The sequence below is a fragment of the Heloderma suspectum genome, chromosome 11, assembly GCF_057233095.1.
Source record: "Heloderma suspectum isolate Gila_16-S chromosome 11, 16-S_ref, whole genome shotgun sequence".
NCBI classification, from domain to species: domain Eukaryota; kingdom Metazoa; phylum Chordata; class Lepidosauria; order Squamata; family Helodermatidae; genus Heloderma; species Heloderma suspectum.
In genome coordinates this window covers 13,960,477-14,032,294 of record NC_139468.1, presented here as the reverse complement: position 1 = coordinate 14,032,294, position 71,818 = coordinate 13,960,477, and the positions used below count along the sequence as shown (strand labels likewise).

Genomic DNA, 71,818 nt, shown 5'->3' with positions numbered 1-71,818 from the left:
CAGCGCTGGCAAAAAGAGGGATGAGGACCAGAACAGTTTGCCATGTCTCTCTTTTGGAAGTGGTTATCGAGCCCATAGGAAGGCACACAGTCACTCTCCTGGTTTTTCTTGAGTACCTCGAAGGGGCCAGTTGGCCAACAGGTGCTCCTGGCCCTGGACTTCTCAGTGAAGAACCCATCATGGACACTCAGCTGCGAAACAGAAGAAAAGTTACTTACTCAAGAGGAAACACAAAGTCTGAGAGCACTAATTCACTTATGGTGCAATCCTATGCATGTTTAGACAGAAGGAAGTCCTACAACTCCCAGCATGCTGGCTGGGGAATGCTGGGAGTTGTAGGACTTTCTTCTGCCTAAACATGCACAGGATTGCACCCTTGAAGAGCAATCCTATGGCCACTGGACACTGTTTGGGTTTCTGGAAGGTTTCCGACCTCGGTTTCCAGAAACTGCACTCCCCGCCCGTTCATAGCCAGCATGGTTCTTTCCGCACCACCGCCGTCTCCATGCTTCTAAACAGAGTGTGGAGAGGGTCAAAAGGGGGCTGCCCCAGGGACAGGAGGAGACCACAGAAACCACTTTAGACAGCTTCCTATCAGGACTCGGGGGCCCTTCCCTCTCCATCCCGGAAGCCGCAGTTAGATGTGCAAAAATGCACATCTAGCCACAAGTGGCGCATGAAGGAGTGGATCCCCTGCATGCTCCATCCGCCCTGCATTGGATAGACGTCAGCCTCTGAGTTCGGAGGCTGACATTTATCTCGACAGGACTGCGCCCTTAGATAACTTGCCACATATCCTATACACCAGGACAAGCACCTTGGTGGCCTCTAGATAATTTGGACTACAACTCCCATAAGCCCCACCCAGCATTTCAGGTGGTATGGGGGTATACAAATCATAGTCCAAAACATGTAGAAGGTGCCAGAGTGCCTAGCCCTGCTATACACTGTTAGCAAACCCGTGCATTAAAAGCATGGATCCTTGGGTACCCAAAACAGTACCATTGACACACAAGAGGAAGGTACTGGCCGGCTTGGGGGAACCCCATGGTTTGCAGAAGTTCAAAAGAAGTCTTTAGGGAAAACTTGGTGGGCAACAGACAGCCTATTGAGGGTTGAGCGACCATGGAATATTAGCTGGATGTTGGAATGTGGGGGGAATGGAAACCAGAAGGGTGGGGAAGGAATGTAATGGAGTGTTCTAGGAGAGGGCATAGCTGCTTGTAACCCTGAACAAAGGCACTTTGCATTGCAACTTGTGTTGCAGGTCCCACTTGCATGTTCCTTTATAGCCCCCTTTCCTATTCATTGAGCAGCCAGAATAGCTATTCAATTAAAAACAAACACCACTAACACTACTGAGCCCAGAGATCTAACAGTAACCTGGCCTGTTGGGTGGGGTGCTGTCTTTACTATTTTATGGTTGCATTTTTAATTGCATTCCTAATGTATTTGTTTTATGATTGTTTTAACCAGGTTTTTATTTTAAAAGTTGGTTCTTCTCATTGCTATCTGCCCTAAGCACCATTTTCTTGTTGGAAAGTTGGGGTATAAATCAAACAAACACATGGCCTGCTTGTGAGTCCCTGGTCGACAGCTGGTTGGCCACTGTGTGAACAGAACGCTGGGCAGGACCCTTGGTCTGATCCAGCAGGGCTCGTCTGATGTTCTTATGTACACAATCTTTAAAAGTATAGCCATTAAACTGCAACAACACTAAACATGATGGAATAAAGACATTTTCAGATTCAGCATGGCAAATCTCCATCGGGTGCTATAGGTATGAACATCACCACTACCAAAAAGGCCCCGTCTTTTGTGCCCACTTGCCTAACAGCCCCCCAAAATGGGTCAGAAAGTAGGCAGGTTGTTATGAGAGCACCCAGTTGTCAGGGCAACCAGAGCCAATTAGGACTTTTAAAAGGCTAAACACAGCACACTTTATATTGAACCCAGAAACAAACAGGTAACTGGTGAAGCCAGAACACAACTTTCATTATGTTCTGATCAGGCACCAGACAAGAACCTGGCAGCTGCATTGTAGACCAAGCGATTTTTGAGCTTCTTTTTTTAAGATAATGCAGCCCAACAGCATTTATTTAAAAGCTTCAGGACCCAATCCTAAACATGTTTAGACAGAAGTCCTACAACTCCCAGCATTCCCCAGCCAATTCAAATAAGGGAGGGGGAGGTGCTGTAGTCCTCCATATGAAAATGGGCATTGCATATTTGAATTCTTGCACACAGAGCCCTCCCCACATGTGAACACTAGCTCATCAGGGAGACAGCTTTGGGCTAGCGGTCTCCCCAATATACTCTTCCCATGTTCAGGAGTTCAAGGCAAGTGAACACACAACTCACTCATTCCCCCACCCCACCCCTCTCTCTCCCCCCTCTCTCTCCCCCCCTCTCTCTCTCTCACTCACACACACACACGAATTGTGGTGATGCAGTCCCACAAACTTATTTATACAGAAGCACAACATACTTTTCCTGACCATTTAAATCAAGGCACCTTGACCATTAAGGCACCAACCCTCTTCTGGAAATACAGCTGCAACTTGACTCTCAGCTTCATTTAGCCTCTTCCAGAGAGGGATGCCACAAATTTAAATCAACCTTAGTTTTCTGTATCAGGGAAAGTGTGTTTATTTTCATGTAGAGGAGCACCGAAATCACGCAAGCCCAGTCTAAAGTGGCACAGTCCAGCCCCAGTTTTACCAGTTCATGCCCCAGTTTTGCAAAACCTAGGCCCAAGAGCCCAGAAGGAATCCACTCCCATTTCATTCCCCTTTTGCCTCACATAAGGAAGCCCTGATGTACATACCTCAATTGCACATATGCGCGCGCACAAACACACACACACACACACACACACACACAGCATCCCTTATCCTTTACTGAGGTGCTAGGTAACTGGTACCCATCTATGCTGGCTTCTTTCTCTATTTCACACAAGGGCCCCTCTCCTTCTACCTAACCAAGCCTCCTTACACAGCCTTGATAACCTGAACCCTTGCCTAGGTTCAGCCTTTGTCTTTGGCTAGTGGATCATGGCCTAAAACTAGATCCCAGGCAGCCTAAAGGGATTTTTAAGAGAATAAAGAAGGTAAAGCAAGGAGGCCTGAGAAGGCAAGGATAGGAGATATTAGGAGAAAGAGAGGAGTAGAAAGACAAGACTTCTATAGAGTCAGTCTTCAAACTAGTCCCATGGAACAGGTCAGAGTTAGGTGTAGGTCTAAGTCTGAAGTGGATGAAAGTGTTTTGATGTTTCTCTCCCCCACCCCGCCCTGCCCCCACAAAAAGCTCTGGGTAACATACCCAGTTGGTTTTCTTCCCTGCCCCTTCCCTCACACAACAATCCGGAGAGGTAGGGTGAGCCAAGGGATAATTCCTAACTCAAGTTTAGGCAAGCGATTAAGGATTTCCTCTTAGGTCTCTTCAGCCTTAGCCTAACCGCTACACCGGTAGGTCGCTCGGCGATTTGCGGTTTCTGATTTCCAATGGTTTACCAACAAACAGCTAAAAAGTTTCCCCCTCCCCCTCCCCCACACACATTTTCTTTTAAGAGTAGGCAACCGAGATGGAAGAAGGCTTGGGCTGGAAACCAGGGATGGATCTGGGTGCGACAGACCTGTGAACTCACTTCTGATCCTGCAAACCAATTCCTGGCCCGAGCATGTGCTCAGAGGCGCTCTTGCCCCTTAGTTCTAAGAACCCGTGTCCCGCGCCCCTGGAGACGCAATTCGGCGGCTGGTGGACCTCGGGCTCTAGGAAAACAAAGGAAGCGTCGCAAGCCCGAGACACACCCAGCCCTATACTGCCCTGACTGCTCTAGGAGAACCAGCCGGACCCCGAAGGGAGGCTTCTCTCCGCGCGCCGTACCTCGAGGAGTGTGGTACAGCCCTCTCAGAACGCTCAACTGCAGCTCCTCCTCCCCGCCCTTGGTACCGCGGCACCGCGCCCTCGCCCCATTTCGCAGAAAGCGGCGGCCCCACCGCTCCGCTTCTTACCTGCGAGCAGCGGACCAAACGCAGCAAAGAGCGCGCCCCCTCCGCCGCCCCTTCCAGTTATTCCATTTGCCCTCGGCGGGGCGGGGACTGGGAAGCCCCGCGGACGCCCAGCAGGCCAATGGCTCGGGTTTAGCTGGCCGGGCTAATTAGCACCTTTCCGCAGGCGCCAATCGGCCCCTCCGGCAAAACCCAGGCCAGGCCAGCAAAGCGCTTGCACGCGAGAGGCTGAGCGAGGCTGGTGCTGCTGTCTGAACAGCCTCCTTCGCAAGCTATTCCCTGGAAGATTTAAGGCCACAATCCTAGCCCCGCTTGCCCTGGGAGGAAGCCCCATTGAACTCAGTGGGACTTACTTCTGAGTAGACGTGTAGCATTGCGCTAGAAAGGGCCAGGCCTCCTCATGGGGAGAATCGGCAGCGCCTTCTCGCATGGATTCTTCTTTCCCCGTCCTGGTGGCTCTCTTTGAGAGATCAGACCTCTCTCAAAGACACAAGAACAGCGTGCCCCCCCCCCCATTTGTTGGCACCCTTGATCAGTTGACTGGTTCAACAGGACTAGCTCCCAAGTAAATGTTCATAAGAAAGCAGCTTTGGAATATTAGCCCCTAAAATGCAGCTGCTAAGAAATTCCTTTTAGCAGAACCTCCCGATTAGTGTTAATGTTATTTTTTATTATGTTGAGCTGTTCTATGCCACCTTGGTGGTTTTTGCAGAAAGGCAGTGCAATAATACATGAAACAAAGAATTTTAAAAAACCAATCCAACAGATTCTTCTCAGTGGACTTCTCCAAGGCCAAATGCTACCTACATATATGCTCTCTGCAGTATCAGAGGCAGTATGCCAATGGACACCAGTTGCTGGGGAACATGGGCAGGAGGGTGCTGGTGCAGTCCTGTCCTGCTTGTGGGTTCCTAGTAAACAGCTGTTTGGCCACTGTGTGAACAGACTGCTGGACTAGATGGACCCTTGGTCTGATCCAGCAGGGCTCTGCTTATGCGCTTAAGGGCACAAGGCTGCCTCCACCTGGTTTAAGCCATGCTTCCATCCAGAGCCCAGTTGTATTCTTGGCAAATAAAGCAAAGATACCAATAACCCCTGGTGACCTCCTTCCAAAGGAAGCCAACCCTGGGTTAAGTACTGTACCCCAGAGCAGCCTCCCCCAAGCTGGTGCCCTCTGGACCTCAACTCCCATTACCGCAGCCAGCATGGCCAATGGTCAGGGATAGCAGTCCAAAACAACACAAATTCCTGGAGGAGGAGGCTATCGGTGGCTGCTAGTCCTGATGGCTAAATGCCACCTCCATGTGCTAGCCTCCAGTACCAGAGGCAGTATGCCACTGTACACCAGTTGCTGGGGAACATGGGCAGGAGGGTGCTGTTGCACTCATGTCCTGCTTGTGGGTTTCCCACAGGCAGCTGGTTGGCTGCTGTGTGAACAGAATGCTGGACGAGATGGACCCTTGGTCTGATCCCGCAGGGCGTCTGTTCTTATGCCCCTCACAAAGCACTTTGGCAAATTAGTTGGACATGGAGTTGTTGTTCTGCTGCTCAGGGCAATGCAAATGATTCTTCACCCCCATGTTATCCTCATAATAACCCTGTAAGGTAGGCTAGCCAGAGAACACCCAGTGAGCTTCATAGCCAAGTGGAGATTTGAACTCAAGTTTCCCTAGTCCCGACACGCAAATCATCCACTTCGCCCCACAGGTTTCCTCCTGTGGCTGGCCAGTATTGACGAAGCTGGGGAGGGGGGGAGACACAAAGCAGGAGACAAGGAGCAGGATCGCCATGTGACTGGGAGGGGTGGGGGGTGGGCACCTGTGCCTTTAAGTAAAATGTACCATGCAGTGGGGAGGCATAGAGCTAAACTGGGATCATCTGCTAATTGCTACTGCAAACCATACTGCTGTTAAAGGGGCTGCCTCGGGACTGGTGCAACAGTTGATAAGGAGAGAGTGTTGTTGCTACTGCTGCAGGACTTTGATGAGGGGTGGGGAAGCTACACCTAGTGAGAGAGAGAAAGAGGAGGAGAGAGGGCCGGCAACAGCACAATACCTTTCTTAGAACCCATACAGAGTCACCAGAAGTCTTCTGCACAATTCCAGTCTACCTTTGTTGCACAGGAGGTGCTCCAAAGGTCCAATCTTACGCATGTTTAGACAGAAAAAGGTCCTACAACTCCCAGCCTTTGAGTTTCCTGAAAATTTTCCTAAGACTGGATGTTAATCATAAAGAAGGGGGGGAGTACGGGGGGAGAAGATTTTGCTAGAAGCCCCATTTGTACTATGACTGCAGATTATTATTTTTTCCTAATGAGCCTATTGCTTTTTGTGATTCAGTTAGTGCAGGGATAAGAAACATGTATCCCTCCAGGTGTTAATTGGGTCTTAAGTACAAAAAAGGGCCACAGCTGTAAAAACCGATAAGAAATTAGTGAACATGCACACAACTGTAAATGGGTCAGGTAATACTAGTATAATGTTGTAACAATATGAAAACACACAATGAATGTAGTGGGTGTTATTGATCTATTTAAAATAGGATTGTTGTTGGAACAATAGAATTATACATCAGAAAACATTGGGAATACAATTGTACATATATTGGAAGATAACAGAAGAATCTGTATCACAGATATATACATATTAATATCATAGTTTGTTCAAAGGATCTTAAAGTCCATCCAAAAAGTCTTTACAAGAATCTGGTGTAATCTGGTTTCGCATACGAGTTGCTTCTTCAGATAAATACCGTTGTTAGGCTCAACAAAAAACACTGTGGCAGTAGTATAATCTGAATAGTTTTTCGATTAAGGCCACTTAATCCACTGGCATAGCTTGCATTTTATCTCATAGAGCTTCACAGAGCTCAAACCACAGGCAGATAATTCAGCCTGTTGTTTAGTCGTTCAGTCATGTCCGACTCTTCGTGACCCCACGGACCACAGCACGCCAGGCCTTCCTGTCCTGCGCTCTCTCCAGGAGCATACTCAAGTCCATATTCATTGCATCAGTGATGCTATCTAGCCATCTCATCCTCTGCCGTCCCCTTCTTCTTTTGCCTTCAGTCTTTCCCAGCATCAGGGTCTTTTCCAGAGAGTTTTCTCTTCGCATTAGGTGGCCAAAATATTTGAGCTTCAGCTTCAATATCTGTCCTTCCAATGAGCACTCAGGGTTGATTTCCTTTAGGACTGACTGATTTGACCTCCTTGCAGTCCAGGGGACTCGTCAGAGTCTTCTCCAGCACCACAGTTCGAAAGCATCAATTCTTCGGTGCTCAGCCTTCCTTATAGTCCAGCTCTCACAACCATACATTACTACTGGGAAAACCATAGCTTTGATTAGACGGACCTTTGTCGGCAAGGTGATGTCTCTGCTTCTTACTATGCTGTCTAGGTGTGCCATAGCTTTCCTCCCAAGGAGCAAGCGTCTTTTAATTTCATGGCTGCAGTCACCGTCTGCGGTGATCTTGGAGCTCAAGAAAATAAAGTCTGTCACTGGTTCCATTTCTTCCCCTTCTATATGCCAGGAAGTGATGGGGCCAGATGCCATGATCTTAGTTTTTTTAATGTTGAGTTTCAAACCAGCTTTTGCACTCTCCTCTTCCGCCTTCAACAAGAGGCTCTTTAGATCCTCTTCGCTTTCTGCCATTAGGGTGGTATCATCTGCATATCTGAGGTTGTTGATAATTCTCCCGGCAATCTTAATTCCGACCTGTGATTCATCCAACCCAGCGTTTCTCATGATGTACTCTGCATATAAGTTAAATAAGCAGGGCAACAATATGCAGCCTTGTCGTACTCCTTTCCCTATTTTGAACCAATCGGTTGTTCCATGTCCGGTTCTTCCTGTTGCTTCTTGACCCTCGTGCAGGTTTCTCAGGAGACAGGTAAGGTGGTCTGGTACTCCCATCTCTTTCAGAATTTGCCCCAGTTTGTTGTGATCCACACAATCAAAGGCTTTAGCATAGTCAATGAAGCAGAAATAGACGTTTTTCTGGAATTCTCTTGCTTTCTCCATGATCCAGCGAATGTTGGCGATTTGATCTCTAGTTCCTCTGCCTCTTCGAAACCCCGCTTGTACTACCAGTAGTTCTCAGTTTGCATACTGCTGAAGCCTAGCTTGTAGGATTTTGAGCATAACCTTGCTGGCATGTGAAATGAGCGCAATTGTACGGTAGTTTGAACACTCTTTGGCATTACCCTTCTTTGGAATTGGAATGTAAACTGACCTTTCCCAGTCTTGTGGCCACTGTTGAGTGCTCCAAATTTGTTGGCATATTGAGTGCAGCACTTTAACAGCATCATCTTTTAGGATTTTAAATAGCTCAGCTGGAATACTGTCATCTCCGCTAGCTTTGTTGTTACTAATGCTTCCTAAGGCCCACTTGACTTCACTCTCTAGGATGTCCGGCTCAAGTTCAATGACCGCACTATCATGGCTATCAGGCACATTAAGATCTTTCCTGTATAGTTCTTCTGTGTATTCTTTCCATCTCTTCTTAATCTCATCTGCTTCTATTAGGTCCCTGCCTTCTTTGTCCTTTATCATGCCCATCTTTGCACAAAACGTTTCCTTGATATCTCTTGATTTTCTTGAAGAGATCTCTAGTCTTTCCCATTCTGTTGTTTTCCTCCATTTCTTTGCACTGTTCATTTAAGAAGGCCTTCTTGTCTCTCCTTGCTGTTCTCTGGAGCTCTGCATTCAGTTGGATATATCTTCCCCTTTCTCCCTTGCTTTTTGCTTCCCTTCTTTCCTCAGCTACTTGTAAAGCCTCATCAGACAGCCACTTTGCTTTCTTGCATTTCTTTTTCTTTGGGATGGATTTCGTTGCTGCCTCCTGAACAATGTTACGGACCTCCGTCCATAGTTCCTCAGGCACTCAGGTCTAATCCCTGAAATCTATTCTTCACCTCCACTGTATATTCATAAGGGATATGATTTAGGTCATACCTGAATGGTTTAGTGGTTTTCCCTATGTTCTTCTTTTTAAGCCGAAATTTTGCAAGCAGCAGCTCATGATCTGAGCCACAGTCAGCTCCAGGTCTTGTTTTTACTGACTGTATAGAGCTTCTCCATCTTTGGCTGCAAAGGACATAATCAGTCTGATTTCGATATTGACCATCTGGTGATGTCCATGTGTAGAGTCACCTCTTGTGCTGTTGGAAAAGAGTGTTTGCTATGATCAGCGTGTTCTCTTGGCAAAACTCTATTAGCCTTTGTCCTGCTTCATTTTGTACACCAAGGCCATGCTTGCCTGTTATCCCAGTTATTTCTTGACTTCCTCCTTTAGCATTCCAATCCCCTATGATGAAGAGGACATCTTTTTTTGGTGTTAGTTCTAGAAGGTGTTGTAGAACCTTCTAGATTGGTTCATAGAACCAATCAACCTCAGCTTCTTCAGCATCAGTGGTTGGGGCATAGACTTGAATTACTGTGATGTTGAATGGTTTGCCTTGGATTCGTACTGAAATCATTCTATCGTTTTTGAGATTGTACCCCAGTACTGCTTTTCCCACCCTTTTGTTGACTATGAGTGCTACTCCATTTCTTCTAAGGGATTCTTGCCCACAGTAGTATGTATGATGGTCACCTGAATTAAATTCGCCCATGCCTGTCCATTTTAGTTCGCTGATTCCCAAGATGTCGATGTTCAATCTTGCCATCTCATGTTTGACCACCTCCAGCTTACCTTGATTCATTGATCTTACATTCCAGGTTCCTAAACAATATTGTTCTTTACAGCATCGGATTTTCTTTTCACCACCAGACACATCCACAGCTGAGTGTCCTTTCGTCTTTGGCCCAGCCGCTTCACTCTTTCTGGCGCTACTTGGAAATACCCTCTGCTCTTCCCCAGTAGTATATTGGACACCTTCTGACCTGAGGGGCTCAGCTTCCGGCGTCATCTCTTTTAGCCTTGTGATACGTTCCATGGGGTTTTCTTGGCAAGAATACTGGAGTGGGTTGCCATTTCCTTCTCCAATGGACCACATTTTGTCAGAACTCTCTGCCATGACCTGTCCGTCTTGGGTGGCCCTGCACGGCATAGCTTATGGCTTCCCTGAGTTACGCAAGCCCCTTTGCCACAACAAGGCAGTGATCCATGAAGGGGTTTCATTCAGCCTGAGTCAACTCAATTTATCAATTGAGTCAACTGCTTTAATAATTAGATGTCAGAGCAGGAGAAATTGTATTCCCATTGTTTTCAGATGTATAATTCTATTGTTCCAACAACAATCCTATTTTAAATAGATCAATAACGCCCACTACATTCATTGTGTGTTTTCATATTGTTACAACATTATGCTAGTATTACCTGACCCATTTACAGTTGCGTGCTTGTTCGCTAGTTTCTTATCGGTTAATTGGGTCTTTACATGGGATCAAAGAAGACACTGAAAAGTAAACTTTTTTAAAATTGCCTTTTTTTGGTTTGTTTTTTAAAGGTGGGTAGGACCTCAAAACCGCTCTTGCTAAATATATTCCATTATCCTTAACCAGCAGTAAACTGAGCCAGTACAACCTCTCTTCAAGCTGACACTAAGAGGGACTAGCATTTTATTGTGTTTTTGTCCTCTTAAGTAGCTCAAGAGCATGGCAGCGTACAGGGTTCCCTGCCCACCCCCACCAATCCTTATAACAAGCCTGCCAGGTAGATTAGGCTGAAAGATAGTGACTTCGTTCACACATAATGACAAACCAGAGTATGGGTTGAGTACGGGTTGAGTGTGGCTTGCCATTGAATCATGGGTTGTCATTATGTGCAAACCCTGCACTATGGTTAAACTTTGGGTTGTTAACCATGAACTACCAGTTCACAACCCAACAACAAACCACATGTTCTCTTCCTGGGTTGTGTAGTTAAACCACAGTGCAGGGTTCACATGTAACAACCCATGATTCAACGGCAACCCACAATTCAACAACCCATACTCAGGATTGTCATTACATGCAAACCAGGCCAGTGGTCCAAGATCACCCAGTGAGCTTCATGGCCAAGTGGGGATTTGAACCAGTTCTAGTCCAGCACGCATAGTCGTTAGATCACACTGGTTGTCCAATACAAGTTTATACCATTTTATGAGCAATCGCTACCAGCATCTTTTGAATGGAAGGGGAGATAGCCACTGGAACCTTGCATATGTACATGGCATATGTGACTTTTGCATACCGCCAATTCGAGTTTTAAACTGTATTCAAAGCACATTATAAAGTTGCTACTTTTCTAGTAACTCAAACCTTCGACATGCACTCACATTTGCTTTTTTTTTAATGAATTTGGTTATCTGATTAATTTGTAGTGGCAGGGTAGGCTTTAGAGCAGGGCTGGGAAGCTGGATCCCAACTCCCACCATCCACAGCCAGCATAATCAATCTTCAGGGATGATGGGGGTTGGTGTCCAAGAACATCTGGATAGCCAATGCTTCCCCATCTCAGCCTTAAAGGAGCAGGATGTGATATGCTGACAAGAGCGTTATAGTCAAGAGAAGCGCAACATGGAAGAAATGAATGGACAAACCTTAGGAGGGCGCAGTGAGCCATGCCAGGCACAGAAGCTCTGTCCACTAAACCATCTGCAAAACAATGCACTTTCTACATCCATTTCCATGATACTCGGAACTAGAACCTTGAGTATTTTGTTTTGAGCTGTGATGGAAGGCCAGTGCATACAAGATCGGCACATAAGCAGTGCCAAGCATCTTTGTGTGACGGAATGTGTAATTCCAGAGGCACAGATGCAGTTGGTAGCAGCTTGCAGGAGCACATCTGTATACCACCATCGTGGATACAGTTGCCAGCTGTGATCAAGGCTCACATATTACGTATGTCCATGCAAGCATGGTGGCAAAGATGGCTAAGGCTTTCCATGTGTAGATGGATGTATCTGATATGACCCATCCTGGGAGCCTCCTTAAGAGTCTATATGGAGAAGCTACTCAATCGCTATTGCAACAAGGAAGGACCTGTATATAAGGGCAGGAAGAGACAAGAGCCTTACCAGGTGCTTTGAAACCCCCAACCCACCAAGGGAGAGGTGCTGAAGCTCAGCCCCAGGGGACAAATCTGGCCTCTGGGGCCCCAATCAAGCCCTCCAGAGTTCCCAAGATGGCCATGTGCCCTTCCCAACCAACCACCAATTGTTTGGTAGTTTCCCTGCTTTTGTGCAGTTCCCTCCCCATCCTACAAGGCTGAAATGCCTCCCTACTTACCAAACATGCCGCTCCCAAAAGAAGGTTATCTGAAACAGAATTTGTCCCTCAGGCTGAAAGAAGTTTAACACCCCCTGCACTAAAGTTGCAAACCATTCATAACGTTATGGGCTGTTCATGGTCGAGAGCTCCGTTCTTATAACAAGGAAATAGGATATGAAAGTAACAGCCCACCCCTGGGGTTGCTCCCAGAACTGGGCTTCAAAGGCACACTGCCTCTGCAGCTAGAGGCTCGATTGAGCTACCAGGACTAACAGCCATTGATTGACCATGTGTTTTGTCCTCTTTGGAAACCTAAGCTAGCAGGCAGCACCACATCTTGCGGAAGTGAAAAAGGCGGGCGGGAATTCCTCCAAGGAACAGAGTGACAGGAAGTTTGTTTTTGTAAAAAATGGCTGATCATTTTATATAAAGATTGTGGATAGCTTGTCACACTTGCTCTGAAAGCAGATTTAGCGGAGTAGGTCCCTAATCACAGTTGTGCATAGTGACCTGTTTTCCATGAATTCCAACTGGTTAAAACAATGGTATTAGATACTCATGCAAAGCTCTACTGTGGTTTGTCTCCCACTGTGCAAGCAGTTTGGAAGGGACGACCTTTAGCCCACAGCAACAGATGCCTGGAAGAGGTCAAAACAAGGAAGAACTGCCATAGAATGTTGCAGTATATATCCATCCCACCCCCTCTTACGAGTGCTTTTCAACAGGACTCCAACTGGAGATGTGGGGCCAGTTCACACAAGCACCATGGGTTAAACAACCCACGGTGTTTTAAGATGCAACACGTGTTCGATGCCATTTGCCTAATCACCCACCCAGATGTGGCTTGTCTTGTTATTTGAACCCGAGCGGCATGGCTTGCTGGAGGGGGAAATAACCCTCAAAAGAATTCAACAGCCCATGGTGATCATGCAAACTAGGTCATGTTCAGGCTTTCTGGGAGGTTAATTCAGGAGGGAAATTGACATATTTCTTCTCCCCCCCCCCCATTGCACCAAGGTCTTTCTCTGTTCCAATTTGGCACTGACTACAAGCCCTCATAGTTGAGCATTGTACTACCATTCCTTCCTCCTGAAAAATCCTTGTATAGCGCAGGGAGGTTTTTTAATCTTACAACACACACCTTCCCAGCATAATATTCCCCTCTGGGCTGGAGCAGGTCAATAATTCTCCTCCCTCCCCCTCCCCATCACCCTTCAGTTGACTCCTTCCCCCCACCCTTTCCTTCAATGGTACTGTTTGTCCTGGAATTCTACAGGCCCTCAGCAAGTCACTTGAAATTATGTATTTAAAAATCCCTTTCTTGTAAATGACAGAGTTCTGAATACCTAGGGAATCACCCAAGGCTCCATTGTGCTTTCAAACTGATTAGTACTCAACCACCCGAGTTCACAATTAGAATGAAGACATGAAGAAATCGCGAAGAGAAGACAACGGCACTCCAGTTCCAAAAAAGACATTTTAATCTTGGTGAAGCACCTCTTAGAAATTGTATCTTTACAAACAAAGAAACAAAAAATTAAATAAAAAATGCAAATGTGCTCCCACTGGAACTTTATACAAAATTTACAGTATTAAACACTTGTTTCAAAATGGCTGAACAGTACTAATTTCATTATATTTAATTTTGCCTGGCAAAAGAGTGCAAGGTAAGGAACTGTTCCATCCAGCTTTCCCCTTCTCCGATTGATTTGCATGTTCAGGAACACACACGTGGGAAAAAATTATAATGAACTGGTAGAAAACGTAGACATTGCTGCCTTCAGATAACATCACATGAGTGCAAGGGGCTTTACAATGCATCCATCATCTATGATTTGCTTACAATAAAACACTTCTTATGTTACCACTCTACTATGTTAACGTGTTATTTCTACGCCTCCTTGCTCTGAATTCTGCCAAGACCCTGATGAAAGCATTTTGTGTCAAACACGGTCAGCTCTTACTTGAGAGATCTACAAACCAAGCACAACCAATGGCATTACATACGCCCCGGTCATCTGGGGCACCGTCTGGCCGATGGCAGAAAGAACGTTAGTCCAAAAGGGTTCTTCTCCATCGCCAATTTCCACATGTGCCATTACTATAGAATTATCTCCCGTCCTTGCCACACCGCCAGCTCATGCTGGCATTGTAGAAATTGACATAATGGTGCTTTTGATGTCATATTCAGGGTTTCTCTCCCTCCCCCACTCCCATTTCATTCCTCACTTTTCATTTTTCAGAATAGTAAAGTCACCAGCAAAAGTTTTGTTGCCAGCACAAATATTTTTCTTCAAATGTCTTGGAAAGTACCCAAATATCTGCATTATTTGTGTGGCTGGCTTGGGAATGCTGGGAGTTGTAGGGCTTTTTTTCTGTTTACACATGCATAGGGCTGTGTCCTTACAGAACTTCAGCTGACCATACTTGCCCCTCCAATGACCTTTTACACACCATACAGACACCCTTCCCCAACCTGGTGCCCTCCAGGTGCGTTGGACTACAATTCCCAGCATGCTGGGAGTTGTAGTCCAACATATCTGGAGGACACCAGGTTGGAGGAAGCTGTTCTAAATGGTGATAAGACTTTAGTCAATGAATGATCCCAAAAGCTACTTAAAAATGTCACCCCAAAAAGTAGAATTAGAAATTAGACGCCTTTAAAAAAATCTGAAGGCAGCAGCAACTCCTTATAAAGGCAAACATGTCACATTTCTAAAATGTGGTAGTTTAAGCCACGAAAAAATCAGCCATTTTAAGTACAGAAACCATGTTCCCACCAACTTGATGGCGAGAACACAGCCCTTCAAACGTATCTTATTTTTTATATACACTCACGGGAAGGTTGTTGTGTTTAACAAAATCATCAAGCTGTCCACATGTGTATTAAAACATGGACATTGTTCTCACAAAGAGCAGATGAAGTGGCAAAGATGCTTTATGGTTTATGTTTCTTCAGATGGCAGGTGGGAATTGACAAGAGTGAATGATCCAGGATACCAAAATAAATACCAACTAAACAATCCTTGCACAGGAAAAACTAGTGTCAGGAAGAACACTAAACTAGAATCTTTCTCCCTGACATGCTAGCTTTCTATGTACAGGGATTTAAAAAAAAACATATTTGTAAGAAAGAGCATTCTGTGACTTCCCAACGGAGGTACAGCTCAGAAAACAAATTTACTCCCTCAGCTGCTCTTTGTGAGAATGAGCAAGGTCTGAACAGATGAATTTGGCATAGGAGGGTTCCCCAAAAAAACCAAAACAAGGGGAGACAAGGCACAGAATCTCCAATTACTGAAATTCTTATTTGCAGGGAATCTGATGAGCTATACCTCCTCCCTGCCAGGCACAATCGGAAGATGACTTTGGCTCCATTCTCATCTTTACTAGCAACTGCCGTTTTCTCACACCACACCTGGAAACATAGCCGTGGGCCCAGAATCTTATCTTTGGGGAGGAGTCCTGTATGGAACATGATTTGAAAAGGGGACCTCTCTGTTGAAAAAGCCACCGACTGTCAGTTTTGAATTATATGTTGGGTGCTTAGTGATGTAACTGTGTTAGATTGTACAAGTGCACACCTGTGTGCATACACACGTTGCGTTTGCAAAGAATGCTCATCATTCCTGACCAAGCACACTGGTTCACCTGCCCTGTTGCTCCCACTTGGCTTCCCTCTACAAGCAGGACTGGCTAAACTAAGCAGGAATTTAGCAGGACAGAAAAACTTACAGTTCGGTCCAAACCCAGGTGCAGCCTTGCTACTCTTCAAAATAAGCCTGTATGCAAAAGCTGGCTCCAAACCCTGGCTTGTTTGACATAACAATAAGCTTTTCCGCCCTGCTACATGTCTGGTTAGTTTAGCCGCTCCTGCTTGCAGGGGGAACCAGGCGGGAGCCACTGGGCAGCGTGCATCGGCATGCTTGCTCCTGAACGATAAGCCAGGATCCTGAGGAGTTGTGCGTTTTGTGCGAACACAGCCAATGGCGCGTGGTGATGGTGCCCTGAAGAGCTTTGGGGCTAGAATCCCACCCAACTCCGCAGAACAGGAGAACATCCTCAGGTTTGAGGCCAGCTGAGCCCAGTGGATTTTGCAGAGGAGAGAACTCATTTTACAGGAGAACAGATGACAACGGCCCCTCAAGGTCTGGGGAGGAGAAGATGGCGAAAGGATGTGGCCAACAGCACGCTCCCTTCACCGCACTTTCTGGATAAGTCCTTAGTGCAGGGCTGGAGAACCTGGGGCCCTCCAGATGTTGCTGGACTCCCAATTCCCATCAGCCCCACCCAGCCTGGCTAAGGGTGAGGTATGATGGGAGTAGCAGTTTATCAACGTCTGGAGCACTACAGGTCCTCCAGCTCTATCTGAGGGGTTCCTCCAGCTAGGTGGCCTCCCCAGACTTCAACTCCGGAGCCCAACAGTTCAAGAGACGGCTTTTCTCGTGGGATGCCTGAAGTGATTCACTGAACAAGTGCACTGAGGGAGGGACAGGACAGTTCTCAAGTTCCATTGCCTCCCACCAAACCTCACGCGGGGCTGGTTCAGATGTTCCCCACAGACCCTCCACTGGGGAGGCCCTGTGGACACAGCCAGGTAGCAAGAGGAACATACAACCCAGCATAGACACATCGAGAGATGGCGGCAGTGATCTGCGTAAGCCAGGCAGGTGAAAAACAGATGGCCCTGCTTGTACACATGGCTGCTGAATGTAAAGCTCATCTGTGCGCATGACTTCCTCTATGCGGCCGCTTCTCATGGGCTGCAACTGCTCTGGCAAAGCCTGCAACAGACACCGCCCGTTTTTCCCACCCTGAGCAGAGGCACGTGGCTGGCAGGTGGCCTTTTCATTACCCACAATGCCTTAGACCTGCTGTCATTCTGGTGCATTGTGGGAAATTAAGAAGGTGGCCAGAGACAAACGTGTAGCGCTGCCCGGAGCGCGGCCACCACAGTCAGATAAACCTGTCAGGGCCCACTGATAGCGGAGGAACGCCCCCACCACCATCACCACCGGAGGACGCTTTGCCCAAGATCCCCTCCTCAAAGCTAGCTGGCCCCACACAGATGGTTTTTAAAGTACACAATCCAGCCCACAGCAACCAGGTTCCTATTTCAGCAGCAACTATAATCAGGGAGAGCAGGAAGACATCTTGTAACATCAAGTTCCCATTTAAACGTACCTTTTATGGAACGGCCACCGCCAAAGCTCTGAGGCCACCGCCAAAGCCCCTGAAGTCAAGCCGAGTCCCAGGGCATTCAGCAGTAGCCATAACCACAAGAGGAACACCTGAGTCGGGCCCTTGTCACCCCTCTCTGAAGTGTGTTGGGATCAGGCCTGTGCCTGACTTGGGAAGAAGGCCAAAATCCAGGAATATGTTTACACTTTCAGCCATCTTGCCAATAGTGTTCCAGTCTGTCAGCAGGATGACTCAGATGGATTACCCCCCCCACACACACACACATTCACTCACTCACTCACTCATCCAGCTCCAGCCAGCCTTTCTTATAGTCCTGCAGAATCTCGAGGTAATATTGCCACTCCGGTTCACTGTCATATTTCACCTCATAAACTGTTTTCAGAGGGTTCTTGTGGCGCTTGTGAACCCGCAGCACCACTCCTCGATACCACGCCTCTGTCTTGTCTTTCTCCTCATACAAGTGCCTGATCCGCTTGCCGACCAGCTCTGGATACCGGGGGGGCAAACCTGTGGCCCTCATGCCACCACCGCCTCGCGCTAAGCTCTTGAGGAGCAGGGATGCAGATTCTTTCCCTTTCTTCTTCCCCCCGGCCTTCACAACAGGAGGGCCCTGTATATCTCGAAGAGCATTCCGGAATTTAATGTGGACCACAGACTTCCGGAGGTGGAGGACCTTGGAGGTACTGGTTGTTTTCCTGGAAACCTTACTGGTCAGTTTCACCTGAAGAGTCCTGGGCAATTTGCGGATTGGTACAAGCCGCCTCTTAGCACCAGAGCAAGGCGGGAGCCCTTTGGCTTTCGGAGGCACAGAGGCAGCAGTGTCCTCCTCAGGCAGTGTCTCTGCCCCCTTGAATGCAGTGTCCCCTATGATGGAAAGGGAAGAGGATCCCTGAAGCGTTTCCTCATCGACTGGTAGGCAAGTCTCAGAGGGCGAGCTGGTAGCCTCCCCCCGAGGCACAATTCCACATTTCTTGCCTTGCTTATGCTTCCCTCGGCCATCCTGGTTGAGGGACTTGGTTGTCGTATCCTGTAAACATCTGGTTGCATCTGTTACCTTCAAGCCTTCTAATGCCGAAGCTTCAGTGTTGCTGTTTGGGGTCTCCTTTGCAGGATCACCTAGGAAAACAGAAGAATAAAAAAAATCAAGCAAATTAGCACCTTCCCTCAATTCCTACCATCTCAGTCTTATACTTTTGGCTCAGACGATCATAGAATTATAGAGGTGGAAAGGACCTCCAAGCTCCAAGATCATCTAGTCCAACCTACTGCACTGCTCAGTGCAGGCTCTACAGTGCAGGATGCAGCTAAAGAATCCCTGAAAGGTGGCTTAAATACTTCCAGTGAAGGAGAACCCACCATCTCCCAAAGCAGCCCATTCCACTACAGAGCAGCCCTCCTTCTTAGGAAGTTTCTCCTGATATTTAGATCAGGGCTGGACAACTTTTGGCCCTCCTGATGTTTTGGCCTACAGCTCCCATCAGCCCTAGTCAACATAGCCAATGGTGAGGGATCATTGGAGTTGTAGGCCAAAACATCTATTGTTGCCCACCCCTGGGTGAAATTAGATAACGCTTCCCTGCAACTTCCACACATTGGTTCTAGTCCTGCCCTGTCAAGCATCAGGAAAAAAAAGGGGGCCGTTCACACAACACGCTAACCCACACACAGTGGTTGAGTGTGGGTTGTTGTTGAATCATGGGTTCGCTTGTTGTCTGAACCCAGGACATTTTCTGCAGGGTGGCTTGTTAACCATGCAGGGTGGCTTGTTCACCACCCTGAACAACCCAACAACAAACCATGGGTTCTCAAGGTGGCTTGTTCAAGAAAAATAAGCCACACTGCATATTTTAGATATATGTTGTTGTTGTGTGTTATTTGTTATGTTATTATGTGAATGGTTTTATATTTTATATCATGTATTTTAATGGTTTTAATTTTTGTGAACTGCCCAGAGAGAGCTTCGGCTATGGGGCGGTATAGAAATACAATAAATGAAATGAATGACTGCGTAGTTAACAAACCTCCCTGCGGAAAACATCCTGGGTTCAGACAACACGCTAACCCATGGTTCAACAATAAGCCACCCTGCGGAAAACGTCCTGGGTTCAGACAGCACGCTAACCCATGGTTCAACAACAACCCACAGTCAACCACTGAGTGTGGGTTAGCATGTTGTGTGAACTGCCCTCAAGTCTCCTCCACCTTCTGCATGAGAGCCTTTCAGTAATTTGATCACCACATCTCCCCTTAATCTTCTTTTCTCCAGGCTAAACATGCCCAGCTCATTCAACCCTTCCTCACAGGATACAATGGACTCCCTGCTTCCCCACCCCTGCCACAATGCCCTGTTAGACCTACCTCCCACAAATATGATTCTGAAGGCCCTGCTGGCTAATTTACAGTGGAGTCTGTATGTCTCTCTATATATATCTAAAAACCTAGCTTATGCCATGTCAAACCATACTGGTCCCTCCAACCTAGTATAGTTTACTCTATAAACTAGCAAGTGCTATTCAGCGTCTTCAGATACAAGGGGGCGGGGTGCTTTTTTTAAACACCTGCTACCTCTGAACTGGAGATGCTGGGGACAGAAGCCAAGGATTTCCGCAAGATCTTTTTCTCCAGCACAGTGACCCCCTGCCCCACACCAACCAGTTGTTCATGTACCCTCCTCCACCCATTTCTCCTAACTGCCTTTGGACTTTCTCACTCTCTTATATTCTCCCTATAAGCACCTGTATGTAACACACACCCACACAAAGAACAGATACCTACTTGGAGGCATCCGGGCCCGCCTCTGAACTTGGACCTGGAAAAAATAAAGTTATTGATAATCATCTGAAATGACAGTGGAAGCACTGGTCACAGAGCTGGTTGGCCAGAGCTAATTAAACGGGCTATAGCCCCTCTGCAAAGAGAGGTCAGTATACGCTCAACATACGATTATATATGTGTCTTCTCCCAGGTCAGACTCTTCAACCATCTAGCTTGTTATTGTGTAAACCAGCCTTGCACAACCTGGTGTCCTCCAGCTGCTTTGGACTACAACTCAGCTATGCTAGTTGAGAAAGATGGGAGTTGCAGTCCAACACATTTAGATGGCACTGAGTTGAGGAAGGGTGGTGTAGAAGAAGGAATCCATGAGACACTGTGGGGAACAAAGGATCCAAAGAAATAGGAAAGATGGGTAGGAAACTAGAGGAGAACCAAAGAGATGTGTCAAACTCTGGCTTCCTAACCACTAGGATCAGGAGTAGACAACCTGGTGCCTTCCAGAGGTTTTGGACTACAATTCCTATATGCCCCAGCCAGCATGGCCAAATGATCATCTTTGTGGGATTGTGGGAATTACAGTCTGAAACATGCAGGGTTGCCTATCCTTGCACTAGATACTTCAGAGAAGGGCCTTCTGTGTATCCGAGATTTATGGTTTATAGTACCTACCAGCACAAGCTATACCTGTCTATATGGAAGTAAGTCCCAAAAGGATTAATATGGCTTACTTCTAGGTACCCAGCTTACCTGGGAGTAAGCCCCAGTGAACACTGAGCCAGTGTGGCATAGTGTAGTGGTTAGAGCGTTGGACTGGGACATGGGAGATCCGGGTTCTATTCCCCCCTTGGCCAAGAAGCTCACAGGGTGACTTTGGGCCAGTTACTGACTCTCAGCCTAACCTACATCGCAGGGTTGTTGTGAGGATAACATGGAGAGGCGGCAAATCATGTAAGGTGCCTTGAGTTCCTTGCAAGAGGAAAAAAGGCAGGATAGAAATGTAATTATGTAATTTCTAAAATTAAAAAATTCCCACCAGCTGCCACCTTGAATGCAGGGGTGCAGGAGGGCACAGGAGGGCAACTTCCGGCAGTTGCCACACTGCATCCTCCAGAAGCCATTTCAAAGCCTCCTGCAGCCCAGGCTCACTCCCTGTCCTAATCCAAGGGTGAAGAACCTGAGGTCATATCTGGCCCTTGGGCCCTCCAGGTGGCCACAGCCCCTCCCCTCATCCCCACCCCCTTTCCCCAGCCACTGATCGTTTCGTGGTTTCCCAGCTGTTTTCCATCCTCCTGCATTCCCACTCTAAAAAGTTGAGATGCCTCTCCTAAAGCTTAGTTACCAGCAGTAGGATCTTTAAGCTAAACTTGCTGGTAATTTTGCCTTTGGCTCCACCCCCTTTTACCTTCCACCCCGCCCACCAGTAGAATGCAGCCCCTGAGATGTTTCTCCAACATGGAACTTGGCCCTAGGGCTGGAAAACATTCTGCAGCTTTGCGCTACTCTAGTTAAAGAGGGAAGATTTTGGCATGCCCCACCAGATTCTGTGGGTGATGAAGGGCAGCGTCCAATGCTGCACCACCACTGACATAAATGACACTGCATTAGCGTAAACAATCTCTAGTCCAATCGCAATAGCGCTTGCTCTAGTCCAATCTCTAGTCTAATCTCTAGTCTCTAATTAATCTCTAATCTGTAGTCTCTAATCTGTAGTCTCTAATCTGTAGTCTAATCTCTCCAATTTACTCTCTAGTCCAATCACAATACCGCTTGCTCTAGTCCAATCTCTAGTCTAATCTCTCATCTCTAATTAATCTCTAGTCTCTAATTAATCTCTAATCTGTAGTCTCAAATCTATAGTCTAATCTCTAGTCCAATGGCAATAGCACTTGCTCTAGTCCAATCTCTAGTCTAATCTCTAGTCTCTAATTAATCTCTAATCTGTAGTCTCTAACCTCTAGTCTAGTCTCTAGTCCAACGGCATCTCTAGTTCCCCGGGAAACAAGCCACACCAGCAAGCACTACTGGTGTTGCGCTAGAGATCATTTTCACTAGCGCAACGTCACTTACATGAACGGTGGTGCAATATTGGAAGCTAACCAAGAGACTGTCCTGCCTGTCATGGTCACAGCCATGTAGATTTGTGGATTCCACTGAGAGGTGCTCCCAGATTGGCATCCATACGAAAGGGCAATGCAAAGAGAAAGGGAAGTCCGAGAGCACCATCGTGATCACCCTTAATTAGGATTGCCAATGAGCTGCACTTACCAAGCTGTTGCTTGACACATTCATGCCAGTGGAGGTTCAAGAGGTCCGGGTAGATGTCTGGCAGCTGCTTCAAGGCCAGAAGCTTCAACATACGGGACGTGCAACTCTTCAGCTCCAGGTCTCTCAAGAGCTTCTCCTCGGACAGGGTGGTGGGACGCAGCTCCACCTTGTGATCCTGCAGCACGTGGTCCACAGAGGCACCCGAGATGTTCGGGAAGAGCTTCTCCTTCACCACGTGGATGGGGATGAAGATGGCGCCAGCTCGCACCACATGCGGGAAAGGGCACTTGCGGGTGAACAGGAAGGTGTCCAGCTGAGAGAGCAGCTTGTTAAGGAGGACAGTCATGTCCTTGAAGGCCAGCCAGATCAGTTTGCTCTTAGACAGTTTTGGAGCTTCGGAGACCGTCCTTGAGCTGCTCTTGTGCTTGGCCAAACCCGCTGCCTTCTCTTTGAGCTCCCTCTCTGACTCAGCCTTCTCCAGCCATTCCTTGAGTTGCTCTGGAGAGGAGGCAGACACCGAACAGGAAATGACGGTACAGACAGAAGTGTGCAGGGCAGTGAAATACTGCCTGGGTGAATTTTGCTGGCCAGGAGATTCATCACGGGTGGGAAGCAAAACCCGGGCCTCGACTAAGGCAGGAGAGCCGGCTTGCGTGCTAGGAATCAAGACTTTTGAAGCGGCCGGTAGCTTGACATTAAACTGCTGCTGCAGAAGTCGAGCTTCCGGCTGAATTGCTGCCTGCTGGGGGCTTTGAGGAACTGGCGGGCTGGTTTGCTGCGTTGCTGCTTGCTGAAGGCTTTGCTGATCCAACAGGCTGGATTGCCGAGTCACCGCTTGCTCGGGGCTTTGCGGAACCGGCGGACTGGATTGCTGAGTCACCTCTTGCTGAAGGCTTTGCTGGACCGGCGGGCTGGACTGCCGAGTTACCGCTTGCTGGGGGCTTTGCTGAACCAGTGGGCTGGACTGCCGAGTCACCGCTTGCTGAAGGCTTTGCTGAACCAGCAGGCTGGATTGCCAAGTCACCGCTTGCTGAGGGCTTTGCTGAACCGGCGGGTTGGATTGCCAAGTCACCGCTTGCTGAAGGTTTTGCTGAACCGGCGGGCTGGATTGCCAAGTCACCGCTTGCTGAGGGCTTTGCTGAACCGGCAGGCTGGGTTGCCAAGTCACCGCTTGCTGAGGGCTTTGCTGAACCGGCGGGCTGGGTTGCCAAGTCACCGCTTGCTGAGGGCTTTGCTGAACCAGCTGGCTGGATTGCCAAGTCACCGCTTGCTGAGGGCTTTGCTGAACCGGCGGGCTGGATTGCCAAGTCACCGCTTGCTGAGGGCTTTGCTGAACCGGCGGGCTGGATTGCCAAGTCACCGCTTGCTGAGGGCTTTGCTGAACCGGTGGGCTGGATTGCTGAGTCACCGCTTGGTCAGAACCATGTGGCAGAGAGGAATCATCTCCTGGAGCTGCTACTCGGGAGCTCAACTGAAAGGATGGAGAAGAGTTTTGCTGCACTGCGCAGCCTGCCCCAGCAGCATGCGATTTCAGGATCTTGAATTTTTTGTACAGGAATGCTGCAGAACTGTGAAAATTGCTCCTTCCCCCAGAGCTGCTTTTCATGGGCACCTCCGATAACTGCAAGTTAGTCTCTGGTAATGACTCCTGCCGCTTGGCTGGCTGACCTCTCACGTCCTGCCCCTTGCTTCCTGAACATTCCCTTTCAGTCATCCCGGGCAACATCTGAAGACTGGGCGCTTCCGCCAAGCCTTCTATTTTAAAGCTAAGGTCTAGCGCATGGTCTTCTGGGGCATGATCCCCAGCCCTGCTGCTCGCACAACCCATCGAGGCTGGCCGAATAGATGCGGGCCCAAGGGGAGGCAAAAGCTTGGCCCTGTAACTCTCCCAAGTCCCGGCATAATCTTGACTCCCTCTCTCCAATCCTGCGCAGTTCCTACCCGGATCCCTTTGACCAACGTTCATCATTCCGTCACAGGCTGTTCCTTTCCTCTCAGGCTGCAGCACCCCAGATGCTTCCAACGACCCTGCAGAGTGTGGCTGAGGTGAGCCTTGTCCATCTGGGCTTTTGCCTACAGGATGGAGAGATGCCTCCTCCGATTGGCAGCTTTTAGAAAGGGGAATCTCCACCGACTCGGTGGAGCCTTCAAGGTAGTCTCGGTAAGGTGCCAAGCTAAAGACATTGTTGATAACTGGCATAGGAGGGGAGGAAGGAGGCAGAGGGTCCTCGGGTCTTTGATGAACGGTCCTTGCTCTTTCCACTGGAGACTGCAGTGTATTCTGGAGAGAGGGTCCAGAGCCCTCGAGAAGACTTGTTGTCGGATCTCCCTTGGAGCTGCACTCATGGGGTGCAACCGGGCTGTCGGAAATAACTATGCAAGGTCCTGATCCAGCTTTGTGATCCCCAACGTTCCTCTTCTTGGCTTCAGAGGGTAAAGCGGACCTTTGGGGTGCGTAAGAGCATTGCTCTTCCCTGGCGCCGGCCTTTTCCGACCGGCAAAGGTCTGACCCGCAGCCAGCGTCCGGCATCGGCCCAAACCCACCGAAGAAGCCAGGCATCCTGTCTGAGTGAAGCGGCTGGAAAGACCGGGGGTGGGCTGCTGCCCGCTGACCCGGAAGGCTCTCGCTGGCTGGCCTCGCAACTCGGCCGCCCTCCCGGCCATCTGAAAGGCTGTCTCCGCTGGGCCAAGAGCCGCACCGAGAAGACCTCTCAGGCGGAGCGCACACGGGGACGGGGGCTTTCTGCAGCAAGTCTGGTTTGGCGCTTGGGTTCTGCTGGTGGTCATGCTCCCTCGAAGACTGAAGGCCAGGAGGGGTCATCGGAGGAGGGCCAACGGCTCTGTAGACATAGTTCTCCAGAGGATAGTAACCCCTTGCTGTCGGCGGGAAATAAGATACTGGAAGAAGCTGGGGATCCTCACTGCCTGGGTACCTCAAGCCTTTGCAGGAGGGCAGAGCAAACAGGGAGTTCGCTTTCTCCGCCTGCGTGTAGCTCTGATGATACAGCAGCATCTGCTCATGGGAGGTGAGCGGGTAGCACGCGGATGACCTATCGTGGTACACCAGGCTCTGGGGATTCGCCAGCGGGCTGGCGGGGGGTAGCTTTGCCCAGGCATGTTTTCTGGGGCTGCCACCATGTGCCTCCGGGAAGATTTTCTGGCTGTTGTACATGGCAGAGAAGCTTCCTTCCAGGAGGGAGGTGCCTTGCACCCCTTGGCATTTCTCAGAGGCCTTGCGGTAAGGCGAAAAGCCGGTGGGGCTTGCGGTTGTGTCTTTGGGCGATGGCAGGAAACTGGATTCAGTGACCAGAGCTTTTTTTGATGCAGCAGTGCTGTAGCTGGGGCTCCCTGAGGGTCCCGACGGAGGAAGAGCCCATTCCAGGCCTGCGGGTCGCTTCGGCTTGCTTTCTGCTGGCATTCCCAGAGCTAGGGAGCCTTTGGGGCCAGACTCTGCCATGTAAACGTGGTTTCGATAAACCGGTTTGGGCACCGCCAAGGTAGGGCAGCCTTTTGGCGCTCGGGGAGACTGCTGCGCTGAGTAGCTACGGATCCAGCCCGGCTGGACAAGGCCCGCATGACCCATATAGGTGGCCCATTTCTCCTGAACGGCAAGCACGTCTCGGGCCGTGCACTCGCTGTCCTTCTTGTGCCTGGGGGTTTGGCTGTGTGCCCCAAAGCTTTCTGCTTCTGGCCTGTACAGCACGCTAAGAGCTTTCTCCATCCTCAGCTGCTGGCCCACCGCACCACCCGTGCAATGCGCATAAGCCTCAGGAGGAGTCCAGTGAGCCAACGATTTGGGCCCCTCGTGGCACTGAAGTGGGTAAGCGAAGTAGGATCCCTTATAGCTGTAATGGTTTTCCGAGGCGTGGCCAGGCAGTGCACTCGATCGGCACAAGCCCGCCGTGAGGACATGGTCTGGCTCCGCCTCCAGGCGGGGGAGCTTGCTGTAACTCACAGTACCCACAGCCTCCAAGCGTCGCTTCTCCGCCATTAGATGTCCCTCTCTGCCACTGGTCTCGGATGTACAGGGGGACAGTCGCCCTGGATGCTCTGAAACAGGAAGAAAGGAAAACCAATCAGCAATCCAAACCCATCACATTATTTTTTGCCAGGCAAAGGGAGTCACTCTGGATGCTCTGAAACAGGAGGAAAGGAAAAACCAATCAGCAATCCAAACCCATCACATTATTTTTTGCCAGGCAAAGGGAGTCACTCTGGATGCTCTGAAACAGGAGGAAAGGAAAACCAATCAGCAATCCAAACCCATCACATTATTTTTTGCCAGGCAAGGATTTAGTCAACATGGCTACCATCAACGGCTACATTCTGTGATTGCCTTGCGCAGCGGACCTGTCTCTGAATCGCACATCTTCCAACTGTTCCTCTTTAGCAGCAACAGTGATTTAGAAGTAACAGGTCTCAGAAAATAGGAACGAGAGACATTCCCCCAGCCCTGTATTTAACAACCTACCTGATAGTCGTCACAGGCGACAAGAAATTCCACTGCAGGCAAGTAAGTAGGCTGATGGAGGCGGGACAGTATGTGCCATCCCTCTTCTGGCAGCCCACTCGGTAGAAGCATTTTCCCCTATCTGCCAAGAGTCTAGTAGCTGGCTATGAGGGAGGCTAATTTTTTTACAGGCTAGTAACTTTTCTGGGTTTGTTTGCAAGGCTGTTCCCCATTTCCTGGGACTGACACAGCTAAATCACTGCACCCTTTTTTATCACACCTTTGAGCCCTTGTTAAAACAAAAAACAAAACTAACAGCATACATTTCAGTGCAAATCCCTGGAGTTGTCATACTTTATTTTATGGAATTACATTTTATTCCACCCTTCCTTCATGGAGCTCAGGCTGTTATATATGGTCCTCCCTCCTCCATTTTCACCCGCACCACAATCTTGTAAGGTAGGGTAGGTCAAGAGTTATAGTGACTGATGCAAAGCCACCCAGTGATCTGTGTGGATGCATGAGGACTCGAACTCAAGTCTCACTGGTCCTAGTCTTGACACTCTGCTGGCTGGGAATGATGGGAATTGTAATCAAGCATCTCTGGAGGGCACCAGGTTGGGGAAGGATGTTCTAACCTCTACACTGCCCTGGGTCTCAGAATTTAGGTTCAACTTCCAAGGTCTCAGAATTTAAGGCCTCCTGGCCTATATATGCAGTGAAACAATCCTGAAAAATACTGAGGTGGTCAAATGAACTGTACTGCTGAAGGCAGAAGAATCACATTTTTGAATGCTCTCCTGCATTAAACACACACACACACACCCCATCACCACATCCGAAGTACTAGCAGAACCGGGAGGAGAATGAGCTAGAACCTCTCTCCTCAATGTACTCTCTTGGTACTTGAAAGGATTTTTAATTCTAATTCACACAGAGGAAGTATTCACAAATGACATTTCCCATCTGTGGCCCAAAATGGTAGTCAGAAATAGATCAGAGACTAACTTTCTAGCACGGTGGGGGGTGGGGTGGCTGCATGCATCTGCTCTCTAGCGTACATGTACATGCATGCATCTGATCTCTAGTATGCATGTGCATAAACACGAAGGATCCGTGTGGTGCTCAGCCTGCCGCTTCATGCACTGAAGCTGCCAACGTCTATTCTGGACTGGTGATAACCTATTTAAAGGCCATCTTTTTTTTTTTTTCTAGTAGATCTTGGTCAAAAAAACCCATCACCCTTCTTGGCTTTTTAACCTCGGGAACAAATAGATGATGCAGACTAAACAAATACTTCACACAGAGGGCTGTGTAGAGCCTTCAGCAATGTGGAAGAGCAGGGGGACAGGGTTCAGCCAATGATCTATGGTATAACTGGAATGTTACAAGTGTGACCTGATGCCAAAACATTGCCGTGCAGCGCTCCACCTCTGTGCTCCAGTTAGTCAGCAATACCTTTTCCCAGGATACTCCATCCCCGTCTTGCCCTAAATTCCATCCCCACCCCATCCCACCCCACCCCACCCAGATTCAACGATCAGAGAGCATTCCCTGCTCAATAAGTATGCTCAGTTCGTCACTGGACTATTTGGGGTGAGTGGGTGTCCTTTTAAAAACCTCATGTTTTCTTTATTTCCTTCTTTGTTTCTCTTCCTTTTTTTCACCACTTTTCTCTCTTTACCTTCCATCCCTCTGTCCTCCCCCCCTCTCCTTCCTTCCCTCTCTCTCTCTCCTCTTTCCTTTCCTTCCCTCCCTCTGTCTCTCTTCTTTCCTTCCTTCCCTCCCTCTCTCCTTCCTTCCCTCTGTCTCTTCTCTCTCGCCTTCCTTCCTTCCCTCCCTCCCCTTTCCTTCCCTCCCTCTCTGTCTCTCTTCTTTCCTTCCCTCTCTCTTCTTTCCTTTCTCCACTCTCTTCAAGACTCTGCGAACTTCTATAACAGTCATTTTCCCCCCTAAATTAAAAGCGCCAGAACATTTTACAGATGTAAAAATGTACACACGAGGGTGCTTCCAGACGGGTGGCTCTTCACGTTACCAGTCAAAAGGCATTGTGCACCTATTCCATCTTCCCCTCCTAAACGGATCGTTTGTAGGAAGAAAAAGGACAGAAGAAGCAGTGGGAAAACACTGGAGGGTGCAAACGGGAGACAACTATGTCTGGATACGCACATACCGCATAACATTCTGTGAATAAGGCTGGGATATTGCCCTTTCAAAGCCTCGTCTAGAAGCATCCAGAATCTAGATCTTACAGTCTCACATCTTTCCAGCAGAGGGCAAAGTCAGCTATTTAGGCACCATCATTACCGTTTATGCCTGGGAAATAGGTTTTACCCATCCAAGAAAATCATACCATTTTAATCCTGGGAGTATACATACACCACATACTTTTCAAGAAGGCAGACTTGTAATTTAAAAATATTTTAATGACATACAAATTGGAGAGTTGGTTCTCTCTTTAATGTTACAGAGTCATACCAAAAGAGTGAGTTTGAAGAAGTCTAGAGGCTTTTCAGAGCATATTTCAAACATTTAAAAAAAATGTTTTGGATATTGAAGGCAGGCAGATTAAACGGTTCTCTAGGTCTGGTGATTACTTCTTCAGATTAATAATTTAATTAGATATATCCTATGTATATATATGTATTTTTAAGTATATATACAAAGTATATACAATAAGTATATATAATAAATATATTAATATACTTATATATTAATATAAATATATATACTTATTAAAAGTAATCACAAACAAGATTATACACTAAATTACTCCCAATTCTGCAGCAAAATTGAAATCCATGGCCCCTGCAAATTATGTAAATATGCATGCATTGTGTTTTTCATAATTTCATTCTGCTTCTTCCATGACTGGAAGTCCCCAAAGCAACTAACTAAACAGCAATGGATTAATAAAATTTGGGAGACTATGAGTATGTGTAAACTTACATAGCAAGTGCAGCAAGCAAGGAATCCTAACTTAAAGAATGATATTATGGCACTATGGTTTCCACTCACTTCTTATGTTGAGGCACCTCAGACTTTTGATAAAGTTCCAACAAAGTACAGTTGCCTGTATTTTTCTGATTAATACACACACACAAAATGACATACGCACACTGCTTTCATATGTTGTAGAACTTGTATTTTTACTTTCATCTGATATTGAACTCCTACTTGGGTTGCTTATTGTAGATGTTCCATAAGCATATCTGTTATAGACTAAGATTTATAATTAGTGCATTCCTTTGTATCTTTAGTGATTTTGACTTATTATGTACGTTCTTCTTTTTGTTGCCTTGATTTTGTTAACCCTTTTTTGAAATAAAATGACATTTCATGAGAAAAAAATAAGAACAAAAGAAGTATTAAGGAGGGCAATGACCACTATAAATCCACACAGATTCGTCTGCCGTTACACAAATCTTTGATCTCTCTAAAAAAAAACCCCAGCAACAGAAACATACACCGATCTATGGTATCTTAATTCTACACACCCAGCCACATCTTTTGAAGGAATTCATGTGTAACCCGCCTGTAGATTGCCTCATACGATGACTGCACATCCAGGTTTTTTCACTGTACACCTGCAGCTTACAAGCACATGTATGCAGAGCAATAATTATATTATTTATATAATTTATATAATTTCCTGCCTTGTCCCCTCAGAGCTCTCAGGGCAGGTAGCTCAACATCGTATCTTTCCATGTTTCACCCACACAGAGTCGGTCCCTTTACAACTGGAAATCCTTACTGGACAATGGTTATAGGCTGCTTTAACCACCATAGTCGCTGGTTACTTCGCCCAGATAGACCCCACAAACCAGTCTATCAGTCTACCAGCTTTTGAGGCTCAGAATTTCCCCATCCCCTTTAGAACATAAGAAGAGCTGTGCTGGATCAGACCAAGGTCCATCTAGTCCAGCATTCTGTTCACACAGCAGCCAACCAGCTGCCCATGGGAAACCCAGAAACAGGACATGAGTGCAACAGCACCCTCCCACCCATGTTCCCCATCAACTGGTGCACACAGGCATACTGCCTCTGATATGGAGGTTAACACATAGCCATCCAAACTAGTAGCCATGAATAGCCTTCTGCTGTGGCTTAGTGGTTAAGACGCTGAACTGCAGACTGGAAGGTCGGCAGGAGAGCAGTTCGAGACCCGAGTGCTGCGTGATGGAGTGAGCTCCCGTCTTCAGTCCAAGCTTCTGCCAACCTAGCAGTTCGAAAGCAAGAAATTGCAAGTAGATAAATAGGTACCGCCTTGACGGGAAAGGTAACAGCGTTCCGTGCACCTTGGTGTTCTGTCATGCCGGCCACATGACCACGGAAGCATCTTCGGACAGCGCTGGCTCTTCGGCTTAGAAACGGGGATGAGCACCGCACCCTAGAGTCGGACATGACTGGCTGGGGACACCTTTGCCTTTGCCTAGGAATTTATCCAATCCTCTTTCAAAGCCATCTAAATTGGTGGCCATCACTACATCCAGTGGTAGCATATTTCATAGTTTGACTATGGCTGTCTGAAGAAGTCTTTCCTTTTATCTGTCCTGAATCTCCCACCAATCAGCTTCATGGGATGACCCTGGGTTCTAGTATTATGAAAGAGGGAGAAAAATGTCTCCTATCCACTTTTCCCACACCATGCATAATTTTGTACACCTCTATCATGTCTCCCCTTACTCGCCTCTTTTCTAAGCAAAACAGTCCCAGATGTTGCAACCTTTCCTCGTAGGGAAGTTGTTCCAGCCCCTTGATCATTTTACTTGCCCTTTGTTGCTGGGCTACTTGCCACCTTATTTCTCCTATCAGGGGGTCTTTCTTGACTGCCTTTGGTTCCCTTCCTGAGAACAAGAACCCCGATTAGCCAGGCTGGCATTGCTCCCCTTGTCATGGATTTTAAGAGAACAAGCTGATTTAGCTTTATTGGAATTGCTAGGAAGGCTACTGAGAAATTCCTAACCCACCTCCCTCTAAGTGAAATAAGAGAGCAATCCTATGGTCCCTGGGCAAGGGCCCTCCCTCCAAGGTCAGAGGTCCGACCCCCACCCTTCACAGCTGGGACAGAGAGAACCACGCTGGCTATGTCTCCGAGGTTGAAAAATCAACCTTGAAGAAGAAGAAAGGGGGCATTCTGGTGGGTGAGGAGGGGAGGAGACCAGAGAGGCCAGGAGACAATTTCACCTGAGGCTCCCTCCCTCCCCCTCCAAAGCCCCCTTACTAGTTAGGCTAAAAAGCCCATGCAGTGAAAAAAGCAAAGATTGGAGGATGGAGAGGCATAGATTGCCTCTACTGCGTGTCCGGTCTTTCTGGCTTCAGCCCAGCAGGGCATAGGAACCTTGGAAGCCTCTGAGTTTGGGGGCTTCCAAGCAGTGAGGGCGCAATCCAATGGATGCCTTTTCATGAAATAAGAATTTGGGGATGTGAATAAGTAAAAAATAAAGACCATATAAAGCTGCCTTCTCCAGCCTGGTGCCCTCCAGATGTGCTGAACAACAACTCCTTTGATGCCTAGTTAGCAAGCCCAATGGTGCTGCTGGCTGGGAATGATGGTAGTTGTAGTCCAACACATCTAAGGGACACCAGGCTGAGGAAGGCTTAACTTTTAAGGGAAGGCACACAATGAATTCTGGGTAGCTGATATCAAAAACTAGTTATCAAGGTTGCCTGGATAAAAATCTAAACAGAGAATGCAGAGCTAAAACCCTATCATTTGGGTCAAAGACTTATTTGGGTAATGAAGAGCTATACAACTGATATTCAAGGTCAAAAGTATATGTAAGGTTTTTGCTTCTCAATTAATGAGCAAAAAGATTGCATAAGGCATAAACAGTATAAAATATGTTATACAGCTGTCTAGAAAATAAATATATGCACTTTGATTTAATTAGCAAATTTTTAGTAAAGAGTGTTTTCTCCAAGATATAATGCAGAATTAATCTTATCTAGCCTGAAAGATGTTTGTTTAAGTCTTTCTTGCATGTTTCTCATTTTAAGGAATTTTTTTTTTTTTTAGGAGTTATGACTGTGAGCCCAAATCTATGGGGCTGTAGTGAAGCAGTATTTTAAAAACTATGTAAGCACGCTCTAGTTTTGGAACAGGGTAGCTTCTTTACCATCCAGACCAGCCTCCTACAACCTGGTGCACTTTGGCCATGTGGGACTATAATCCTATAATCCCCCAGACAAGGAAGCTGTAGTCCAAGACAGCTGCGAGCGCCACGCTCAGGAAGGCTGAACAAGACGCTCACGAAGTCTGTGCACCCATTAGCCAAACAGCCTTTCAGAGCTGAGTAAGGAACTTGGTGCCTAGATTAAAGCTCTTCCTTTAGACCAGGGGTGGGCAGCCTTTTTTGCCCCCGACAGCGGCGTGCAGTGATAGGTGGAGAGTCAGAGGCCCTACCTGTGTGCATACAGATGAACACACACATGCGTGCAAACATGTGTGCAGTCGCATGCACATGCATGCATATACACACATGCATCCCGCTGCTGCCGCCATCTCAGAGCTTAAGGGAAACATGATCTGTATCAGGTTTTCTGGAAGAGTGGAGGGGTGCACACCTCTCCATGCTTCCCAGCGATGCTCATACAGACTAGAGATGTAGAATTTCCAGAAATGTTGAAGCCATGGGGGAAAAAACAGGGTTTTTCCCAGATTGGGGGGAGAAAAAATAAAATTTTGGGAAAAATTGAAAGATCAGCAATACTTGGTTTTGGAATGGAAATAAGGAATGGAAGGAATAGCTATGCTGGGAATTTTACAGAGAGGATTAAAAAAAACATTTTCCCCATGGCTTCATTATTTCCAGACTTTTTACATCTCTCATCTGTCTATAAAAGTATTCTTATTACACAGGTTTTGGAAATCATGTTGAGGGGAGCAAAGGCTGGGTAACAATATATAAACACCATGTCGTAAATTGTAAAAGAAATATTTCATAAACTAAAGCTGTTCAATTTTTCCAACTTTTCGGGGAAAAACAAAAACGGTCCTTGGAAAACAACAGGAAAAAACGGGGGGTTTTCCCGAAATTTCCCCTTTTTCTTCTGGGCCTTCACATCTCTAACACAGACTGCTGCTCCTTCGCTGTTATTAGCCCCACCCTACAGCACTCCACACCTAGACCTCGTGTCCTGCCATGGCTGGGTGAAGCTTGGTCCCGGGCCAAGCTAGCGGGAGCAAATTCAGAAGGCAGGCAGAGAACAGAAGCACAGCATTACTAGTCAAGCAGTGCAGTCCGAATACAGGGTCTGAGGTGGAGCCGAAGTCAAGCGCAGGCAAGCAGTCCAAATCAAGCAGAATCCAAGGGAACAGGGGCTTATTAGGAGTTCAGGGGGCAGCAGCATGCAAGATCAGTCCGAAGAAGCAGGGTCAGGAAACCTACATTACGAAGTCACAGGAGCTAAAATACAGACGTTGTTCTAGCAGCCATCCCTTATAAGCTGGAGCTTCCAAGGCCCCCACCCAAGACTCAGCTGCAGCACGTTACAGGCTTCTGGAAGAAGTCCTCTTGGTGAGGAGGGCCTTCCTCATGAGGAGTCCTTTACTCAAGAGAAGCCAGCCTTCCTTCCTTCTCACAGAGGGTGTTCTGACCTGCCTCTTGAGATGCCGCTGCTCTTGGGGGCTAGGCGGGCGCTCAGCCTCTGTCTCAGAGGCAGAGTTCCCTTCCTCTTGTGGGGATAGACCCACAGCCATCTTCTCCACAGGCTCAGGCTCCTCTTCTTCTTACATGGGCTTTGTCTTGACGGTGTTTGTCTCTGGAAGCTTTAGCTCCTCCTCTGAAGAGGATTCCTCCAGCGGGGGCGTGACACCTTGCAGTCTGAGAGATGGAGAAAACTGTGCCACCCAACGTGACTTTCTTTCTCAAGAACTGCAAACCCCAGAGTTCTATGGTTCCCACTGGCATTTTTGGTGCGCAAGCAGGAGGAGCCAATAGGCTGTGGCAGCCAGCCGGCAGCAGGAAGGCGGAACAAGCATCATAATGATCAAGGACATAATTGAGTGTTGCCAATAGTATCGAAAGTCCCCAAACCATGTGCCAGTAAAAAAAACGAGATCTCTGGTCTCCAGACAGCATAGAAAACAGAGACTAGATCCCAAGGGGAGGGCGGTGGGGACAGTGTTTTTGCCATTCTGCCACGAATACATAAGAGCGTAAGAGTCATGATGGATCAGACCAAAGGCCTATCAGTCCGGCATTCTGTTCACACAGTGGCCAATCAGCTGCTCACAAGCAGGACGCGAGTGCAACAGTACCTCCCACCTACGTTCCCCAGCAACTGGTGTACATAGGCATGCTGCCTCCGATACTGGAGGCAATATATAGCCATCGGGACTAGTAGCCATTCATAGCCTTATCCTCCCTGAACTTACAAAATTGGGCAGCCAAAAATGTAGAGCTTTGACAAATGGAATGAAAAGCTAAAGGACATCACTCCTGTATGTCCTTTAGCTTCGTTTCATTCCATTTGTCGAAGCTCCGTGTGTGTGTGTGTGTGTGTGTGTGTAATAAAGCAATTAGCAAAACAGGAATAAATACATATACTTTTATTTTTATCAGGCACTTCAGCTTCCACCTTTGTCTCCTGTTGAAGGAAGCCAAAACAGTTGATACAATTAAAGAATATACATACCTTCCTGTTCTCTCATTTGCTTTATCAGAAATACAGATTTTTATTGTGGTCGGATGCATCTCTCACAGATCCAGGATCTGCCTGATTGCACCACTGTTCCATTGCTTTGTCTATTATTTTTTAGACAATGTTTTACACACACACACACACACACACACACCCTGACATACTGACAACAAATGCAGTTCTCCAAGTGCCAGTTGGAGTTCTGGGACCAACTGGGCACCATCCACACACGAGAGAGGTACTGGCTGGCTTAAGGAAACCCAAAGGTTTGCAGAAGTTCTAATACTCTTTAGTAGTGGTGGTGGTGGGGAACCCTCAGATAGCCCAGTGAAGACTGAATATGCTTAGTGTGTGTGGAATGTTGACTACCTGTTGTGGGGAGACAGAAAGCTGGGGTGGGTGAATGGAACAGAGTATCCCAGAAAGGGGTATGGCTGGCTAGAACACCAAACAGGAGCATTCTATGCTGCAACATTTTGTTGTGGGCCCTACTTGTTAATCCTCCCGTTTTTCAAACGAGACCTTTTGGATAGCGCTAGGGTGTGTCTGTGTGGTTAGGAGGAGGGGGAAGGGGGTCTGTGTTATACCTATGTACCAGGCCCCTAGAAATCATATTTAGGGCACAGTCCTACGGCCGCTAGTTAGTGGCTAGACAGCCATAGGACAGGTCAGTTCCCGGGAGCCGACCCTGGAGCCCACGCTCCAAGGTCAGTTCTCTGAGAACCAACCTCCACCCTCTCCTGCACTGCCTCTTAGGCGGCACGAATCGGCCCCGCGCTCCACACTCATAAGAGGAGCACGAAGCGGTGAAAATGGGGCATTCCTGGGGGCGGGCAGAAATGCCGTTCCGACACTTCCTATGCATCGGCAGGCGCTTCCCCCCCCCCCCCCGCTCCGCCTTCCCGTGGCTAGACAGCCGATTGGGGTGGCTGAAGCATGGAGGGAACAATCCCCTCCGTGCTTCTCCTGCCCTGCATTGGATAGGCAGTCGCCTCAGAGTTCAGAGCTGCCGCCTATCCTGATAGGATTGTGCCCTTAGGCACTGCAAGCTACTGACTCATGACTGTATTAGTTAAACATGGCCACCACAGTCACACCTTTGCAGTGAGGCAGCGTCACTGAAATGAGACTGTCAGCAAAAAGCTTGGCTAAGAAGAAATCATCCACCAGCACAAGCCCCCTATGTGACTTCTTGCAAAGACCCCTAGATGTCTAGCAACCACATACAGTCAGGGCCAGAAATATTGGAACAAGGATAACTGTTTTGGCAGCTGGCCTCTGTACACCACCACACTGAAGTTGAAAGGAAACACACCCAGATGGGAGCAGCCAGGACTTTCAGCTGTAATTCAAGGGGTGTGACAAAAGTGGGGCACTAAGCATTCAGGAAGGACAGCCAGTGGCATACACACACACCCATCGTTGGTGGCTCATAAGTAATGGAACAAACCAACATCATTTCAAACTTAAGGATCGCCTTGAATACCTGGATGAAAATCCTTTGCAGTCAATGACTGCCTGAAATCTGGAACCCATGGACATGACCAAATGCTGAGTTCCTCCCTCGAGATGCTTTGCAGCAGCTGCCTTCAGCTGCTGCTTGTTTGTGGGTCTTTCTGCCTTCAGTCTTGTCTTCAGTAAGTGAAAAGCATGCTCTATTGGGTTGAGATCAGGTGACTGATCTGGCCATTGAAGAACATCCCACTTCTTTGCCTGGAGAAACTCTTGGGTAGCTTTTGCTGTATGTTTTGGGTCATTATCCATCTGCAATATGAAGCGGCGTCCTATCAGTTTGGCAGCATTCGGCTGAATCTGAGCAGAAAGTACAGCCCTATACACTTCACAATTCATCCCGCTGCTTTTATCAGCAGTCAGGTCATCAATAAACACCAGTGACCTAGTTCCATTGGCAGCCATACATGCCCATTCCATAACACTGCCTCCACCATGTTTGACAGATGATGTGGTATGCTTTGGATCATGAGCTGTCCCTTTCCTCCTCCATACTTTTCTCTTCCCATCCTTCCGGTACAAGTTAATCTTGGTTTCATCAGTCCAAAGAATGTTATTCCAGAACTGAGCAGGCTTTTTTAGCTGTTTGCTGGCAAAGGCTAACCTGGTCTGTCTGTTGTTGAGCATTACCAGTGGTTTGCACCTTGTTGTGAAGCCTCTGTATTTACATTCATAAAGCTGTCTCTTGACTGTACATGTTGACAATGACATGCCTACCTCCTCAAGAGCATTCTTGACCTGGCTAGATGTTGTGAAAGGGTTCCTCTTCACCATGAGCAGCATTCTGTGGTCATCCCCTTTAGTTGTCTTCTGTGGTCTGCCAGGCCTTTTGCTGTTGCTGAGCTTGCCAGTTAATTCGTTCTTTTTCAGGATGTTCCAAACTGTTGTGTTGGGCACTCCCAATGTTTTTGCTATCTCTCTGATGGGTTTATGTTTTTTCCTCAGCCTAATGATGCCCTCCTTCACTCGCATTGGACACCTCTTTGGACCTCATGTTGGGAGTTCCAGTGAACAGCTACCAAATGCAAATGTAACACTCGGAACCACCTCCAGGCCTTTTATGTGCTTGATTGGTCATGGGGTACCCAGGAAAGAGGCCACACCTGGCCATGCAGCTGCTTGTCAGCCATTCGTTCCATTACTTATGAGCCACCAATGATGGGTGTGTGTGTATGCCACTGGCTGTCCTTCCTGAATGCTTAGCACCCCACTTTTGTCAAACCCCTTGAATTACAGCTGAAAGTCCTGACTTCGCTCCCATCTGGGTGTGTTTCCTTTCAACTTCAATGTGGTGGTGAACAGAGGCCAACTGCCAAAACAGTTATCCTTGTTCCAATATTTCTGGCCCTGACTGCATTTTGGGTGTCAGCTTCTCTCAGCAAGTCCAAAGTCACCACAAAATGTCGTGTGGGAGGGAGGGACTTTCCGTGTAGCTAGCAGCATTTAAAAATGTCTCCTTGTTGCCTGGGAATGCCAGATTCTACCTCGGCAGCAAACACCTGCTCCCCTCCGCACTAACCTTTGGAGCCTGCAGATGGTTAAAAACCTAGGGTGCAATCCAATGCATGTTTCAACAGGAAAAAAAGTCTTACAGCCATACTGGCTAAGAAATTCTGAGGAATGCTAGGAGTAGGATTTTTTCTGTCTAAACAGAAGGTTTTCTGTCTAAGGTCTTCCTCTGAGGGGGGCTCGGAAGGCTGCAACAAGGGAGAAGGCCTTCTCAGTGGCAGCCCCCCAATCATGGAATGATCTCCCCAACAAGGCCTGCCTGGGACCAACATTGTTATCTTTTTGGTGCCAGGTAAGACCTTTCTCTTTTCTCAGGCATTTGGCAGCTTATGATGAGTTTAACCATTTGTCTTACAGTTATGGCGGATTGCTCAAAGTTGTTTTAGATATATGTTGTCTCTATATGTACTGCCTGTTTGTGTTTTTATGTAAATGGTTTTTAAACTTTCTGTAGTGTATTTTTAATAGTTTTTAATCTTTGTAAACCACCCAGAGAGCTTTGGCTATGGGGTTGTATAGAAATGTAATAAATAATAATAAAATAATAATAATAAACACGCATAGGATTGCATCCTTGGCTACTTTTAAAGATCAATCCTATGCGTGTTTATTTGAAAGTTAAGTCCCACTGTGTTCAATGGGCTTACACCCAGGTAAGTGAGTCAAGGATTGCAGCCTCAGCCCAAGTTCCAAAACTATTTCATGGCTTGGCCACTCATGAGAAAAACTGACATTGTGCATTTGTTTTTATTCTTTACACCCCTTCATTCTATTGACTGAATTCAAGCAAAATTCATTCATTCATTCCATTTCTAAACTGCCCAATAGTCCAGGCTCTATGGGTGGTTCACAAGAATTACAACCCAAAAGATAGCAGGATAAAAACATAATATAAAAACAGTAATATACAAAACATTTAAAACATTTAAACTGCTAAAAAAAACAGTACCAATAAATACCAGGACCTGATAAAACAACTGACATTAAAAAAAAACATCCCATGCCATAAAATGTCTGGGAGTAGAGGAAAGGCTTATACTGCCATGGAAGAGATGGAGCCAGGTGGACCTCAGTGGGACAAGCATTCCACAATCAGGGGCCACCACCAGGATGGCCCTCTCCCCTGTTGCCATTAAGAGGTTAGGTGAATGGCTTCCAATCTTCACCATTAGCCATTCCCTAAAGTTTGTGTTGAAATAATTTTGTCTCCAAGATATTCTACCATATTTGTTACGTAGTAACTTCAGTGCCTTATTTAACCTTTTTTTAAAAAAATCCTCAATTAACTGCATTAAACTCTATTGACCCAGTTCACACATCATAACAACCCTGGGTTGTTGTGAACAAGCAAGCATGCTAGCCAGAGTCACTGATTCATACGTCATCATGGTATACAATCCAGGTTTAGCTGCTCACGCTCACAGCAGAAGTGGTCAAGCAGCATGTATTCGCATGCTGGCATGTTCACAACAAACCAGGTTTTAAAACAACAACTGGGATGTTGTGATGTGTGAACCAGGCCACTGCCTGCCATTTTCTGGGAAGAGGGGTGATTTTTACAAGCCTTTTATTAAGGCAAAATGTGACTCTCCGAAGTCTGGTGTAGGACAGGAGTAGAAAGTTGTATATTTACAACATTTGGACATTTGCCATTTTGCAATAGTGATGTGTTTATATTGGTGAGTGACAGTGTGGAATGGAGGCTAGAGTGCCAGTGCAGAATCCATGACAAAGAGACCATCTGATGGCCCACGTGAAGAGATGGGCCTTGAGAAGACATCTGAACGTCAGAACCCTGGCAGCCTGCCTGATGACAACCGGTCATGCATTCCAGAGTCACTAAACGCTCTACTGCAAGTGCTCCTGGGTAGCGGTTTAACCTCCCTGCTGCCACACTCACACATACACACACACTATGGTCCTAATGAAAATGACCCACTCCCCAATCTACAATTTGCGTTGGGAAGGAAGGTGCCACTGGTGCCATTAGGGCCCCCCACCCCCCACTATGTGCCATAAATTACTATAGTTGAGTGATAAGCAGCAGCTAATGCTGGTCGTTACACAGTCCGTGCTCAAGAAGCCAAGAGTATCAGCTTGAAGCCAAGGAAAACAAAACCAGGTATAAGGACGTGCTGAAGAATAGTCAGAGCCGTTCTGGGTTCGAGAATAATCAAAGCCAGGTCCAGGAGCTGGCAGGACTGTTTGCTGCTATGGATGAGCATCAAGCATTGCTTCCAGCACCTGAACTGGGTTTGAGGCTTGTCTTTTATGCAGAGGCTGATTGATAAGTGAGGCCAGCAGGGTCGAGCTGCAGAGGTCTTCTGCCTGCCCATGTGCTGGGCCCCTCCCCAAACACGCTCAGGCTGAGGCCTTCTGGGTCCTCTTCCATCCCCAAATGGAGGCACGACACTATGGCTAATAGCAGCTTGGCAAGGGGGTGGGGGGGCAGAGTAATTTCTGTCAGAGCCAGAGGACAGAGGGAGGAGGGAGAGAGTTAAGCCTCCCAGCCTTTGGGGGCCAGGAGGCACATTTGACATTTTGAGTCTCCTGGGTGCTCTCACAAAATGGCTTCTGGGGGGGCTTGCTCATTTACAAAATGGCTGCCACGGTGAACACAGAAGATTCATAGCTGGTCACAGAACACTCATTTCCCAGAAGCCAAACCGGTGAGACTAAAAGAAGCGTAACTTGCCTGAGAACCTAAGCATAAGGTGACCCCACATAAAGATGGCACTGGAGGGCACCGCTTCACTTTGCAGCAGGCCAGCCTGCTAGTTTTCAGTTTTGTTTTCTTTTTAAAATAACGAAACAAAGAAATAATAATAAAATCACATGCAGGAGAGGCAGGAAGTCTGGTGGACCACAAGAGAGTTGTCTGTGGGCACATTGGTGCCTCCAGGTACCATGCGGGAGACTCCAGAATACACACACTCCACGGTTGCTGCTAAATGGGGAAACAGAGATATGTGATCACACACGCACACATACTGTCTAGTTTGGCCCTGCCTGAGTTCTTAAGATGAGTAAGCGCGGAAGCCTTGGGGTCATCAACACTCCCTGATCCCTAACTTACCTCTACTCACCTTTTCCCCCCATGCCCCAAACAGTATAGCCTGAAGAGATGGTTGCCTCATCAGTGACCCGGTTTAACAAGAGAATCACAATTAGGTCAGAGCACCAGCAACCACTTTCATAGCCAGATTGTGTCAGGTCCTCACAAGGGAAGCCAAGTTGCAACAGGCTCGAATTCCCAAGTTCACAGCTGGACATCAACTACCCTCTAAGTCTAACAGCTTTCCAAGTCTGTAAGGAGATGTTAATTATCTTGCTTCTTTCTAAGAATGAATGGAACTGAGCCGCGTTCCAGGATCAGAATATTATCGCTATCAAATCAGTGCATCAGGCAAGATATCTAGGGAGCTGAATCCACAGCCTGCAACCCAGATCTACACAGACCTATCATTAACAACACATGAAAAGCTTCAATATCAAAGGAGGGGAATAAGTTACTAGGCCTCTTGGCTGCAGAAGACTTTTAAGGGCCAGCCAGCCGATATTAAGCACTTTCAAGCCTGCAATGCGATACATACCTAACCTGGGAGTATGTCCCATTGAACCCAATAGGACTTTACTTCCAAGTAGACATGCACAGGATTGCATTGCAAGTCCCATTTAACCAAATGCTTAACTCTTTAAATGGGTCATAAAATGAGCAGAACTAACTAGATCACACCCATTTCTACTAAACAGAAAAAAATGTACAAAGACACATGAAAACACAAACTCACAATAACCAATGTCACAACACAAGATTGTCAAGAATAAGGCTGAAAAATGTCAATTTCATGGCCAGACTTCACTAAAAGCCTTGACTTTTATGGTCACAAAAGTTTCGTTCCCCAAAGCTCCAGTTTCATGCACCAACAGCCACTCAAACCCAATCTGGACCTGATCAGGGTGATTACTCTCCTAGATGCGGTGGGGAGAGTGAAACTGCACCTTCTTTCACTACATAGCTGCCCCACATCCAAGGGTGCTGGATGTTCATAACTTCCTATTAGGGCATATGTGCCAAAGGCCTGAAAAATGCAATCGATATCCCAGGTAATCTGGGAAACTGACCACATAATTTGAACCTGAGCGTATTGGATTTTATGTGCATGCAACCTAACGAAATGCTGTACCCATGCAAGGATGCCCAGTAGCCTGGCAACCAAAGGCAATCTGGAAGAAGGCAAACACCCTGGGCAGGCCAGGCATGGATGCACCCTCTGCTTCCCACGGCCAAATCTAGTCGACCAACCGTACAAACCAGTCCAGTCCCAAGATTATCATGCACAACAAATGTTGGCTGTTGTAGACGACGGTGTTAAAAAAATGTCAACATCACAATTCAGGTGGTGAATATTATGTAGCCTCCATTGTGGATCCAGCTGTCAAAAAAAAAGGGTCAGCTGTAAAGTATGTCACACATAAAGGGGGAGGGAAGGGAGGGGCGATGGGATGAAAATTTGTGAGAAGGCAGGGAGGGAGCATGGGTTGATGTGCCACGTCATTCCTGCATTTACTTCTCGTATTGCACAACCATTTAGTACATAATCACCAAAGGCTGATTTATATATATTTATATATTCTGTAGTACAGGAGTGGGGAACCTCCTTCAAACCGAGGGCTGAATTCCATTTTGGAGAAGTTCGCAGAGGCTGTGTTCCAGCAGTGGGCAGGTAGGACCAAAAATAACTACATATTTTAGCTTAAAGCCCTTACTGCCAGTAATGAAGCCTTAGGAGAGACATTTCAATCTTTTAGAAAGGGGAGGGGATGCAAAAGACAGGAAACCACCAAAGAATCAGCAGCCAGGAAGGAAGAGGGCGGGGTCGAGGGAAAGGGGGCAGGGCCAGGGAAAGGGGGCAGACCATTTGGAGAACCCTGAAGGGCCAGGATGAGATCCCAAGTAGGCCAGAATTGGCCCTGGGCCCGAAGTTCAACATTCCTGATTTATAATTTAAATCATTTTTAGGATGCCTTTCAGGACAATAAATCCTCCCAAAGCAGCTTACATTAAAAAACAAATCCTAAAAGTAATTGCTGAATTAATCTTTGCCTCTTATGCACCGCCTCTCCTCTCCGCTTTCCCCATGTCCCTGGATGCGGAAAGCATGTTAATTTTGTTATACCCATTCTAGGTTTTTCATAGAATCATAGAATAGTAGGGTTGGAAGGGGACTACAAAGCCATCGAGTCCAACCCCCTGCTCAGTGCAGGAGCATCCCTGACAGGTGGCTGTCCAGCCTCGTCTTGAATGCCTCCAGTGGGGGAGAGCCCACCACCTCCCTAGGTAATTGGTTCCATTGTCGTATTGCTCTAACAGTCAGGACGTTTTTCCTGATGTTCAGCCGGAATTTCAATAAAATTGCATTCCTTACGGGTAATAAACACAGAAGGTATACATGTTGCTGTTCAGTCGTTAAGTCGTGTCCAACTCTTCGTGACCCCATGGACCATAGCATGCCAGGCCTTCCTGTCCTCCGCTCTCTCCCGGAGCATGCTCAAGTTCATATTCATTGCATCGGTGATGCTATCTAGCCATCTCATCCTCTGCTGTCCCCTTCTCCTTTTGCCTTCAATCTTTCCCAGCATCAGGGTATTTTCCAGGGAGTTATCTCTTCGCAAGGTATACATGGCGGGGATTCAAACCGTAAACTGAGGACCAAACTAGAGGAGATGATGCGAGACCCAAACTGGATCCTCTGCAGGGTTGTTGTTGTTTTTCAAAGCTAAAACCAGCTCCAGATGGGGGCGGGGCCTTGGACTGGGATTGCGCTGCTGGAAAGGAGGGGGTTAAACCCTTTCCCTCTATGCCATTGTTATCCCAATCCAGATTACCCCCACGGACATTTAACGCTTGATTACCCCCACCTACGCTGAACCCCCACCTACGTTGAACACTTGTCCCGCAGGGGAAAACACACAGGTAGCCCATATGATACCCGTATGTTTAACTCACGGGAGGAAAAAACAGTAGAATGCTGGAGTGGAGGGGAAACTTCTATTGGGAAAATGACAAGAGGGGAAGGATTAAACCCCCTACCCCCAGAACTATGATGTAACCCACCACCATCCCAGAGATGCTTTTCTCATGGGAGATCCAGTCACAAACAGAGTGCTGTATACCTGGCGTGGAGTATGTGATAAAAGGAAAAGAAGGGTTTTAAAAGGGTTTTTTTTTTCTTTAAGTGTGACTTTCTTTATGCACAGCTCCTTACCTGCAACAGCATAGCTACCACCCGTCGTTGAGTTCTACGGCTGTGGCCATAAATGTTCTATCATGCTTCCACTGGAACCCCCTTTCCCATTTCTCTCCCCCCACGACAGACACACAAAGATCAGCCATCCTGCAAGAAGAAATTCCTGGGGCTTTTTATTTTGGCAGTTCCATTTTTCCTTTCTGCTGCAGCCCTGACTGCATCAAAACATCGCTTCTCCATGAAAATGACATCACTTATTGTATAACTCTTTCTCGGAATGCGACTCATTATCAGAAGTGATTGCGCCATCCAGTTGTGCAACGCGTTACAGCCAACATTTTTAGAAAGGCTTCCAACATTGCATTTAGCCACACCTCAGGCTGCACACACTTAATATGCATGGTAAACACTGTACCTTTAGATCTCATGCAAAACCTATTTTCTCCCAAGCAACTAGTATATACTGGATTTGTACCCAGCTCTGAAGGACCGCAGACACGTATTATTTGGCTGGCATGGTGCCATCGGTTTTATGAATTGGCTGCTTGGAACCTTTGCTAGTGTCTAGTCCCAGGGTTCCCAACCTTGGGTTCCCACCATGCCCAGCCAGCATGGACAACCATTGGGGATGATGGGAGCTGTAGTCCGACAATAATCTGGGGACTCAGAGTTGGGAACCTAGAAACACTGGTCCTTGAAAAATATATCCAAAATCCACAGTTGGGCAATACCTTCATTAGGGCCAACCCAAATTCCATAAAAGGACCAGCACAGCTATCTTTGTTTTTAAAAATACTTATTACATTTATTACATTTCTACACCACCCAATAGACAAAGCTCTCTGGGGGGCATTATTATTTAAGAGTATGCTTAGGGGAGGGGCCATAGCTCAGTGGTAGAGCCCCTGCTTTGCATGCAGAAGGTCCCAGCTTCAATCCTCGGCATCTCCAGGTAGGGCTGGAAAATCTCTTGCCTGAAACCCTGGGGAGCTGCTGCCAGTCAGTGCAGGCAATACTGGGCCAGATGGATCAAGGGGCTGACTCAGTCTAAGGCAGCTGCCGATGTTCCTATTCCCTTCATGCCTTCCCTGGGGCTTCCCCAGGGCAATCAGGTTGTCCACTGTTGGAAACAGGATGCTGGACTAAATGGATCTTGGGTCTGATCCAGTAGCGCCCTTCTTATGTCGGCTTATATCACCCTCCCCCAACCTGGGTTCTTTCAGCTGTTTTGGCCTCCAACTCCCATCATCCCCAACCACTTACATGCTCGCTGGGGCTGATAGGCGATGGAGGCCAATACAACCAGAGGGACGCAGATTGGGGAAGGCCTGGCCTAGTTAAAGCCATGGTCTAGACATAGATCTTAATAAAGACAGCTAAGAATGGAACTTCCATTTTCAGAGGCTGCCTACCGCTGCATTCCAGCTGTTGGGGAGCAACATAAATCTCCCCACATAAACCTATCCATTCATTACATTCATCGCCTAAGGCCCTCCCGCAGGTGCCTTCTCTGAGGGAGGCTTGGAAGCCAGCAACAAGGGAGAGGGCCTTCTCGGTGGTGGCCCCCTCCAATTATGGAATGATCCCTCTGACAAGGCCCGCTTGGCATTTTTTGGCACCAGGCTAAGGCTTTCCTCTTCTCTCAGGCATTTGGCAGCAGATGATGATGTTTTAATCAGGTCCTGGCTTTTTTCTTATTGCTGATAGTTTAAAAGTGTTTTAGATGTGTGTGGGGGGGGGGGGTGCTGTCTGTTTATATGTTTGAATGTCTGTGGTTTTTTAAAATTTATTTTTAAGGGAGGGCTATTGAATTCAAGCCCTGTTTGTGGGCTTGCCAAAAGCTTCTGGCTGGCCTCTGTGGGAAACAAGACGCTGGACTAGACAGACCTTTTGTTTGACCCAGCAGGGATCTTCTTATGTTCTTTCTTCCGTTTATCGTGAGATAATAAAAATGCAACAACACAGGCAATTGGATAGTAACTATTTCCAAAATTCCTGGTCAGGGCATGCAAGCAGGCCCAACAGACATGGCTCTCTGCAATCTGTGGCCCATTGCCCCACAGATAACCCAGGTTTGTAAGCATGGCAATACAAGGAACGGAGTGCCTCTCTTGCACACTTACTCATCCACCCCACCTTCCTTGACTTTTTGTGTATGGAAGGGGTGGGGATCTTTCAGATGTTTCAGACTGCAATTACCATCATCCCTGACCACTGGCCATGCTGGCTGGGGCTAATCAGTGCTGGGAGTCCACTGACAACTGGTGGACCACACGTTCCCCACCCCTGGTGTACATCTTGACGCAGTTGGTATGTAAGTTTAAAGATCGCTCCCCCGCCCTTGAAAGAGTGCCAACTTTTAAAACTGGTCACATCTGCAAGAACAGAGACACCCTATCCTCCTCAGTCATTATTCTTGCAACACCCGTCAGATTAAAAAGTTGGCAGTCTTCAGGGAGCAAAGACCCTTTCCATATTCTTCTGCAGACGCTTCCCAAAACCCAACCAGGGCCAGCCTCAGGAGCTAGCATTGTTGGGCACGTGCCAAGGCCCATGTCCCAGTAGGGGGCCCAGCAGTGACCCCCCCCCCTCGCTGTCGTCTGGCCCTGCTGCTCTGCACCTTTGCTGTTGTTGCCCGGTTCACCTGCCATCTCTGAGCAAGTGAGCAGCGGCAGATACAAAGAAGAGAGCTCTCTGCCTCCCTTGCGTTCTCCGCAAGTGGGAAGTTGTGAGAGGAACAAGAAGATGAACTTGCTCAAAACCAGGGGCTCCCTAAGACATCATGCCCAGGAACCACCACCACCCTCCAAAAAAACACACCTGGATCTGGCATTGATTGCAGTTCTAGGCCTGTTCCTTCATTTAGCTTATCTGGCTACCAACTGCATTCACGGCTTGCTGTTAGACTAGCTCAAGAAAATCCATTTCCAGCCTTGCCTGAATTATCTTGATGGCTCTATTGGTCACACAGAAGCTGTCTCTCTCTGCATCACACTAAGAAAAACACTAGTTACAAACAGCAGGGAGAGGCGGACAGCAGAGGTGCATATCACGTTATCAACTCTTCCCCAATCCCAACTGCTTTCTTTTCCCACCTGAGTTGGGCTTGTCTTATCAGAAAGCAAACACCAGTCCATTCAACCCGGCCTCTACAAGCTGAAAGACAGGGACAGGTGAGAATTTATTTTCGGTTTTGTTGAAAGTTTACCCAAATTCGCAAAGTTCTCCATATTTGGGACAAAAAAAAAGGGAGATTTAAGCAAATTTGAATGCTGGAGAAACTGAAACTGACAGATGTGTCCATCAGGGCCAAGGGCTTTGCTCTTAGAAGTCTGGATTTGATTCCCTGTCTATTCATAGAATCACAGAATAGTAGAATAGTAGGGTTGGAAGGGGCCTGCAAGGCCATCGAGTCCAACCCCCTGCTCAATGCAGGAATCCAACTCAGAGCATCCCTGACAAATGTCTGTCCAGCCTCGTCTTGAAGGCCTCCAGTGTGGGAGAGCCCACCACCTCCCCAGGTAATTGGTTCCATTGTCGTATTGCTCTTACAGTCAGGAAGTTTTTCCTGATGTTCAGCCGGAATCTGGCTTCCTGTAACTTGAGCCCATGATTCCGTGTCCTGCACTCTGGGATGATCAAGAAGAGATCCTGGCCTTCCTCTCTGGGACAACCTTTCAAGTACTTGAAGAGTGCTATCATATCTCCCCTCAGTCTTCTCTTCTCAAGGCTAAACGTTCCCAGTTCTTTCAGTCTCTCTTCATAGGGCTTTGTTTCCAGTCCCCTGATCATCTTCGTTGCCCTCCTCTGAACCCTCTCCAGTTTGTCTGCATCCTTCTTAAAGTGTGGTGCCCAGAACTGGACACAGTACTCCAGATGAGGCCTAACCAGTGCTGAGTAGAGGGGAACTAGTACTTCCCGGGATTTGGAAGCGATGCTTCTATGAATGCAGCCCAAAACAGCATTTGCCTTTTTTGCAGCCACATCACATTGTTGGCTCATATTCAGCTTGTGATCGACAACGATTCCAAGATCCTTCTCGCTTGTAGTGTGGTTGAGCCACGTATCCCCCATCTTGTAACTGTGATTAACGTATTCAATCATGTTTGTGGTGCTGAATTCAGGCTGCCACCTCTTTTTTCATACCAGCTCCTCATCTTTAACAGCTGTGTGGCAGGCAGGTACAACATAGCCCTCTCCAAGCTGGGAACAGCAGTAACCTATTGAATTTGGCCGCTGCACATAGATGAGAATTTTGTTTGGTTCATTTTGGATAAGAATTCATCAAAATCCACAACGTTCTTCCTATTCAGGACAGAAAGAACTTGAGATTTTAATAATTTGAATGTGGAGAAAGCGAAACTGACAGATTCACCCAACCCTAGTCAAGAAAAGGGCAATATTGCCTAGTAGCTTTGCCCACCTATATCTGCTAGGGTCCCCTGCAATCCAAGGGAGACTATGGGGCCAGTAAGTTCCAAGGTTCATACTGGAGTGGTGGCCCAGATCCCTGACTCTGCTATAAACACATGATGCTATTTTAAACTCAATCAGACCCATAGGCCATCTGTGGCTTGTTAATCAGGGCTCAAAATTCCACCCCCAGTGGGTAAAACGGAATGTCAGCATGAGGTACCCAGACGGTAGCAGCACCCACCATGTAGAAAGCCCTCCCTCGTGTAGTTTGGGAGGCAGGAAATGTCACATAAATGCCTCCTGAAAATACATATGTTCACCTGTGCCTTCCCTGGGCTGTAAATTAATTACGCCTCTCCATTTTACTTCTTCTTTATTTTTTTTTACTGTAGTTGGTAGTGTTTTCAATGCTGTGTTTTCATGTAGTGTTTTTAAAACTGCATTTTAATATGGTGAACCACTAAGATATTTTATTATATTCAGCAGTATATAAATACCACAAATAAATAAATAAAGGTGAACCAAGGACCCCACACCACCAACACAAGATTGCCTACAATACAAGGACAGTAAGACATTATCCAAACCAATACAGAAGGAAATAGTTCTGAAAGGGCATCGTAATGCAGTGACAAAGTGACCGGAATAAGAGCCCTAAACCAGTATCTCCTTACAGGAAGTCCCAGAGGCCCTTGCCAGCATGGCCAATGGTCAGGAATGCTGGGAGTTGTTGTCCCAAACATCTGGAGATCTACTTCCTGCCCACCCCTGGCCTAAGCCAACCTGTGTTTCCTAGCCATTCTGAAGTATCTAGCATTTTCTTTAGAATAAAGACAAGGGCTGCCCATTCAGTGCAGCGGGTCAAAGGATCCATCCATAGCCAGCAGAGTTCCAGCAGGACAAGACCAACAGGAAGAAGCAAGCAAGCAAGCAAGCGAAGGAAGGAAGGAAGGAAGGGGAAAATAAAAGAGTAGGACAGAAAAACGGAAAGAAGTGAGGTGTAGCACTTGCCATAGTAGTAATACAAGTGACCCTGAACATCTGAATATCTCCATTTATACCATGAATAAGCAACTTGGGACCCTGTAGTTTTGGACTACAACTCCTATAATCCCTGGCCATGAGCCATGCAGACTGGGATTTATGGGAACTGCAGTCCAAAACATCTGGAGGGCACCAGATTGCCTACCCTTGATTTATACTGATCAGAGAGGGGACCAGAACTTTTCATAACTTCCACCATCTTGGAGCTGGGGATGAACAGGATGATGCTTACACCTTTCCTACATGCCCATAATGTTTCCAGGAGAAAGGCTAACTGGCCATTGTCCTCACACAGCTCACGTCAACATGCTCTCCATCAGCGTCTTCTTTCAAACAACCCAAATATGTTACAGCGCCTCCATCTGCTACGACGTGGGTGGATGCTCCTCTCGGCCTCTCAACAGGCAGATTTGTTCCCTACATCCTTATCAACCCAGGTGCCAAGGTCTCATGACCTTGGGGCAGTTCGCACAACACGACGGTCCACCGTGAGTCATCTAACCCATGGGTGAGGCTGCAGGGCACGTGCGGCTGCCATTTTGAATATGCAACCCCTGCTTGAGGGGTGTCGTGTGAACCCAGGTTATGCAAGGTTTTTTTTAACCTTCGCATAAACCACACTCATTGGGTTCACACGACATACAACCCTTGAGCGGGAGTGTCATTTGCAACCTGGTGCCGCAGCTAACCGCAATGTTTCATCCGAACCCAGCCTGTGTCTCAGTAAAACTTCCAAGCAGCTCGCGCAGGGCTGGACCTCTCCATCGCTGTCACCCACTTTGCTCCATCGTGGCTGCTTTTACATTTGCCAAATTCGGTGGTTCCTTTGGCCTAGCAGGGCCGGATTAACATAACTCAGTGGCAAAGCACCTGTTTTGCATGCAGAAAATCCCAGGTTCAATTCCTGACATCTCCAGGTCAATCAGCAGGGCTGGGAAAGACCTCGACCCCAAACCCCGGAGAGCCACTGCCAGTCAACGATGACAATTCCAAGTTAGACAGACAAACAGACAGTCCCAGGGCATAGTCTAAAGGCAAATGAGGCAGCCACCTTGCTGCAGCTAAGCAGGGTTGGTTCTGGTCGGTGCTTGGAAGGGGGACCACCAGGGGACCGCATGTAGCCACCTTGAGTTCCATGATGGAAGAAAGGTGAGATATAAATTATTATTATTAAAAATAATACGCCTCGACTTTGTATAAGGCAGCCTCCTATGTGGCCCAGACAGGGCCAGCATCACAGGTCAGCATTGCTGGGCTACCTGCCGAGGCCCACACCTCCGCAGGGGGCCAGTGCCAAAATCCAGAGGCTCCGTTGCTCCTTGCTCTCACTGCCTTTTCACCTGCCCTCTTGAGTGTGAAAGCAGTGCGAAGGGCAAGGAGATGGAACACCAGCCTCTACTTCCCTTGTGCTCTACCTCTGGGTGGTTCTACAGATTGGGCCCAGAGGGAAAGGGCAAATGAATAGGTACTGGGACCCTGGAGAGGAGCGGTGACCACAGGGAGGAGACCCCCCCATGGAGGGCATCTTGCCCAAGGGCCCCCCAAAATCTGGAGCTGGCAATGAACCCAGAACTGTCTATTCCGGTTAGCAAAATAGATCTCACCTGGTGGCCTCCCCTGGCCTAGCTACCAGACATCCTTCTCACTGGAGGTGCCAGGGAGTGGACCTGGGACCTTCGGCATGCAAAGGATGTGCACTGCCCAGAATGAGAGCTGCTTCCAGTTGAGTCTTTCATCGTGCAATCCGCCCTGCTTCAAACACGGAATCTGACAAGGGTCCAGTTACTGCCTCCATTGGCGACCCTGCTGTGTTTTTCCCCAGCTGCTTCAGCCATCTTTTTTATTATTAAATCCATTATTAAAGAGGGAAAGACGAAACAGCTGCATGATGCCTTTTGCTGGATAGTGCTAGGAGCTGCACATCTGGAAGCACTGTAAAATGTTGTAAAATGTTGATGGCTGTTTTTAATTTAAGGGTGAAAGATGACTGTTTATGGATGTTTAGGAAGGAAGGAAGGAAGGAAGGTTGGTTTTCTAAGGAAAAAAAAAACCTGGCAGGGGGTACAACCCCAAAACAGCCCATTGAGGACTGTGGATGCTTAGTGAGCACGGAAAGTTGGCTGACTATTGGACAGGGAGGAACGGAGAACCAGGGGTGGAAAGGGAATGTAATGGAATATCCTGGAAGAGGACATGGCCGCCTGGAAGCATGAACAGGAGCACTCCACACTACAACACTTCAGCTACGTATAAGGATTCTGAGGGACAGCGGAAACCCAGATGACATCTCCCACTCCGACACAAACACATCTGTGTCCCTGTTCATGCTGCTGTCTCCCCTTGGTATCTGGGAACCTCAGGAGTCAAATCAAAAAGAACCTGGGGGCCAGGAGGGGGAGATGTGTGTTGCAGGACACAGACGCTGAAGTGGGGAGAGGTGTCCAATGCAAGGGGTGGAGCTGTCCTTTCCTCCGACAAAAAACAACCCTAACCCTTATGCCGTCCCTTAAACGGGAGGCTAGACTTAGCCAGTTCATGCAGGCCACTGACGTCACTTTGCTGAGCGAGGGGGAAGGGGTGGGTGGGAAACACAGAAAAACCAGGGGAAACGCTTGCCATTATTTCAACACGTGCAAAGTCCTTTGTGAGCCATTTTGAAACCTCTCGGTGAAGAAAGAAGTGGGCAGCTCAGATCAATAGGCTTGTTCCTGTTTTCAGATGGGATTTTCCCAGAAACGCCAACAGGGAGGGAGTCAGGGCAGTTGCTCTTCACAACCAAACGCAGCGCACTGGTGCAGGAAGGCTAAATATTTGCTGAGCGCCACCCAGGTTATCTTGGGGCATCAAAAGTCACAAAGGAGGAGGTCTTGGCGCCTCCCTCTTTCCCCACCCCCCCCTCGACTCCCAAAGCGAGAAAAACCTAAAAAAGAACCACACAGAAAAAACATACCCTGCCTGTCTCCCCTGCCCAGCGACGGTGAAGAGATGAGTCCTTTCCTAGTGGTATCATCACACGTTGAGGACCATGGAAAAAAAATGACCAGGAGGCCTTGGCACAGACAGAAGCCTCGCTTCCTCCACACCCACCAATAAGGCAGTCGGGGGGCCTCTCTTCCCCACACTTTGCACCATCAAACTGCCAACTCAGAGCCGATCTGGAACAGCCGACTAGCAGCGGAGCAGTGGCAAATATGGAAGTGCAGGCGTGCATCGTGACAGTCCCCATAGCCACTCCCCCGAGGAGAGTCCACAGAAGCGCAGGCAGCTCTGTTGATCCATATCTGTTGATCCATATCAACAAACCCATTCCAGCAGTTTTATCTCCACCAGGAACAGGTCTTTTGTCAAGCTAATGGGCCTTAATTGCCCATTCCAGACCAAGCCACCCCCAAATAATTTCCATTACAACCAGGAAAAATAGATCCGGTGCTGGGGAAATTCACTCCCCAGCCCACAGCCATTGTGAGAATTGCAGCTAAGCTCAGAGGGAACCGGGTAAGTCTGAGCAGGTAGGCAAATGATGTCAGCGTCCCTGCTAATAAAAAAAAGCGCCGGCATTGTGTCCCTCTGCACCCTGTCTCCGCTATACTGCTGCCAGAAAGTCCTTTGTCATCAGCAGTGGAGGCTGGTGGCTCCGATGTCAGTGGGGTGATGAATCCACTCGGGGTTTCAGTCAGAACTCCGAAGGAGCTATCCAAGTTCCATAAAGTCATGATGGACTGGCAGAAGCAGCATCAACCAGAGGCCAAGATTTACAGTGCCACTAAGAGGGAAGGCAAATCATCCAACCCATAGGTCAAAATGGGCGGGGAAGTACTTTTACACATGCCCCATTGCTTGTAAACTACAGTGTAATTAAAAAGTGTGTGTGTGTGTGTGTGTGTGTAAGTAAAATGATCCTTTTAAACTGTATAACTATATCATGTGTGTATATATGTGTGTGCTCATATATAAACACACAAAGGGAGACCTGTAACAAAATGTTGCAGTATGCCAGCTAGCCAGCCATGAATGCCTCCAGAATTCTCCATTCCTCTTCCTCTCACACCTGGTTTCCCATTTCCCCCTGCAATCGGCAGTCAGCATTCTTCAGCCACTGAGAGCACTCTGTCTGTGTCCCCACTCCCCTTTTTTGTCCCCCCCTCGCCCCACCCAACAAAGCCAGCTGACACCTCCCAGTTGTGCAAGTATGGTGCTGTTAAGAATCCACACTCCTTTAAGAAATTCAGGAATAGCCTAATGGTAAACATAACAACAAGATTCTAATCATTTCTCTAAATGCCAGCCAGCACAGCCCTATACTTGGTGAACAGCCTGGCACTCTTAACTGTGCTTACTGGGAAGTACACGTCATTCATACAGTAGAATTTCCTGGAAAATTAGGTTTAGCGCTGCAGACATAGGCGGAGTCCAAAAAGTCGATTTCCTGGCACTCAATATACCACTTATGAACACTAAACGAGAAATTCAGGAAGCCTGGAGTGGGTACATAAGACAACGCAGCAACTATTCTGACACTATTCCAGCCATGCTGCTTCTGAACTCACTGTGGCGTCTAGAAATCTGCATCAGTCCTCTTTTAAATCCAGCACTAGACACTTTGCAGATGGGGGATCTCACAAGCAAACACCTTGGCCTACTTTCAAAAGAAATGGTTCAAACTACTGAGCAAAGAATACCGATTCTTCCACTTGTACGAAGCTAATCTATTTCGCTGGCCTGGATTCCCATAGGGATGCACAAGTCTCATCCATTTCCAGCCGCTTTTGCACATTTTCAACTCACAATTCTGTTCTATTTCTGCACTAAACCTGCAGATTGAAATTTTTAAAAAAAAACCTGAATTTCAGTGAGTGTTTGATATGTTTAAAACTGCAGAGAACTATGACACAACATTCAGAGAACTGAGAAAACCTGGTGGATCACTAAGTGTGATTGACTGATTGATTGATTGATTGATTGCATTTATACCCCGCCTTTTTTCCTCTTGCAAGGAACCCAAGGTGGCTTACATTATCCTCCTCCTCTCCATTTTATTCTCACAACAACAACCCTGTGAGATGGGTTGGGCTGACAGTCTGTGACTGGCCCAAAGTCACCCAGTGACCTTCCATGGCCGAGTGGGGACTAGAACCTGGATCTCCCAGCTCCTAGTCCAACACTCTCGCCACTACACCACGCTGGCTCTCCGAGCTGCACTTTAGTCCGACAGGTGTTGATCTGGCTATTTCATACAGCAATGTGCCAAGAGTGGATTCCTCAAGCGTCTCGAGGTTTACATCACTGTATGTTGGCCTGGGAAGGGAATGGGGCTGTCCTTGGAACCACTGGCTGCATCCACAATGCTGATCTGTAACTCGGTGATGAAGCACATTCCACGGCATGCAAAAGGTCCCAGGTTCAATCTTCAGCATCTCCGTGTAGGACTGGAAGTGTGGAGAGCCGCTGCAAATCAGTGTCGACGTTTCTACGCTAGGCTGATCTAATCCAAGACAAATCAGCTTCCTATAACGTAAAATAGATTATTCGACAAGCATCCTGAACCGGATTGTGAGAGGGCTTCTCGCCTCTGTCTCTTTGCAGCTACTGTCATTTACCGTCTAGCAGGTGATGATAGGAGGGTTTCCTGCATGCACTGAAGTCTGAAACATCTCTTGAACACAAGGAGAAAAGGACCATTCAAACAGCTTATCCAGTAAGGCACGAACATTTCTGCTACAGATTACACTGCACCGCTAAATGAGTATATGTGACACTTATACAGAAACCATTGGCCCATTTAGTCCAGTATTCTCAGTGGGGAAATCCACAGCTAATCAGCTCCCCAGCATGTGTACCTGTATCATACATCTGTTGTGTGCATATAATAACATTTTTTCCCCACAAGCATACTAAAAACACGTAAAGCAGCCCCTAAGGCCTGTGAGCAATACATGAGTATCAAGTAATGTGTTGCCTCTGTATGAAGAACACTCTACCATCACATACATACAAAGTCAGACCTGCCCACATTATGTTAACTGTGACAAAACATACAAAGAATCCGTTCCTGCCGTGCCTATTTTCTGTCTTACACAAGAGCTTAGTACACACACTGGAAATGCAATCATCCACTTTCATGACCTATTCTGTTTGCTAAGTGATATACACTTCAAAACCTCTTTACCAGGGAAAACTCTCCTGGCCCGGAAACCTATTAACTCTACTTTTCTTGAGAACTACCTTTTATCTCAGAACAACTGTGTGGCAAGATCCCAAGTCTGGCTGGGCAGCACATGGCACAGCACCCACTTTACTTGACATTGCTCTTAACATCTGTGCCAGGCAACGAACCCAACCGGGTTCCAAAGCTCACAAATTTGTTAAAGCTGCTAGAAACCAGCCTCTGATGTGCTGCGGCCTGGCTAAACTCTTGTTGGCAGAATACACATAACCATGCATAACCATAGACATAATTACTGTGGAGCATAGAAGGCTGTAACTACTGCTGATGACAGGGGAATACATCATACACGAAACACCGCTGCCATAGCATTCTACCACATCTGATATTAACCCCTTTAAGGAAAGATAGCCATCTGTCTAAAATTATTTATACGCCGACTTTCAGGATGGAACCCTCTTATAACAAACACTAACAACATATACATAATACTCGTTTAATTGTTCCTAATGGACTGACATAGCTGTCTGCATTGTTTATCTGTAATCAACCAGGGCATCTGATTATTATTAACAATAGTCCTATGATTGTTTGCGTGAGGAGATATAACTACAGCAGTGTGATCCTCCTATGCGTGTTTAAAAAGGTAAAGGCAAAGGTGTCCCCAACCAGTCGTGTCCGACTCTAGGGTGCGGCGCTCATCCCCGTTTCTAAGCCGAAGAGCCAGCGCTGTCCGAAGACGCTTCCGTGGTCATGTGGCCGGCATGACTGAACGCTGTACGGAACGCTGTTACCTTTCCCGCCGAGTCGGTACCTATTTATCTACTTGCAATTTCTTGCTTTCGAACTGCTAGGTTGGCAGAAGCTGGGACTGAAGACTGGAGCTCACTCCGTCACGCGGCACTCGGGTCTCGAACTGCTGTCCTGCCGACCTTCCAGTCTGCAGTTCAGCGTCTTAACCACTAAGCCACCGCGGCCCCAATGCATGTTTACTCATCAGTAAGTCTCACTGTGTTCAATGTGGCTTACCCTCAAGGAAGCATGCACAGGACTGCAGCTAAGAAGCAAGCCCCATTGTACACAGAGAAAGGTATTTCTGAGGGAAAAGGGAGGCAATTCTGAAGAAAAGGAAGAAAGCAGAGGAGGTGTGGCCAACCTGCGGTGCAGTCTTCGGCCTTTGGCATGCGCACACTTCAGGCCTCTGGCAAGAGCACTCTGTCCCTCCACTGGAAGCCCACCACATGGTAAGGAAGTGGGGAGCAGAGGAAAGGGGGTGGCAGAAAGAGGTGGCCGGTCTGCTTTTGGCACTGGCCCTGCCCAACTCTGGTTGCAGCCCCGCTCAGCGCAGATCTGCACCCACCAGGCAATGCACCTCTCAACAGAAAAAAGGTTGCCCACCCCTGAAGCAGAGGCAGGGGTAAACAGGGGAAAGGCACAAGGCCCACAGCTCGGTGACAGAGCCCCTGCTTTGCATGCAGAAGGTCCCAGGTTCGATCCCGGCATCACCAGGTAGGACTAAAAAAAAGCCTGTCTGAAACTCTGGAAAACGGCTGCCAGACAGTGCAGATGCACTTTTAAAAATCTAACTTGGTATAAGGCCGTTTCAGTTGCACATACTTTTGACTTAATTACAGTACAGCAGGGCACGGGATTGCACTGGACGTAGCAATCCCACAGACATTGAATAAGCCCTACTGAATTCAGGGGAGCTGAGTTCCAAGTAAGGATAGCATCCCCCACCCCCACCCCTCGCAACTGTATGCCTCTGGAAAAATTACAAAACACAAAACAGCCAATCAAAACTACTTGGTTGAGTGCAACAAAAAGACATCCTCTTTCCCCATTCTTTCTCTCTCTGTGGGTGTGTGCACTTTCTTGTGAGATTCTGGAGTGGACGTCCATGGAGCAACAAAGCCAAACATTTTCCTCGTGCTCCTGGTCCAATCATTACCCGGCCGCACTCACACCAATGGCATTTCCTAAGCTCTGCCCACCCAGCGCATTTGTGTACACGAGTACTATAGTTACAGCAAACATACGCTTTTGCGGCTGAGGCGCTGCCCACAGATGCACTGGTAGGGCAACGTATAGCTTTCAACCAGAGCTGGCCACGTGTCTGCAGAAGAACAGTTTTTCAGCCCTATAGATCCATGCGCTCATGCGTGCGCAACACCCACACACCCTCCCTATAAACCACACGCTTAACTTGGGCAATCCATAAATGGCCAGGAAGAGCCTAACTGGAACCTCAAGGCCACGATATTTTTGTAACCATCCAACAAGAAACAGATGATCTTGTGGGAACAAGAAAGAAAGAAAGAAAGAAAGAAAGAAAGAAAGAAAGAAAGAAAGAAAGAAAGAAAGACCCACCCAACAGTCAACTGTGGGGGAGGGCGGAAAGTGTCACAATATAAAAACACAGAACACTTTGTCAGGAGCAGATGAAAACCAGGCTTCCATTGGGGCGGGATTGTGTTAACTCTGCTAAGAGGGGCGAGTTTCAGTTATTTCTTCTGCTCTTTTAAGCAGCCAGCAGACCCGAGGAACTGCAAACGCATCCAGGACTTGCAAAGTAGCAATGCCAGGTACAGTTCTTCAGAAATTTATGCCCTGCTGTCTTCCACAGAGCTGACATCCAGTTCAGGCACCCAGAGGACTGCAGCCTTGATCTGAGTAAAGCTCTAGCCCACAGAGCAGTAACAGAGAAATGGCTCCCTACAAGCACGTACAGAGTTGTTTTACAACCAGACTTTTCACATCTATGTTAGAAGTTTCCCAGGGGGCTTTTAAGCGTGTGGGGCAGAGAGACACATACGCATGCTAGTTTGTTTTTCCTCTTAACTGGACAGATGTTGCTTTTGGATCACAGAGCATCTCGGCGTGGAATAGTGGCTGGAGTGTTGGACTGGGCCTCTGGAGATCCCAGTTCTAGTCCCCACTCGGCCATGAAGCTCACTAGGTGACTTTGGGCCACTCACTGCCTCTCAGCCTAACCTACCTCACAAGGTTGTTGTGAGGACAAAATGCCGAGGACTGTGTAAGCCACCTCGAGTGCCCTGCAAGGCGGGATATAAATGTATGACTAAATGAAGTCATAGCACATAAAATAAATAAATATGCTCTTCCAACTCCCTTTTTGTAAAAAGCCACAGAGGAGAAAGAGGGCAGTTTGATCCTGGTATTCAAGGATCCCCTTGCAGGGATCGAGTCTCTCTGGCAGCCTTCCAGACAGACTAACAGACTAAACTGACTTTCTTATTTTCCTCTTCTCCTTCTTCTAAGGCTCTGTTTATCTGAGAGGAGACACTCCCCGCCAGCCACCAACCCAAACACTCCCCCCGCCCCCGCCCCCGCCCGGAACACCTGGGTGCTCTTCCAAGCCTCCCCTCCCCCCCTCCAGTGCAGTGATGCAACAAGAAGGCTTAGCAATGGGGAGGGGGGGACTAGCCGCTTGACTCGGGGCCATCACGGCTTCCCGGGCCAAGCCTGCCCCTACGCGCGTCTTACTCGGGAGTAAGTCCCACGAACTCCGTGGGGCTTGCTTCCAAAGAAGTGTGGCATGCGCTTGCCCGCAGCTCCGAACCGAACCCTAAACACACACTTGCACTGGAATCCTCTGAACGCCTACTCAGAAGTAAGTTCCATCGAGTTCCATGAGGCTTACTCCCGGGAAAGGGTGTATAGGCAGGACGGCAGCCTTGAATCGAGTAAAGCTCCACTGGGCAACCAACGGGGCTTGCTTCCGAGTAGACATGCGCGGCTGGTTTCCGAGCGGGGAGGCCATGCAGTCACATGGAGAAAGGGAGGAAGCCACAGAGGCAGGCAAAGGCCACGATCCCTAAAGGCGGGGTGGAGGGGTGGGACGGGGGGCGATCCTGAGCTCTCCATCGCTGGGAAAGGCGCCGGGATCGCGCGGGCGGAGGAAGTCGCTCTTACCTGGAGCTGCCGGCCTTTGGCTCCGTCGCTCCCCGCAGGTAAGCCTGCCCCCCACAAGCGCATCTTACTCCCCCGGGCGGCTGGGGAATCACCCTGGGCGGCTCGGAAGGAGTTGGGTGTGTGGGGTGGCGGGCTGGGGGGCGAGGTTCTGGATTTGCTTTTAATCGGTCTCACGCCGGGCGACGACGCTGCATACGCGGGGCGCCCCGCACGCCGCCCCACAGTCGGATCGAGCCAGCCCGGCGAGCGCCGGATGTCGGGGGGAGGGGGAGGGCTCAGCCCCGGACTGCTCCAGGCAAGATCCCAGCGAATCCGGCACGGCGGCGAGGGTCCCCGCTTCCTTCGATCCGGAGCAAGCGCTAATCCGGATCCACTTCCCTTCTTGGATCACGATTCCTTTTCTTGTCTTCTTTTTTAAGAAGTCGCACCCGAAAGGAAAGAAAAAAGAAGCGGCCTCCTCTCCCTTCCCCCTTTTCACGCGACAGTGCCGCCGGCTGGAAGAAAGTAACGCGAGCTTGATCCGGAGCCACCGCGGCCGCTTCCCTCGTCTGAAACGAAGTCTCTGGCGCGCGCGCGCGTGCTCGGCGACCGGTCCCTCCTCCCCGCATCGCAAGAGGAGGAAGCCGGCGGGAGGAGGAGGAAGGAGCGAGGGGCGCCCGGAGGATGAGGCGCACGAGGGACGGAGAGGGGCGGGGGAAGGGGAGGAGCCGAAAGGCAGAAATGGGGTGCCCAGCCTCCGCGTACTCTGGATTCGGGACGCGCCGAGCCAATCGGGTCCCGCCAGGAGCGGCTGCATCGACACGCGGAAAGAGGCGAGAAGTTTTGCTGAGGACGAGCGGAGGCGTATTAAGGGAGGAGAAATGCAGAAAAGAAGGGAGCCGAGATCGACAGCACGCGCGGGCAGCTAAATCTTGTTGTTGTTGTTGTTGTTGTTGTTGTTAATAATAATAATACTTCATTTTATTTATTTACCATCTTCCCCCTTCATCCCTTTCCAACAAGGAGCAGAAGACAACAGAGTTCTGCGTAGTTTCCCTCCACCGATTTGGATGGCCTTAAAAGGGGATTGCACAAATGGAGGAGAAGGCTCTCCATGGCTACTAGTCCTGACAGGCCCGTAGCCAGCCTAAAAGTTCGGGGGGGGGGGGCGAGGGAAGTCGGTGAGGTAGTTCATCTGGTATGTTATTTATTTATTTATTTATTTATTACATTTATACCCCGCCTTTTTGCCTCTCGCAAGGAACCCAAGGCGGCGTACATAATCCTCCTCTCCATTTCATCCTCACAACAGCAACCCTGTGAGGTGGGTTGGGCTGAGAGTCTGTGACTGGCCCAAAGTCACCCAGTGAGCTTCCGTGGCCGAGTGGGGACTAGAACCCGGATCTCCCGGCTCCCAGTCCGACACTCTTGCCACTACGCCACTATCAGAGGCATTATGCCTCTGTACACCAGTTGCTGGGGAACATGGGTGGGAGGGCACTGTTGTACTCGTGCCCTGCTTGTGGTTTTCCTGTGAGCCACTGGTTGGCCACTGTGTGGACAGAATGCTGAATGAGATGGACCCTTGGTCCGATCCAGCCTTGGGGCTCTTCTGATGTTACCTCCTTTATCCCTACAAGAACCCTGTGAGGTAGCCACTGCTTGAATTATGGAAGAGAGAGAAAAGTAGGGAAGGCCCTAATGAAATTCACACGCTTTAATCTCTGACTCTCCCCCCAGTTTTAGTCAAATCATGCCTCCCCACCCCCCTGTCTTCGGAAAATAGTATCTAAGGGGGAGGGCAGTAATTCAAGAACTGTTGGCAAGTTAGGTCAAGAAACTAAGAGCACAATTCTATGCATGTTTAGACAGAGAAAAAGTCCAACAACTCCCAGCATGCCCCAGCCAGCTAGCTGGTTGGGGCATGCTGGGAGTTGTCAGTCTCCCCCCCCCCACATGCATAGGATTGCACCCTTAGTAGCCTAGAGCCACATCCAGTAAGCTTTGTGTCAACAGGGTGGGGAGGGGAAGGATTTGAACCCTGTCTCCTTAATCTGAGACTGCAGCCCTCCTATGCACACTTTCCTGGGAGTAAATCTCATATTGAGACTTACTCCCAAGGAAGCACTGTATGGCCCAACACAGGGTAACCATTGCACCAGGCTGGCTTTTCCTCCAAAAGAAAGTTGCAGTGTGTTGACAGGATTGAGCTTTACTCTCCAGGTAAGCATGCACTGAGTTGCAGCCTTATGTTATTTATTTGGTATTTATTATCTGATGCCAACAAATTTGGAACACTCAACAGTGGCCACAAGACTGGAAAAGGTCAGTTTACATTCCAATTCCAAAGAAGGGCAACGCCAAAGAGTGTTCAAACTACCGCACAGTTGCGCTCATTTCACATGCCAGCAAGGTGATGCTCAAAATCCTACAAGCTAGGCTTCAGCAGTATGTGAACCGAGAACTACCGGAAGTACAAGCTGGGTTCCGAAGAGGCAGAGGAACTAGAGATCAAATCGCCAACATTCGCTGGATCATGGAGAAAGCAAGAGAATTCCAGAAAAATGTCTATTTCTGCTTCATAGACTGCGCTAAAGCCTTTGATTGTGTGGATCACAACAAACTGTGGCAAATTCTGAAAGAGATGGGAGTACCAGACCACCTTACCTGTCTCCTGAGAAACCTGTACGAGGGTCAAGAAGCAACAGTAAGAACCAGACATGGAACAACCGATTGGTTCAAAATTGGGAAAGGAGTGCGACAAGGCTGCAGATTGTTGCCCTGCTTATTTAACTTATATGCAGAGTACATCATGAGAAACGCCGGGGTGGATGAATCACAGGTCGAAATTAAGATTGCCAGGAGAATTATCAACAACCTCAGATACGCAGACGATACCACCCTAATGGCAGAAAGCGAAGAGGATCTAAAGAGCCTCTTGTTGAGGGTGAAAGTGGAGAGTGCAAAACCCGGTTTGAAACTCAACATTAAAAAAACGAAGATCATGGCATCTGTCCCCATCACTTCCTGGCATATAGAAGGGGAAGAAATGGAAGCAGTGACAGATTTTATTTTCTTCGGCTCCAAGATCACCACAGACAGTGACTGTAGCCATGAAATTAAAAGACGCTTGCTCCTTGGATGGAAAGCTATGGCAAACCTAGACAGCATAGTAAGAAGCAGAGACATCACCCTGCCAACAAAGGTCGGCATAATCAAAGCTATGGTTTTCCCAGTAGCAACGTATGGCTGTGAGAGCTGGACTATAAGGAAGGCTGAGCGCCGAAGAATTGATGCTTTCGAACTGTGGTGCTGGAGAAGACTCTGACGAGTCCCCTGGACTGCAAGGAGGTCAAATCAGTCAATCCTAAAGGAAATCCACCCTGAGTGCTCATTGGAAGGACAGATACTGAAGCTGAAGCTCAAAGATTTTGGCCACCAAATGCGAAGAGAAAACTCTCTGGAAAAGACCCTGATGCTGGGAAAGATTGAAGGCAAAAGGAGAAGGGGACGGCAGAGGATGAGATGGCTAGATAGCATCACCTATGCAATGAATATGGACTTAAGCACACTCCAGGAGAGAGCGGAGGACAGGAAGGCCTGGCGTGCTGTGGTCCATGGGGTCACGAAGAGTCGGACACGACTTAACGACTGACCAACAACAAAATTTATTATCTGAAGGATTTTTCGCCTGGCTTTCAGGGCACACTGCCCTGACAAGGTGCCTCACAAGACTCTAGAACACATGGAAATACCATGACAATTTCTGTATTAAACCACAAGCACACACAAAACAGATGATGTGGGCAAAGATTTTTACAAGTCTTATACAATTCAACAACTGCAGACTGGAATAAATGTGTCTTAAGGTTTTGTGTGTGTTTGTTTTTTAAGCCAACAGTGCTGAGATCATACATATTTATTTATGTTTATATTTTTAATCAAATTTATATAGCACCTTTCCACAGATGATATTGGCAGTGTACAATGTAAAACACACACATAAAAACATAAAAGCAATAAAACCATATTAAAACAGTTCAGGGGTCACATAACTAATTAGCAGGCCAGAGTCTCGTTCGTTATAGGAATTAACCAGGCAAATCACTCCACCACCCACAAAATTGAGAAAGAGCCATCAATTTGTCAATCCTTTCCAGGCTGAGTGAAGTTTCCCATGTTTTCCTGTATCTCTCCTTGGGGAGAGACTTTCAAAGGTGGGCCACTACTGAGAAAGCCCTGTATCTATTACCTGCCAGTCTTAACAGCTCTTGCTGGAAGGACAAAGAACAGGGCCTCTAACACAGACTGTAATGCTTGGGCAGGTAAAGACCAAAACCAGTATCTTGAAGCAGGCCTAGAACTGAATAGGCAGCCAATGTAACTGATATAGAATAGGTGCAATATGTTCTGAATTCCCACAAATGTTCTAGCTGCTTCATTATGTACTAGTTGCAGTTTCTGAACTGTCTTCAAGCACTGTCCCATGTAGAGTACATTACAGCAATCTAACCTGGATATAACCAAGGTGTGTGTCTCTGTGGCCAGGTCTTTAAATTGGGCTTCAGCAACGAACCACCCAGCACCAAGGCCAGGATCACTCTCAGACTGCATACCTGGCCCTTCAGGGAGAGTGTGACCCCAGCATAAGAGGCATGATGGATCAAATCAAAGGCCTACCTAGTCTAGCATTTTATTCCCACAGTGGCCCAATGGGAAGCCCACAAGAAGCACATCAATGCAGTAATACCCTTCCAGTCATGGCCCCCAGCAACTGACACTGAAAGGCATACTGCCTCTGATACTGGAGGTAATAAATGGCCATCAAGATTAGCCTTACCCATCATGAAACTACAGCTGTCCTTGCAGCCAGACCTTTGAGAGTGGCCCTTGTTCCTTCCATTTTGCCCTGTTGTAGGGCAAAGTATTTTGGGATGTCTTGGTTTTCAACGGTCATTTAAGACTCATTAGTTTTACCAAAGACCTGCTCCTGCTGGAGATGAAAACTGCTAGAACTGGTTTGTTGACTCTGATTTAAAATGTTTCTTCCTGCTGCAGGGAAAATAAACTCCTGGAAAATCTTGAGCTGATGGTCTTATGGGGACATGTTGTGTCCCTCTGTTTCCCTTTCTCCCGCCATCTCAGGTCTCTCCAGCCAAAGTCCAAACTGCTAACCACAACACTGCCTTTTGCCAGCTCACTATTCTACAGCTGTCAGCTGATTTTTGCAAATTGGATATTATATAGAGCTGGGAAGAAATGACCTCAAAATTCTCCACCTTATTTGTGGGCAGAGAAATTGGGGATGGGGTGGGGGAGACAATGTCACCCGATTTCTCCAGGGGGAGGAGAAATTCTCCAACCGTTTCTCACAGGTAGGGCTCTCTATTGGCAGGGGCTGCAGCAACAGCTTATTTCTCCTTTCCTAAGGGCGCAATCCTATGGCTGCTAGTCAGTGGCTAGACAGCCATAGGATAGGTTGGTTCCAGGGAACTGACCTCGGAGCCTGCACTCATAAGAGGAGCACAGAGCGGGGAAAACGGGGCACTCATTTTCGAAACAAAAACGGGGCATTCGAAAACGGGGCGGGGAGGGCAGAAGTGCCGTACTGACGCTTCCTATTCAGCATCCGGTGTCCGCCACCCCCGCTCCACCTTCCCCCAGCTAGACAGCTGAAATCAGCTGTCTAGCTGTGAATGCAGGGCAGCTGAAGCGCAGAGGGGATGATCCCCTCCACACTGCTCCTGTCCTGCATTGGATAGGCAGTCACCTCTGAGTTCAGCCTAAATGTGTGGGGGGGGGGGCTGTGCTGCCCCTGCAAGTGGCAACAGCAGCAACTGTGTTGGCAGCCTTGGCCCCATTTTACAACCTCAACAATGTCGCATCCCTAGCATGGTTCCAAGGCATTGTGGGGGAAGAGAGGGAAGGCAGCCGCCATATAAAATTAATTGTGGGAAGCCAAGGAGGCTGCAGCCTGCCAGAGAGATTATTGTGCAATGCAAGACAGCACACTTCTCGAACACAGCCCATGAGAATTTCCCCCAAATTTTCTTTTCCATTGAATTTCTTTTCGAAAGCAGTTGCTTTTCTATCAAATTGAATGAGGATGGTTAGAAAGAAATGTGGGAGAAATGTTTGACACAGCACTAGTATTATACTCTGTAGTGCTGCTCTTTAGACACATGCAAACATCGGTAGATAGAAATAGAGATCAACCCAGCTGTCTGCATTTTTGGACTCTCTGTGGAGGCGTGGTTATGGGCATTGTCATGATGAGTGCCTGCACTTCCAAATTCACCACTATGCCACTGAATTTTGGAGAAGGAGGAAGAATGAGGCCCAAGGTCAGTCATTTGCTCAGGGACCGTTTGAGGGCCTTTTATTTTTAATCCAAGCCCAGCCATTCTGAAGGGATTTGGGTCTGAGCCCAGCAATTACCAGAACAAGGTAGCTCAGCCCTGTCTCATATTGTTGATTCAGATGTCATGGCAAGTTACTGTTTGCAGAAATGGTGGCTCACAAATGCACTTCAAACCAAGGTCTGCCGGCCTATTGCAAGCCACAGTTTGCCAGTGTGGATGTCACGACAAAAAACAGTGAAGCCTTGCAAACTGTAGTTTGTGGCAACGCCAGAATCGAGACATTACCTTTTAAGAACTACTCCTAAATAAAGGATATGAAGTTCTTATCTGGCAGGCATGCAACTGTCTGAGACCCACACACACACACACACACACACACGAAAACAACTTCCCATGGTTCTTCACTGCAAGATTTCCCCAGATTCCTTTCTTGTAGGAAGTCGCTGCCGGTGTCTACATCATCAGACTTTTCTGTAGCATCAGTTTATTGTGTAATAAGTGTCTGTTTGTCCTGACATCTTATCTGTTTATTGAAATATTTATATCCTGCCTTTCCATCCTAAAGTAGGACAGTTGAGAGAGCTAACAGCCATCATCAAAACAATAAAACAGCATGGACTATAAAAGCAGACACCACAAATCACCACCAGCAGCAGTATGCAATAAGTTACCCAAGAGCAACCTAATAAAAGGCATGCCTAATCAGGGGTGGGCAGAAGGTAGATAGATATCTACTGGTAGATTTCGGGGTGGTTTGTAGAAGATCAAGGGATTCCAGCTCCCAAGCATTTAACAGCAGTGACATTTAACAGCATTCCGCTGCCTCCTAAATCAGGCTGCTGAAATCAAGGATGCTTGGGGGGAAATAAGGAGTAGGTTTGTGTGTGAGCTTCAGGTGTACTGAAAACAAATTCCTGGACTGAACACATGCTCAGAGGCACTGTGATCTGTTGTTTTGTGTCCCCTGTCTTGAGCAACAATTTTGCCTCCACTTGGAGGACCTCGGGGACGCTACTGAAAAACACAGTAATTCCCATAAGCCTAAAGTCTTCCCACCCCTATAATGTGTTTTAACTGGTGTCCAGAGGGAGCCAAAGGGATCTCCTGTGGCAGAGAGTTCCACAGCCAGGGAGCTGGCTGGGTGTCAATGAAATTCCCCAGGCCCTGATTTTTGGTTTCTTTTAAGTGTTTGCTTTCTTTTAAGTGCTAGCCAGCAATTTCTGCTTGGATTTCCAGTAAAGGAAATTGGCTAGAGCTGCTTTTCATTTGTCTCCCAGGTTGCTCCTTCCTTCCTTCCTTCCTTGCCTCACGTAGCCAACCCTTGACAACAAGGGAGAGTTCAGAGAATGATGCAAGAACCTTCGGGCTTTTGATGAGCTGCCAGCTCAAAGTGGAAAGTTTCATCTAACAAGCCCCATGGGGAGGGAAAGCTTGAAAACCTGATAAAAGGAGGGAGAGAGGCTGGCGAGGAAGCAAAACACCTCCGTGAAAGGCCTCGAAGCAGCCTTTCCCAAACCCGAGGTCCCTGGCTGTTGCTGGACTACAATTCCCATCATCCCCCAGCCAGCAAGACCGATGGTCGTGGGCGGTGGGAGTTGTAGTCTGACAAGAGCTGGGGACCTGTGGTTGGGAAAGGCTGGAGCCCTAGAGAGAGGCTGACCAGATAGCTATCCAGGTTCTCGTATCTTGGGTGGGAAGCCTAAGAGTTCAGTCCTATGCAGAGGTAGACACACACCATTAAAACCAACCGGCTTAGGCCAGGTGTGAGCGACCTGCAACTCTTTCAGCCTAATTTCATGAGGCTATTTCAAAAATCCCTCTGCAAGGGATCAGTTCAGACCCCTGGCAGGAGCAATCTTGCCCCCAGGGGTCAGCGTCCTCAAGGTCAGCATGGTTGGGCAGCTGCCGGGGCTCAGAAGGGCCCACTGCTGATCCTGCCAGCCTCGCCAGTTCCTCAGCTCTTCTCCCACAGACCAGGGTCCCTGCTGCCCTCAGCAGCATCGGACCCGCGGCGTCAGCAGCTGCTTGGAGCAGCCATTCAGTCACCACCTCCACCCGCTCCCCGTGTTTACCATGGCCGCGGTGCTTATTAGGGGTGCACAGCCGCTGTTTGGCTTGGCTCTGTAGAAGCTGGGGATCCGCCCATGTTAGATTCCCCACGATGCAATGCCCAGCAGGGGCTCTGAGGACGGGAGTGGCAGGCATTGCCTCAGCGGCAGTGCCAGCAGAGGGAGGCCAGCGCTAGGCATGGGCCCACCCGCGGCACCACAGCGAGGGCCCGCTGAAGCCTGGTGCTGGCTCTGCCTGTTCCTCTCCCAGCAGCCCTCTGGGCAGGGACGGGGGGAGGCAGGGGAGCAAGAGAGAAAGTGGCCCCACCCAGTTTTGGATCTCACCCTGCCCACCAACAGCATGCGGTCGGTTACCCCCAAGGCCCCCAAGGGAACGTGGCCCTCAACAGAAAAGAGGGATGCTGACTGGGGCTGATGGGAGTTGTAGTCCAAACATCTGGCAGGTACCAGGTTGGGGAAGCCTGATATATACAACTGCAACCCCAGAGATTCTCTTCTCCCTCATTGGCCTTTTCTCCCCAGGCTGTGCCCTCTTTTCTTTTTTTACCTTGCCAGGTTCTTGGTGACTCCCCCACCTGAGTTCTTTTGCAGGCTGAAATTCACAAGGATCAGCATTTGTGGAACCTTTTGTCTGTCCTGCACTTACTAAAATTAAAGATCCAGGAAGTGGATGGAATAACTATCGATGTTTAAGGCCTTGCTTTGCATTATGGTGCTCTCCAAAGACTCAGCAATTGACCTCATTTTGCATAGAAATGGAATAAGCTCCGAGATATGCATCTAAAGGGGTACACAATTGCTTACTTCCAGAGAATACTTACCCTATTGTTAAACAAGTGTGCATAACTTCCCGTCCCCTGTAATTGCTCCTGGGCAAGAAGGGGAAAGAGCAAAGTCTAAGCCAGAGTTTAAGTCCCATCCACAATCTGGTGCCCACCAGATATAAAAAAAGGTGTCCCCAACCAGTCGTGTCCGACTCTAGGGTGCGGTGCTCATCCCCGTTTCTAAGCCGAAGAGCCAGCGCTGTCCAAAGAAGCTTCCGTGGTCATGTGGCCGGCATGACTGAACACCGAGGTGCACGGAACGCTGTCACCTTTCCCGCCGAGGCGGTACCTATTTATCTACTTGCAATTTCTTGCTTTCGAACGGCTAGGTTGGCAGAAGCCCACCAGATATGCTGGACTGCAACTCCCATCATTCCCATTTCACATGGCTGTGAGAGTGATGGGAGCTGAAGTCTGACGTTGGGGAAGGCTGCTTTAAGCCAAGTCCAGAACTGTGAAACAGGCATATCTGCATAAACAGGCATATCTGCATAAACAGGCATATCTGCAGGCTGAATGAGAGATGGTAACTCTGAAGTGCAATCTAGTTAAAGCAGGACTAAGAAGACATGTGGATTAAGAGGATTTGGTTTATACATAGCAACTCCCATCATCCTTGACCCTTGGCCATCCTAGCTGAGGCTGCTGGGCACTGGAGACCAAGGACATCTGGTGGTCACTACATTGCCCACCCCTGGTTTTTATGGAAGTGAGCTAAACTCTAAAGGTGCAATCCTATGGCCGCTAGTCAGCGGCTAGATGGCCATAGGATAGGTCAGTTCCCAGGAACCAACCTCAGAGCCCATGTTCCGAGGTCAGTTCCCTGAGAACCGGCCTCCACCCCTTCCCACAATGCCTCATAGGCAGCACAGATCGATTGTAAGAGGAGCACGGAGTGGCAAAAACGGGGAGTTCCTGGGGGCATGCTGGGGCAGGGAGGGCAGAAGTGCCGTTCCGACACTTCCTACGCATTGGCCAGCATCTGTCCCTACCCCCGCTCTGCCTCCCCATGGCTAGACAGCTGAAATCAGCTGTCTAGGCGCAAATGTAGGGCGGCTGAAGTGCGGAGGGGATGATCCCCTCCACGCTTCTCCTGCCCTGCATTGGATAGGCGGTCACCTCTGAGTTCTGAGCTGGCCGCCTATCCTAATAGGATTGCACCCTGAGTGAGCCTTGCTTCTGAGTAAACACGCTATAGCGTTTGCCTTTTGAACTGTTTAACTGCAATCACTATTCATTCCATTGTTAACCAACTTCTCTTCGAAGAAGCTCAAGCGGGTTCCCTTTCTGGGCATTTTAGTCTTACAAGAACCTCGTAAAAAGGCTAGGCTGAGAGATGCTGTCCCAGGCTCACTCAGGGAGTTTCACAACACAGCTATACTCCATAAAAGCTTATGCCAGAATAAATGTGTTGGTATTTAAGGTGCCACTAGTCCCTTTGGTTTTTGCTTCAACAGACGAACACAGCTAACTTTCTGGGAACCATACTCGTGTCAGTGAAGGAAGAAAAACTGTAGATATGTTTGATCACAACTGGGGTCTGTTTATTGACTTTTGTAATTGTGCATTTACACATTGCTATCACTGCAACAAGTGTGTGTGCGCGTGCGTGTGTGTGTGTAATTACATGTGTGAAAACAATGTAATTACGGTTTGTAAAAAGGTAAAAGGTGTCCCCAACCAGTCGTGTCCGACTCTAGGGTGCGGTGCTCATCCCCGTTTCTAAGCCGAAGAGCCAGCGCTGTCCGAAGACGCTTCCGTGGTCATGTGGCCGGCATGACTGAACACTGAGGTGCACGGAACGCTGTCACCTTTCCCGCCGAGGTGGTGCCTATTTATCTACTTGCAATTTCTTGCTTTCGAACTACTAGGTTGGCAGGAGCTGGGACTGAAGACGCAGCACTCGGGTCTCGAACTGCTGACCTGCCCACCTTCCAGTCCGCAGTTCAGCGTCTTAACCACTAAGCCACCGCGGCCCTAATTATGGTTTATAACCTAATATATTAGCTACTACAAAAATTACGGTTTGTAGTAGCTAATAAATTAATCCAAAAAGGACTCTCCCCACACCACATAAGATTGTTTGACATTGTTTATATGCATGCAGCTGTCGTTACTAAGGACTAAAGACCCCCTCGTCCTTGCATCAGCCTTCCTGGATGGTAATCCGGTGAGCTTCATGTCACATGAGACGTGCCTCAGATCGACCC

General features: G+C 48.1%; 1 protein-coding gene across 5 annotated transcripts; it reads right to left on the bottom strand.

Annotated features, from left to right (window-relative positions):
- Positions 1 to 13,668: 13,668 nt before the first annotated feature.
- Positions 13,669 to 61,043, bottom strand: PRMT2IP (PRMT2 interacting protein). 5 transcript variants are annotated; one of them, XM_084816924.1, is made up of 4 exons: positions 60,375 to 61,043; positions 22,448 to 26,497; positions 20,183 to 20,216; positions 13,669 to 18,523 (listed from the first exon to the last, which is right to left on the bottom strand). In XM_084816924.1, the coding sequence occupies exons 2-4, from the start codon at positions 26,436 to 26,438 to the stop codon at positions 18,520 to 18,522; spliced, it is 4,029 nt and encodes a 1,342-aa protein (XP_084673050.1). In that variant the 5' UTR covers positions 26,439 to 26,497; positions 60,375 to 61,043; the 3' UTR covers positions 13,669 to 18,519. The 5 variants fall into 5 exon arrangements, 4 of the variants coding, with proteins under 4 accessions (XP_084673050.1, XP_084673051.1, XP_084673053.1 ...); XM_084816925.1 differs by lacking the exon at positions 60,375 to 61,043 and adding an exon at positions 44,834 to 48,377; XM_084816927.1 differs by lacking the exon at positions 20,183 to 20,216.
- Between the last annotated feature and the right edge of the window lie 10,775 nt (positions 61,044 to 71,818).

What these genes read in the sequence shown, in the direction of transcription:
- PRMT2IP (XM_084816927.1), bottom strand. Translation starts at nt 26,438, where the DNA reads ATGGCGGAGAAGCGACGCTTGGAGGCTGTGGGTACTGTGAGTTACAGC. An exon ending in ATGTGTCAAGCAACAGCTTG is followed by an intron (nt 18,524 to 22,447) that starts GTAAGTGCAGCT and finishes CTGTTTTCCTAG; the next exon opens with GTGATCCTGCAAAGGAGACC.